Source organism: Myotis nattereri (assembly GCF_964212035.1).
Source record: "Myotis nattereri genome assembly, chromosome: 19".
Taxonomy (NCBI): domain Eukaryota; kingdom Metazoa; phylum Chordata; class Mammalia; order Chiroptera; family Vespertilionidae; genus Myotis; species Myotis nattereri.
Genome location: NC_138095.1, coordinates 10836528 through 10899581, shown reverse-complemented (window position 1 = coordinate 10899581; position 63054 = coordinate 10836528). Strand labels below are relative to the sequence as shown.

The window sequence follows — 63054 nt, the reverse complement described above, 5'->3', positions numbered from 1 at the left end:
TGGTTAGAGAGTAGCAGCCAGGGGGAAACAATGGCACAGGGTGAAGCTCGTGCTGAGGTTGAGAAACCCTGATGCAAAGGCTGCTGAAAAGTCTAAGAGCGACCAGGAGAGTATGGCATGAGGAAGGTACAAGAAGAAAGTGTCTAAGTAGGAAGTGGGATGAAGACTGAAAATGGCCATTGGCTTAAGGATGTGAGGATTTTTGGTAACCATAATAAGAGTTTCTATGAAATGGTGATGTCAGGAGCTTTCAGATAGGACTAAATAGGAGAATAAGAAAATGGAGACAGCAAGTGTAGACAGCAAGTGTAGACAACTATAGCAGAGGTAAGGTGGGGAGGAACAGGATGGGACTTCTTATATATTTTAAGGATTAGAGACATTATTTTAAAATGCTTATATTCCTACCTAGTAGAGGGGAGGCTGCGAGGCAGTAGGGAGGGAAGGATGGGCATTAGCTGGGAAAAGGGTGCACTTCTGTCACAGGAGGAGAGAAAGGAGATGGGAGTCAAGCAGAATTGCCTGCAGAATCTGCCTTTGTCCTCTGTCTCCTACAACCCTGGTGTTAGTTTAAATGGCTCAGGTAGGGGAGTCACACATTTCACACTTAGTCTATATGGTCTTGGACTCCCTTGAAAAGCAGGATGGACTTCTGCTTTTCTAAACATCTTCATCTCGTACCACAACCATATGTAGAAATAACTGCTTGTTAACTATATGTAATTTGCTTTAAATCCATTATACGACTTGGAAAGCAGAAGTTTTCTGTGCAGGAAAAAGGCTCACTAGAATTTTTTTTTTGCGCCCCGCCCGCAAAGATGTGCAAGTCCTAATAGCCAAAACCCCTCATTAGAATTCTTCACTGCATGTTCACATTAGAGCTTTTAGCATTTTCTTTGCCAGTTTTATAAAGGTATTTATTTTTTTGAATATGTTTTATTGATTTTTTATAGAGAGGAAGGGAGAGGGATAGAGAATTAGAAACATCAATGAGAGAGAAACATCGATCAGCTGCCTCCTGCACACTCCCCACTGCGGATGTGCCTGCAACCAAGGTACATGCCCTTGACTGGAATCAAACCTGGGACCCTTCAGTCCGCAGGCTGATGCTCTATCCACTGAACTAAATCAGTTAGGACTATTTATTTTTAAAATATATTTGTATTGATTTCAGAGAGGAAGGGGGAGAGAGAGAGACAGAAACATCAATGATGAGAGAGAATCATTGATCGGCTGCCTCCTGCACGCCCCACAGATAGAGACCGCAGTCCAGGCATGTGCCTGATGGGGAATAGAACTGTAACCTCCTGGTTCATAGGTCAATGCTCAACCACTGAGCCATGCTGGCTAGGCTATAAAGGTATTTAAACGTTCTTCAGCAGTCATTTGGAGTGCACCAATACTGCTTGTAGAGTTTCGTGATTAATAAGTATTTTTGTATTTGATTGCAAACATTTGAATTTTGGTGCTTTCAGACATAGTTATGCAGTCTTTTCTTGTGTAGTGCCATGATGTTTTTGGTCACTGCTTTTTATATTGTTACGATTTTAAGCAAAATCCCTGGGGGAGGGAGTCAAGAATAAAAATACTAGGTGTACCGGTTAATAATGTGGATTTTTTTCAATATATGGAGTTACCCATATGTTGATATATGCAATTTGATATGTATCCTGTTTTGTTGTATTGACAAGCTTCAAAACTTCATACATCAAATTTTCTGAAGGTATTAGCATCACAGATATTTTTATGCTTAAAAATGTCGAATTTCGTGCCAAAAAAAGAGCATTTGCGGGAAGTTTTAATCCATTACTTTATTGTGAAGAAAAGTGCTGCTGAAAGTTATCGTATACTTCAGGAAGCTTATGGTAAACATGCTCCACCTCAAGATACTGTGAACGCTGGTTTAAATGCTTTAAAAGTGATCATTTTGATGTGAAAGACAAAGAACATCCAAGTCAACCAAAAAAGTTTGAAGACCAACAATTACAAGCATTATTGGGTGAAGATGCATGTCAAACTCAGAAACAACTTGCAGAAACATTAAACGTTGCTCAGCAAACAATTTCCAATCATTTACAAGCAGTGGGAAAGATTTTAAAGGAAGGAAAATGGGTGCTACATCAACTGAATGAAAGACAAATGGAAAACCGAAAAGTCATCAGTAAAATGTTGCTTCAACGGCACAAAAGAGTCTTTTTTGCATCGAATTGTGACTAGCGATGAAAAGTGGATTTATTTTGAGAATCCCAAACGCACAAAATCATGGGTTGATCCAGGTCAACCATCAACATCGATTGCAAGGCCAAATCGCTTCGGAAAGAAGACAATGCTCTGGTGGGATCAGGAAGGTGTGGTGTATTATGAGCTTCTAAAACCAGGTGAAACTGTTAATACTGATTGCTACCGACAACAAATAATCAATTTGAACCACGCTTTGATCGTGAAACGACCAGAATATGCCAGAAGACACGGCAAAGTAATTTTGCTTCATGATAACGCACCAGCACACACTTCAAAACCAGTTAAAGACATGTTAAAAGATCTTGCCGGGGAAGTATTAACCAGACTTTGCTCCTTCAGATTACCACTTGTTCTGATCAATGGCACACGCACTTTCTGAGCAGCACTTCAAAACGTATGAAGAAGTGGAAAATTGGGTCTCTGAATGGTTTGCCTCAAAACAAGAAAAGTTCTATTGGGACGGTACCCACAAATTACCTGAAAGATGGGGGAAATGTGTAGCTAGCGATAGATATTACTTTGAATAAAGCACTTTTGATGTTTCTCTTGAAGTTATCGTGTTTTCTTTGATTACAAAATCCGCTGTATTAACTGATACACCTGGTACATAGCTACCTCCCTCACTTTGGAGACTTTTTATATATTGTAAAATCTTATTTGTGGTAGCTTTAAATTATCCTGATTTTCAGATGCAATTTTCTGGAGTGTAAGGCAAAAAATAATTTAATGGAAGTGATGCCAAAAAGTTATTTCTGTATATCTGACATAGAGCACTTACCTCCACTGTCAAAAAAGCCTGGATTTGGAGTGGAATGAGGTGGAAAATGAGCATCTCTGTTCTTTGCCCCTTTAAGAATAATCTTGTTACCTGCACAGACTAAAATATCTGGCACAAAAGCATTCTTATGTAATATCTGATGATGTAAGCCTCTCCCTCCCCCAAACCTGTTTAAAAGTCAATTATAACCTGACAAACTAGACTTCTGTAACATCTTATTGTTAAATCTTTGTGAAACCACCAAATCCCAAAGAAATGTTAACTGATAAGCAATTGTACTTCAGATTTTGTGAGGAATTCATAAACAAAGGTGGCTGAGTGGATCAGTCAACTTTAGAACTGTGAACAGACTTCTAACTAAAACCAGAATGAATTTGGCTCTTGTAGCTCAGTAATGAGTCAGAGCTACCCACAATAACCTAATAAAAACCCAGGTTCATCCAAAATGTTCCTCAGTGAATGAAAATGGGCTTTTTGTGGAAACTGACAATACCCACATAATTTCAAGCAATTCTTTCACATGTAGGCTAAAGATTTATGTATCTCATGCTTACACCAGTGACTAACATTGAATTTCACATGATACGTGGGCAACTGTAGATCTCCTTGCAGAGGATGAAAGTTTTTGGCTCACTCTTGGAAATGGGCAGGGGGGGTTAGGTCCTGGAGACATCATCATCAGTAATTGCCTGATGCTGCACTAATCTGTAAAAGACAGTTATACTGTTAAACTGTATTTAATTTGGATTTTAGATTCAGAATGCTAAATTTAACACCAGATTTTTCTGTGTTTTCACTTCATACCATGTAGAAGATGCAAAAGCCTTCTCAGCTAGGAAACCATGTGTATTTTACATTGAATTATCAGTCCATTTTGATGAATTTTTGAGGAAGATAAACTGATGTAGTAAACCAGCTGGTGAAAAAGAGCTAACGCAGAGAATGGGTAAGAGACAAAATAATAGCTACAAAGTACGGAGTCACTGCTAGGCTGACTAAGAGGGTTGGAAATGAGGACTTGATAGAGACCAACAAACTTAGTGTCAGGGTTGGTGTCTTATTTAGTTATTATTTCAATTAAGAGGAGTACACAGATTAGTATAAATACTATATTTATTAAATATCTTTACAGTTTATTTAAATGTATTTACAGAACTATTCCTGCATAAGTTATATTTCAGACATCCAATTCAGGTCATTGCCTTTTGGGTAAGACAAATAATGATAGTCTCAACAGAAAAAAGCAGCTCATTAGTATATATAAATTCAAACTTGCTTCATTATTTAGCCATCTTTGCCACAAACTACCGGCTAACCGTTAAAATTTTGACATTGACACTGCCAATTTTTAGTTGAGAAGTTCAATTTTACAAATATTTTTTAATGAATAAAATTCAAATGTTTTGTTTCATATTTTCAGTTTTATAAGCAGATTTCGTTTTTTTGTTTGATATTGTAAAATTTGTTAAATGCAAAAATGTGATTGTTTCCAGGGAAATTTGATGCTGTAGCTTCTACCAAAGATAGCTGGTATAAAGTGACAAGGAACCAAGAATTTATTCCAAAGTACAAACACTTATAGTTCTAGTCAATCTTGTTTACAATCTCCAAAACTCTCAAAAACGGACTCAGTAAATTCCCACAATTCCTGCCTTGTTACTTGATGTGGTAGGATGGTGGTACTGAAGGTGGTACTGAAGGCTACTGTTCTATCCAAAACAAATGTAGCTGATAGGAGAGACACTCCCATCATGCAAAGCTTGAAATCTAGTTGCTAATCTAGATACAGCCCAACCCCCAGACATACACACCTGGAATGGATTCTTTTGTGATTTAGTACCCATCGACCATGTCAAGCCAGTACAGTAATTTAGGACAAATAACTTGTTTTCCCCTTCATTCCTTCTTTCACTTTTTAAGAGCCTAGGGCTCTACTGCATATCCGTTTGGTAAATATTTTTTGTGCGCAGGCAGCTTAAGTTCACAGGAAGAAATAAGGTTCTGATATGTTTAGAGTGCACTTTTTAAAACAGAACAAAATAAAAATTTCAAGCATGTGATAAAAATATTGATTTTTTATAATACAGTATTGCTTTATAAATATAGATGGAAAAGCTATAAACTTTACTGGTCTTTGGTGCATCCAGAGAGAGATAATTTGCCTTTTGTAAATTAGAAATCCAAATTCTCTTTTGTTATAAAAGTCCATTACATGAGGCAAATGTGTGTGTGTGTCTTTTTTATACTGCTTGATTTAAAATACAATTAACACACACATCAAGTTCAGAATCAGACCCACCAAGTGGCATATTTCAGTCATACCCCACAGAGACTTGGGTCCTGTGACTGGAAAATTCCAGCATGGGTCCAACAGCCTCTAACCACCGAGAATGGAAGGAGAGTTACTTGATAAGCAGCACTCCAACTGACCACTGGCAGCCAAAAAATTAAGTGCATAACACAAAAAGGACAGGGAAAAGAGAAAATATTTTGTATTACTAAATTTACAGGCCAGGTCCAAAAGTTAGTTCCACGGTGAAACTCGATTCTTGTCCCATTAAATTCAACATCACTGGAACAAACATATTGTAAATTTCTAACAATAATTTCTCAAGAAAGATAAGTTGATAAAATAAGTTGTATTAAAACACCACCAATCTAACTTTACAAAGATTGTGTTTGATGGGTTAAATGAGAGCAAAGCCAGTGACTTAATCAGCACTGCTCTACCAGGAATCAAGTCTAGGCATTGGAAAATTAATGCAAAATATATCCAGATCATAGGCTATGTACCTCTGACCAGAAATAATTAGAAATCCAATAAAAGAACTAATGTCATCAGCCCAAGTATAAATGTACTTCTTGCAACAAAACCCTTCTGGATGCAACTTTCTTTACTTTTTAAAATACACAGAGACTGCAAATAGTTTGTGCAAAATAAATACCCTGCCACTTGCCACTCTGGCTTCTGTGTTTTATCACAGCACAATGGGTTCTCATTACTTAAACAGTCTCCCTCCACCCCCCATCTCATCTACCAAAGAACTGTTTTGTCAAGTTAGGGTAGTTAAGGCATTCTGACATGTAATTAAAGGTGATTCAAAATAGATATCTAACATTATGCCAATTTAGGAATAGTAGATAAATTACTGAACGGCTTACAAATGAATAACTCATTCTTATTATAAATGAAATGCCTGTTACAAGCATGATGCATTGAAATATAGTAATGACATGTACATGGTACATGTTAAACAATTTTAAATAAAACAAAAGCTTGACAGTTACTCAAATATACAGTACAAATTCACAAAAACAAAATCTTTTAAAACAAGTTGAGGTAACCTCAAACATAAATTTTAATGCAATAAACCAGGAAGTATGTATCTCCTTTAGAGAAAGAGACTTTCTATATTCTCCTCAAGTAGATTCTCATCAGGTTTAATTGCATTCTCATCTATACACCAATGTTACCTGACTTATATATAAAACATGGCTTTAATTTAAGGATTGCTAACTATATTTTTCTACCACCAAGTTAATGAAGAAAAAAGACTGACCCAAAAATATATATCTTTACAGCAGTTGACTTATACACAAACCTTAAAAATAAGTTTGAACTTGCAGATAATGGGAAAACTGAATGTGGGATAGTTTTATAAGGAAACTATACACTGCAAGATGGCTATTTGGAAACTGTAAACATTAAGCTTGATTCAGAAACCCCTAAATTTCTGTGTAGGGCAAATGCAAATGTCAGATCATCACTAGTTTTCCTCATGGACTCTTGTACTGCTGCTACTGCCCACAGTGCTCCTTCCACATGGACCCCCTGAATTTGGTGCATGCTCTATAGCAGCGGTTCTCAACCTGTGGGTCGCGACCATCGGAAAACACATATAGCATATCAGATATTTACATTACGATTCATAACAGTAGCAAAATTACAGTTATGAAGTAGCAACAAAAATAATTTTATGGTCGGGGGTCACCACAACATGAGGAACTGTATTAAAGAGTCACGGAGTTAGGAAGGTTGAGAACCACTGCCCTATAGAAAGCAAGGCTACTAAAGGGTCTGAGTGAGACTATGAGTAGCATGACCCCCAAAATCCAAAATAACAGCTGTCCATTCTCAACCCATTAGGCCGATGGGCCTAGAGCTCCCACACAGGGGCATCATGTCAGACAGCTGGGAGGATTTCAGCCATAACATTAAATTCCTTGGCTTTGAGGAGTTCTATAGTCTTGAGTAACATTCCCATTAAAATTTTGGTAAAGAGTCTCCCTACTCCTGCAGTTCAGGCCACCAGCCTGTGACTTGGATGAATCAATAAACTGCCAAAACTTTGATCACAGGATCACAATTAAGCATCTTTTAAAAACATGAAACATTTTCATCCATAGAATTAAACTGAAATTTTCTTCCAATTTGTAAGAAAAAAAGCTCCTGGATCAAGATTTCATAATTCAGAGCAATGTTTTAGAGCAGAATTATAAGCCCCTGAAAAATAGGAGTTTATAATGAAAACACAAAGCCACACCCAATCATCATAACAAAGACTGTATAGTACACGTGTAACATTTCTACATTTCTGTTGATGAATAATATATGTTTCTAGGAGATGTACCATAACATAGAATTTGTGTTAGACTTTTACACACTGTAATTTTGAATTCACTTTACCAACATTACTCATTTTCTTCAATACTTCAAGCATTTTTGAAAAGTAATAGCCATTTTAGCTTTGAAAACCTCCCATCCCATCATGGAAAGGACAATGAGAAGTGAAGGCCAATCTTCAAATCTTCATTCTCTTCAAAGTTGCTGGCAGATATGAGCTAGTGAATGACAGTAGTGGTTCTTAACAAAGATCTCAATGGGGTCTCAAAAAGACAGGCAAAAAGGCTTACATCACTGGCCATTGAGATCAGTGGCAAAGAAACGTGGTCCTGCCAGCAGGATCAGTACACACGGCTGGGGAAAATTTGGGATGATGGAAGGAAAGGCAGAAATTGACACCTAGGTGTGTCAGTCTGTATACTCAGCCACTATGGAAAGAAGGACGGTGATGTCATCTGGCTTTCCACCTAAAACAAAAATGAAAATGTGGTCATGTATCTTAAAAAGAAAAGTCAATCAAAACTGTAAGCCTAAGAAAGTTCTAGGAGACAAATGCTTACAATTCATGAAGGTTTGATTTGTCAATATATTTTAGTAGAGGAAAGAAAAAAATATTTGATAAAGAGAAATAAAGCCCAGCCGGTGTGGCTCAGTGGTTGAGTGTCAACCTATGAACCAGGAGGTCACAGTTCGATTCCTGGTCAGGGCACATGCCCGGATTGAGGGTTCGATCCCCAGTGGTGGGGCATGCAGGAGACAGCCGATTCATGATTCTCTCTCATCATTGATGTTTCTATCTCTCTCCCTCTCCCTTCCTCTCTGAAATAAATAAAAATATATTTTTTAATAAAAGAGAAGAATGAAAAAACCAAGAAATTACATGTAACTTAACTGATGCTTAAAAAACCTTCCCTGCTCTTTAAAACAGTAGTTCTGATAAAATGGCCACTACCTCCTGTTTATAGCAATCACAGTAAAGAAAATCTGGTTAAGATAAATTCTGCCTGAAGCAGCAGCCATGTAGGTTGCTTGGTAAAAAAAGAAAAAAAAAAAAAACACACACACACACACAAAAAAACAGAAAAGATAAATTCTGCCTGACAAGAAAGTTACATGTTTCTATCCACAATCCTAATTTGGACAAACATACCCACTGTTTTGAAATTAGGAACAATCTTGTATTCTAATCTGCCAAACAGGTATGGCATGTGCTTTTTCCTATTTTAGTATTTCCTGGAAAGCTAAGAAATGCTTTACATGTCATAATATTATACTAGCAAGAAACTGACCAACTGTACTAGTTCTGATATGTTACCACCAACACATCATCCCAGCTCCAAGACTGAGCTACTGGCCTGCTCCCAAAGTTACATATCACTTAGTAGATAGAAGGGCTCTTCAAGCAAGGACAGGTTAACATTACTTCTCTCTTCAAAACCTGCTGTGGCAATTTGGCAGGCAAATACTGTCAACGAGTCCCACAAAGCCAGAGGAAGGGAGAAGTGAAATGTCAGACCCATGAAGGGCAGAATGTTAAACTGCTGGGAATGTCCAGTCCTTCCAGGCAGAGTTTGGAGGCCTCTTGGGCTGAGGTCCAAGCAGTGCAGTGGTGGCAATAAAGGGCTTCAGATTCCGGTTGCCTCTGTAGCCTATGAAGTTCAGCTCTGAAGGGCGTCCTCTGTGAGGAAGACATGATGACATGCACTTGCTCTTGTCTTCCAGTGTTAAGGCCTAATGACCTAGCTCAAAGCCACCGCTCACAGCTAAGACAAGACATCTCAACAGTCCCACCCAAGTGCTCTTGTTTACCTCACCCCACAGCTTAGAATGTTCCCATCTTACTTGTCCCTATGACCTTCCTAAAGAATGCTTACCTCTCACATTCAGTCCGTTGTCACATGCAAACTGTGCAAAAGGTGACATATAATTTGGGTCATAGGCCAGCTCATGAGCTTGCTCAGCAATGCTTCTTGCCGTCTGTTGTATACTCTCAAAATTTGAATTCTAAGATGAAGGATGAGGGAGTTATTTTTACCATAATGTCTCACATGATTTTTGTATTCAAGTATACTTACAAATAGCACTGTTTAAGACAGTAACATTTATCCAATCAGTTTCCACCATTTACTTTTTAAAAAAAATATATTTTATTGATTTTTACAGAGAGGAAGGGAGAGGGATAGAGAGTTAGAAACACTGATGAGAGAGAAACATCGATCAGCTGCCTCCCGCACACCCCCTACTGGGGATGTGCCCGCAAACAAGGTACATGCCCTTGACCAGAATCGAACCTGGGACCTTTCAGTCCACAGGCCAACACTCTATCCACTGAGCCAAACCGGTTAGGGCCACCATTTACATTTTATTCCAGTTAGAGAAGACAATCAACATTGCACCCTGACTAAAATGAATGAGCCCACCAGTGCTGCCTGCATACAATGTGAATCAGAAAGTTTTTGATAGGTGGCCTTGGGCCCTGAGGTTTGGGTTTTTACTTCCTTTTCCCCCATTTGAAATTCTTAAGGTATTTTTGCTAAAATGGGATGAGACTGAACGGGCAAATTTTTATAGCACTTTAGGGATGACCTCAAAAATTTCCTTGCTGCCCTAGCCGGTTTGGCTCAGTGGATAAGTGCGTTGGCCTGCGAACCGACGGGTCCCGGGTTCAATTCCAGTAAAGGGCATGTACTTCGTACCTCGGCTGCAGGTTCCTCCCAGGCCCAGGCCCTGGTCAGAGCATGTGCAGGAGGCAACCAATCAATGTGTTTCTCTCAGATGGATGTTTCTCTCTGTCTTTCCCTCTCCCACTCTCTCTAAAAATCAATGGAAAAATATCCTCGGTGAGGATTAAAAAAAAATAGTATTTTTTTCCCTTGCTTATAAATGCGCTCCTGGCCAACACCAGTTTGCTCTCTAAGAGCTGCCAGGTTCCCTACTGAAAATACCTTTAGAATTTTATATCATGATGAAGATTCTTATTTAGCTGTATAATCTTGAGCCAATCCCTTACCCTTGCTACTTCAACTTCATCAGTAAAATGGAATGGGAAACAATGTTACCTCAGTGAGAGGCCTTCCCTGACCAATCCTTCTAAAACAGCAGCCCTCTCTATTCCCTATCCCTTTACCCTGCTTCTTCTTATTTACCACAAACATTACAGGGTGGGGCAAAAGTAGATTTACAGTTGTTCGTATGCAAAATAATACAAGCCCTAGCTGGTTTGGCTCAGTGGATAGAGTGTCGGCCTGTGGACTAAAGGGTCAAGGGGACATACTTTGGTTGCAGGGTCCTTCCCAGCCTGGGCCCTGGTCAGGACTTGTGCAGGAGGCAACCAATTGACTTGTTTCTCTCACATCGATGTTTCTCTCTATCCCTCTCTCTCTACTCTCCCTAAAAATCAATGGAAAAATATCCTTGGGAGAGGATTAACAACAACAAAATAATAATAAAATAATAATAGTAATAATACAATTAAATACTACAAGAATAAACTGTTTCACGTACTCATAACTATAAACCTACTTTTGCCCCACCCTGTCTGTATATTATCTTTTTCTTTCTCTGTATTATCTACCTTCCTCCACTAGAATAGAAACTCCAGAGGATAGGGACTGTCATTTCTGCCCACCACCCTGTCACCACAGAGTATAGTACAGCCGTGGGCAAACTACGGCCGCGGGCCGGATCTGGCCCGTTTGAAATGAATAAAACTTAAAAAAACAAAACAAAAAAAACCGTACCCTTTTATGTAATGATGTTTACTTTGAATTTATATTAGTTCACACAAGCACTCCATCCATGCTTTTGTTCCGGCCCTCCGGTCCAGTTTAAGAACCCATTGTGGCCCTTGAGTCAAAAAGCTTGCCCACCCCTGTTATAGTACCACTACAGTAAGCACCAGGACTTTACTGAACCCCACAGATGAGGCCTGGTACTAAGGATTCTGTACTCCTGGTCTCAGTTAATTTTCACCATAACCCTATAAAACAGGGCCTTTTGTACTCCCAATTTACAGGTGAGGAAAATATTGCTTAAAAGGTTTAAAAACTGCCCTAACCTATTTGGCTCAATGGATAGAGCGTCAGCCTGTGGACTGAAGGGTCCCGGGTTTGATTCCGGTCAAGGGCATGTACCTTGGTTGCGGGCACGTCCCCAGTGGGGAGTGTGCGGGAGGCAGCTGAATCGATGTTTCTCTCTCATCGGTGTTTCTAGCTCTCTATCCCTCTCCCTTCCTCTCTGTGAAAAATCAATAAAATATATTAATAAAAAAAAAAAAAAGATTTAAAAACTTAGAGTTACAGTGGTTGGCGATAAAAGCATGAGAAAAGGCTAACTTTTCCCAGAGTGACAATGTTTACAAAGCCATAAGAATATGGAAACACTGATTTTCACTTTCTTCCATTCTCTGTATGGGTCAAAGCTGAACGGCTTTATTACTGGTGACAGCTCAGATCACATCAAGGCCCTTAACTGCCTGATGCCCTTGACTGCTGTCTTGGCTGGCTCTGGTATGATGACTTCCTATCTTTCCCAGCCTCAACACCTGCTGGGTTTGTTATGAGACTAAAACGAGAAAAGGACCAGGAGGTAACACTTTTTTTTTTTTTCTGTTGGAATGTTTTATTTTATTTCTTATTTTTTATTAGTTAAGGTATTACAAATGTGTCCTTATCCCCCCCCCATTAACCCCCCCCCCCTCGCACTCATGTTCTCACATGTTCTCATCCCCCTGTTGGCCATGTCCATTGGTTTGGCTTATATGCATGCATACAAGTCCTTTCGTTGATCTCTTCCCCTTATTTTCCCTCTGGGGAGTGATAGTCTGATCGCTGGAGGTAACACTATTAAATAAATACCATTAAAATACAATGAAAAATGCAAACAAGAAATTTCTTATCTGGACTTTTTCTACCTTTACCACCCTACTAAAAGCTTGGTGAAAAGCCTTTTTCCTTTAAATTCTCCATTTGTGAATATTTCCACTTACAACTGATTGAAAAACTGGTACTATTATTAATTTCCTATGTTCACAAAATAGTCCTTTTCAAAACTATAAAAAGAGATAATGCAATTGAATGGAGAAAATTTAACTGCCCAGAGAGGGCCACTGTTTCCAAGGGCCAACCTTTCAGTTAATTACCTTTAACTTTTTTAGCTCCTGCAGGATCATATAATCAGGCATGTTGTCAAAGAGTCCATCTGTCGCTGTCAGGATAATATCTCCTAACTGGACATCAAAAGATGTGCTATCAGCAACATCCGGGCTGTGACACAGAAAGGGTAAGGGAAAGAAAGCTCTTTAGAGATACCATTCAAAGTTTCCAACAGGCACTATGTTACAGTGTAATAATGCTTTAAGAAAAACTAATTTATATTAGGAGTCAATAATAAAAGCCAGTCATTCTGAAATTCCTAACCTTGAAAACAATTAATTAAACACTCTTATATAAATATTTCAAAAGCTTAACTGAAACTACCAAGTAAAACAGTGTGTGGTGATTAGTCATATGTGATTTCAGAGGAGGAAGGGTTCTTTTCTGAGTCAGATGCTAGCATGTCTCTAAAATCCTAGTGCAAATGAGTCTTTATTTCCTAATTCTTTAGAGCCACATTCCATCCTCTCTTATTCATTGTCCACTCATCAGTTCCCTGCAGACTTGAACCTGGCTCTCAGGAGGTTGTGTTATAGTGGAATAACTATGAGAGCATGCAAATCCTCTAAGAATTCATTCATGGGAAACACATGCAATAATATAGTACTAGTAATTACTAGTGCATTATTGGAAATTCTATGTTAGTTTTACTAAAGGGCACTTATTCTGGTAGAGTGAGGACTGTGTATCTCCCAGGGCTTACAAAGTGCTCCACATGCATAAGTATTTATTAGTGTGCCTGGTACATAGATCTTCAATAAATATCTGTTGCATGACTAAATGAATGAAGAAACAAAGTAACTGGCCCTCCAAACTGGGGAATAAAAAACACACAAAAATAACCTTTGTGATATGTTGTTAATGAAGAGAGGAAAGTACAGAGAGTGAAACAGATAACAGTGGCCGAAACCGGTTTGTCTCAGTGGATAGAGCGTCGGCCTGCGGACTGAAGGGTCCCGGGTTCGATTCCGGTCAAGGGCATGTACCTGGGTTGCGGGCATATCCCCAGTGGGAGATGTGCAGGAGGCAGCTGATCGATGTTTCTCTCTCATCGATGTTTCTAACTCTCTATCTCTCTCCCTTCCTCTCTGTGAAAAATCAATAAAATATATTTAAAAAAGAAAAAAAAAGAAAAACACATATATAATTACATATTAAAAAAAAAACCCAAAAAACAAAAAACAGATAACAGTGGCTGCCTCTGAGGAGAGAATGTGTGGCTGGCGGCAGGAGTAGGAGGTAGACTTTGCACTACATCTTTTTGCATAAAATTTTTAAAAATATAGATGGGAGATTTTTTTCCTCTGACAAAACCTAATGAAAGCAGAGAATGGGGGGAAAAAACCCAGGTGTGGAGAAAACAGAAAAGACCATACATTCAAAGAGTTAATGGCCCCCTGAGAGGCCAATTTTCAGCCACTTCAAAAGTCCAGACTCACTGCTTCCAGGACTCCAGGGTGAGGAAAAGGTGTGAGAGATACCCGATAACCTGCTTTAACTTGTAAGTGAACAAGAGCCAGGAAAAAATGCATACATTGACCCAGAAGGGTGGGGCCAGACTGAGGCACCCTAAGCTTGACAGAAAAAAAACACACACCCAAACCTGTATAAGCAACATGTTATAAAAGTTGTGAAGAGAAAACACAAGAAACTAACAATCCACCCCTGCCTGCTGGAAAATGCTACAAAGTGCACTGAGAAAATGTCTGGTTCATCGTCTTCTCAGAGGAAAGAAGCAGCACATCTAAAAGTTCTATGATGAGCTTTCTCAAGGAACAAATTAACTTATACATTCATACAACAAATGTTTTGTAAAAACAGCTACTTAACCTTGACCCTTAAGTCAAGGTTAAAATAATATTTTATAGATAAGATGGAGTAATAGCTAAGATACTGGGGGGAGTGAGGGAGACGGGACTAAAACTGGTGGAAATCAAGTTGATTTCTTCTGTGGAATAAAGAAAAAATACAAGACACTTCACATTTGCTCAGTCTTTGGAAGCTAATCAGATTCTACAAGTTTAGATTAATGACCAGGTTGGCACTGAAGCTCGATTTTACGCTGAGGTTTTTCTTTCCCCAGGAGTGTCCTTTGCTATTCTGCCTGTGAGAGACTCACTACCATTGGACAATTTGTCCTCTTCTCCCAACACTCCCACCCATGAGCTTGGTGTTCTGCCAGCTGCAGTTCTGCCCATTTTGATTGAACATACTGTGCTGCTGGAAACTTTTGACTGCACTGAAACACGAGCTGAAATCACATGCTAATAAGCTGTCTCTGGGCTCCAGGGGAAGAAACCTCCACCTTACTGGCAGGCCAGGCCAAGTGCTGCCCTAACCAGACTGTCCCAGAGATAGTGTGTGAGATACGGCAGGGCTGCACAGCACTCAGAAGCCAAAACAAGAAGCATCAAATAAAGGAAAATTAAAACACTGTTCTCCAAAAACTGTTAGCTGAACTTAGTATCTACTAAGGCCTTGGGGGTTCTAAGGTCTGCTCACTTCAATATGGTTAATATTAATGTGTATTACACTGAAGAAGGGCCCATAATCAAATATTCTTCCAATTATGGTAATCTGTCTTAATCTGAAAGTAAAAAATGCTTCCCTCTCTCTAGGAGTCAATAATAGATTTTAGATGGGCAATACTGCATACCTCATTATGTAATATGCTCATTCCAGTTTAAAAGATGGTAGTGATGCCCTAGCCAGTTTGGCTCAGTGTACAGAGTGTCAGCCCTCAGACTGAAGGGTTGCAGATTCGATTCTGGTCAAGGGCACATGTGGGAGGCAACCAAATGATGTTGCCTCTCTCACATTGATATTTCTCTCTCTCTGGCTCTCCCCCTTCCTTCTACTCTCTCTAAAAATCAATGGAAAAATTGTCAGGTGAGGATTAACAAGAAATAAAAGATGGTAGAATAATCATTTTATCTTAGTTAGGGCTTAAGATCTGGTTTTATAAGAGCTATTAAGTGGAGACAACAGATACTGCTAGAATGCTTCAATTTTTACAAAAGCTTTATCACCCAGTTAACAACATTTATGAATCACCAACAATGTTTGTCCTAGGTCTTACAACGTTGTTATAGACAGTGAAATTGGAGATTGTCTTAGCCTTGTCTGTACTCTGATCTTAGAAAAGATAAACTGTAAAAGTTGATTTAAAAAAGTACTGATTGTCTCAAAAAGTTCTCTTCCCAATTTAAAAATGAACTGAGGGTCCTGCCAGTGTCGCTCAGTGGTTAGAACAGCAATGGCCTACACATGGAAGGGTCCCAGGTTCGATTCCCCATTAAGGGCACGTACCTGGTTTGCAAGTTCGATCCCTGCCCTGGTTAGGACGCATGTGGTGTGGGAGGCAACCAATTGATGTGTCTTTCTCATACACTGATGTTTCTCTCTTCCCCCTTCCCTCCCTCCCTCCCTTCTACTCTCTAAAATCAATGGGAAAAATATCCTTGGGTGAGGATTAAAATAAAAGAACTGAGGGAAGGTGTCAGAAGAAAAAGAGAACACCTCAACAGCGTCATCACAGAACATATCCAAGACCACTTTTGATTCCATTTCCTGTAAGCTAACTTGGTCCTGACAGGTTCTGCCTGGACTGCAAGCTCTATTTGATACATGTAGTAGGAGGCCCTGAGAATCAGGAAGTTATTCTGATAAATAAAGCAGGTGCCTGTTTGTACTCTTCCCTAGTAACGTATGCAAAATCTTGCACAGACAATGGCATGCATGAACAATAACTCATTTCTCCAGCAAAATTTAACACAACTATACATACCATGAGATCTTGGTATGAAAAACTGATATTTTATAAGCTTGAAATAGCATTTTCAGTCTTGTCAAATTATTGGGTGTTTATTAGAATTTAACTTGGCTGCAATATCAAATATATGCAAAGTATCTTTCGAAGTCAAACTAAAAGGTTCTCCTGATGAGAATATTCTCGATGTCTTTTTTTTCTCATTTGGGAATGGAAATTGCCTATCGCCACTGTGGTTGAGGGGGACGGGAGGGAACCTGTGAGTAAGCCACGCCCTGTTCACACTTTAATGAGTGAAAGGGGAGATTACCTGTCACTCAAGACGACTCCTTCGGCTTCTGGTGGTGCAATTGAGAGCTGGAATGGAGTGTTGAAGTAATGCTGCTGCTCATCTGATCGATGCACAACTTCGCCACCCCTGACAACCAGAAAGCCTGAATCACCCAGGTTTGCTGTGTGTAACCGGTGGCTAGTTCTGTCCAGCACCACGATGCAGGCAGTACTGCTACCTAGAAACAAAAATAGTCTCCATTTATTTTCTCTTCCAAGGTTGCCTTTTTACACACATTTTTATCATATTACCTCAAAGAACAACATGCCATAATTTGAACCTTTGCTTAAAAAGGACCTTTCTTAGTTATGCTCCATGTCGCCAACGAATGTCATTAATAACCTGATCAGGGTCCAAATGGTGGAAAAGAAAAAGGAATTTCTATGATACATAGTACATGGGCCATTGATAATCTGAATTCTTCCATTTGCAGAGATAGAAAACAATAAAAATGGCTGGTATTTAGCCATATTATTTCATTTCAATAGTGCTATTATCTATGCCAAATGCTCAAAAGCATGTTGTTGAGATATTAAGCTTTAATATTTAAATGCCAGAATGAGAATGCTACATTTCCCTGACATTTCTCATTAGTCACTGGGAGGAAGCCTCCACAAAATTCACTAGCATTTAAGACAGGGCATGCAACTACAATTTTTAACCAGATTCCCATCTGTTGAGGTCACAAAGAACTTTTATTTGGAACTGATTCACTCTGAAGTAACAAGACTAATTTTCCCAGGTGGCTTGTGGAATTGACCTGTTCACTTTACAGAGACTACTAATGTTCAGATGGAAGAGACCACATTCTAAGTAGAGAGCAAAAGCTTCCATGTACCTTTGCAGCACATAGCTCGCATGACCTTCCCCAGAATGAAAGGTTGTTATTACAACTAGTAAGATTACTTCAAGTACTAAAATTTAAACTTATATCTAAAGAAAAAAAGACAAAATAGAAATATAAGCAGTTCACCAAGAAATATATAAAAAATGATCATCACACTACTATTTTGTCTACTAGTTTAACAAGAATCAAAAGAAGGTAACCCATGCTGTTATCAAGAGTATATCAAACATGGCCACTCTCATTCCATAGTGGAGAGAGAGCAAAACTAAACAACTTTTCTAAAGGGCAATATAGCCCTAAAAATGTGCATATCCACTGGTAAGAATTTATTCTAACAAAATAATTAGAGATGCAAATAAGACTTAAGTATCAAAACACCATTTAATATTAGGGAGAATTGGAAGCAACTGCAACATCTAAAATTAAGGGACTGGTTAAATAAATTATAGTACATCTGTACCATGGCAGGCTATATACATTGTCACATAATACTTAAAGAGCATTCTCTTATGTAAATCAGCCTGCCTGTGTCTGAATACTACTACCTCTGCTACTTACTAGCTGTGTGACTTGTGGCAAATTAACCTCTTGGTGCCTCAGTGCCTACATCCATGAAAATAGGGATAACAGTAATTACCTCATAGTGTTGTGAGGATAAAATTAGTTAAATCATGTCAAACACCTATAATAATACACAATAAGTGTTAGTTTTCTTTTTTAAAATTTAAATTCTTTATTGTTGAAAGTATTACATATGTCTTTTTCCCCCTGTTGACCTCTCCCCGGCTGCTCCTGCACCCCAGAACATGCCATCTCCCCGCTACTGTCTATGTCCATTGGTTATGCTTATATGCATGCACACAAATCCTTTGGTTGATCACTTACCCCCCCACCCCCCACCAAGTGTTAGCTTTTTAATAGCCACTAAAATTGTGTTAGAGAAATATATTTGAAAAGGAAGGATGATGACTTAAGTCAAACAAGCAGATTACAAGCTAGTATTGAAGCTTTCTTTTAAAAAAAAAGTGATACCAAACTTAAAGAATTGTACATCAAAAACAGTGAAATTTATTTATTTTTTATTTTTTTAAATATATTTTATTTATTCTCTACAGAAAGGGAGAGGGACAGAGAGTCAGAAACATCGATGAGACAGAAACACTGATCAGCCACCTCCTGCACACTCCCCACTGGGCATGTGCCTGCAACCAAGGTACATGCCCTTGACCGGAATCGAACCCAGGACCCCTGAGTCCGCAGGCCAATGCTCTATCCACTGAGCCAAACCAGCTAGGGCTGAAATTTATTTTTTTTAAAAGCAATAGTAGGCAAAGGCCAAACTGTTAAGCAAAATGAAATAAAAAAACAAAAACAAACAGGGTGTGGAATTAGCTGTGTTAAAACCCAGTGTGCCATCATTTTTTAGTTGTGTGACTGCCTGCAGGCAAACCACTTATTCTCTCTAGGCCTCAGTCTCTTCCTAACAAAACGGTGAATAAATGTACCTCTGAGTCCTAGCTAGGGTGGTTCATTTGGTTGGGTGCCATCCCATGCGCCGAAAAAATTACTAGTTGGATTCCAGGTCAGGGTACATGCCCGGGTTTTGGGTTAGATCCCCAGTAGGGGGCATGCAGGATGTTGCGCTTTGTTGTTCCGCTCCCAATATTGATGTTTCTCTTTCTCCCTCTCTACTTCACTCTCTCTAAAAATCAATAAAAATATTTAACAACAAAAAAGTACCTATGAACCTAGTTCATGGCACTGTTGTGAGCACACAGTAGATTCAATTCCTGTTATCATTATACTATGCACAAACATGCACAGAAAAATAACAGGAAGCATAATCACTGATTTAATTTTTGCTATTAATTTTTTCTAAATGAAAATGTATAACTTAATAATTTAAAAACACTTAAATATAAGCATTAGCCTCATTATAATGTTCAGAAATTCCATTTTTTTGTTTCTACAGTATATGCACGGGTACTAACCTGACACTCCGATGTTAAGCTATCTATTAGTCTCTATCCATTTAAAGTCAAAGAAAAACAAAGGCACTGTAACAAACTGGAAGTGCTGTCAGATAACCTACTCCATAGCTTACATTAGAGCCAAGATAGCCAATTACCCTTCTTTCTTAACTCAATGCACAGAAAAATCCAATCATTTATCATTAATAGAATCATCATATAAAATATGTTCTGCCCCATAGCCACTTGTCAAAAATATGAATAGCATGGGGCACATGTTCTTGCTCAGTTCTCCACCCCCCACTTCCAGTCTCTTGGTCACTAAACTCTATAATGAGAGAAGCAAAGGGAAAAATAAAGAAAAGATAAAAAGATCTTCTGAAAGCTGATAGAATTAATCTGAGAAAAATATGAGTAGCACAGCCTTAAAATTTTTGCTGCAGTAAGGACTCATGTTGATTTATTAAACCCAGACTATCATTTTGCTATGGTTGTAGCTGTAACCCGCTGAGTTAGGATCAAAATGGTCCTCAGAAGTGAAGGAGCTTTAATATGCAAAGCAGTACCAACAAAGGCAAGCCTAGCCTTATAAAATCATCTGGGCATGGAGTGTACACTCCTCCTTTGCCTCTTCATATTACTGACGTGTGCACAAGGCTCAGGCCCTAACAACCTAATACTGAGAGAAGAGCTTATCACGCTTAGGTGTTTGGAGAGGAACAAGTAGGCAAGGAGGAAAAGATGCTGAGAATAACAGCAATGAGTGCTCAGATGACTGGCCAATCCAGACAGGCACCCAAGTAAATCCCTCATGCTAAAATGGAAATGTTTTTATCACCTGGCCCCTTATTTTATAAACAACTAAGCCTTTAATGTAGCAAACAGAGAAAAGAATAAGCTTATTAGGAATGACACCTCAAATTCTTAAGATATGTTGGCTTCCTAAGACCTAAATCTACTTTAAGGATTTCTGAGGAAATATATGCTAACAATTAGCCTGTGATGCCAACCCAGATCTAAAAGCAATAAGATAGTCTCAAGAAATAAGTGGTTACTGCTATCAACTTGCCCTCCATATTGATAGTTATAGGCTTTGTAGCAATTGCTTGATTTAAAAAAAAAAAAGATTACCCAATCTTGTAAATTATCATTATTTGCAATTATATGAGGTTTAGTAAAACTCAGCAGTCTGTCTGCCAAAATACTAGTATGCTTAAATTTAGTTACAAATAGCTTAGATATTTGTAGGTTAGGTAAGAAAAAAGTACCTATGTGTCAAACACGGTAACAAGGATTATTTCAATGTATCTTTTAGGAGAAAAAACTATAATATTCAATGTGAAAAAAACCTTTGATATGTCCTTAAATTTATTAAGATCTCCCAATTACATGAGGGTAAACAAAAAGGGAAGTAAGGATAAGGAAAAAAGTTAGCAAGAAGAAAGCTTTCAAAGTGCAAAAATAGGATAGCTGCTATTCTGTAAATGGTTATTCCAAGTCACAATAAATGCATGGGGTTGGGGGCAGAGGATTCATCTCTGTTAGATGTTAGACTATTAGATGGTATTCTGCAATGTCCTCTTTTCCCTCAACAACATGTTTCTGAGTGCTGCAGGCAGCTTTAAGTTGCCCCCCGCCCCTCCCTGCCCACACACACACACACACACACACACACACACACACACACGTCTCTCCATTCAACATATGAAGCAAGGGTCAGGGGTTAAGAGGTTTGCATAAAGTCATATGGCATGTTGACAGAGAGGTACTAGAAAGAGAATCTAGGATGTTCTACTATGCCAGGCAAGCTCCAAATTGCATGCCCAAAATAGCAAATTAAGACAAAGCAGTATATTGAAACCTCAAGGCAAGATTTCTCTTCAGTTAGAAATAAAATAAGCTGGTTAATCACAGCACAGAGAAAAAAAAAAGATGGCAGCATAATGAAAAGAAACTGTTCTTAAGGATTTAAAGTGAAGGCAAAATTCTACAATGTAGAGCTCTCCATTATCACTGAACAGAGGCTGATTTTAAATTCGGATGGTGACTGGGAGGAGGGGGGGGGGCCTTCTAGTAACCAGAAAGATGCTGGCAATTAGCAGAAAATGAATAACACCCTTTCTGAAATTCTGCATAGAAGGCTGGGAAAGTTGTTGGTTAAAGTTTCCAGGAAACCATTTAACAAATAAATGTAGAAGCTTGGCCAAAGGATGCTCCATTAGTATACCAAATGAGCACTAGGTATTTGGACAGTTTCTAATAACAAGATTAACAGGAATCTATTTTGTGCCATGGTATTTCAGCTAACTGCTATTAGTCTGGGGTATCTATCTGCAACCTGAACTCCCCACAGGTGATCAACTGAATTTTTTATGCCAGACCTCACTCCTTTCTTCCTCCCTTGGAAAGAACCCCTATTCTGAATTATATAATCACTTGTTTTTCTTTCTTCTTTTATCATATTTTAGAATCCCTAAACAATTTTTACTTTTTCAAAATATGTTTTTGTTGACTTTAGAGAAGGGGAAGGGAGAGAGAAACATTGGGAGAAATATGGCTGCCTTCTGCATGCTCCCCGACCAGGAATCAAACCACCAACTTTTTGGTGCATCGGACAACACTCAACCAACTGAGCCACACTGGCCAGGGCTGTTCCTGAGTATTGCATGCAGCTTTAAATCATTCCTTTTCTAAGTGTGTTTTTCTACTATAAATGGACTTCTAGGTTGTTCCAATTTTCTGCTATTATAAATAATGCTACTATAATCATTCTTGTGCCTACTCTTTGATATACGGATGTGTAAGAGTTTCTCTAGTCTAGGGTATAGACCTAGAAGTGGAACTGCTGGAGCATACTATCTGTTCATGTTTAACTGTATTCTACAATTCCAAATTGTTTTCCAAAGTGGTTGTACCTATTTACATTCTCTCCAAGCAGTAGTATTTTGTAAGTAAATAGTAAGTATTTAATAGCTTCCTTATCAAACGCTGCTTAAAGGTAGGCTGATTAATTTCTTGGTTTTATTGTTAACCATTTCCTGGGCATCTTTAGAGAGGAAAACACATAGGACACAGACTTACCAAGTAAAGGAACTTTATTTTGCAGCAACTCACAGTAGCTTGTGGTGAGGATTCCAATGGGATTACTCGGGACAAACCGTCCTTCTTTTACTAACCGTTCACATGTCCGCATTAAAGTCCCTGAGAACTGAGACGGATCAACTCCATAGTCTCTCCATCCTCCTACACCATCTGCAACGCCTAAAAAAAAAAAAAAAAAAAAAAAAAATTACATTTAAAGGATGTTCTTACCAACTTTTCAGGAATTCCTACCCATCTCCTCCTGACAGTTCATTTTACTACATACCAGTAAACATATTTACCCTGGAATTCAGAATAAAAAGTGCTCAAGTTTGATATACTCTAATACTCCTAAGTCATATTCTCTAACTTAGAATTTGATCTTTCATATATTTATGAATAAACATGAGAGCTACCACAGAGTAGCCTTGCCTACCAGCCAAGAGTACAATTTCAGCAGGATTATTATTGTATAGAAGAAATTTGTGCTATTAATTTTTGTTGTATTTTATAAGAACGTAAAATGATTTTTTTAAAAAAGAGTTCTGATGTTAACGACAATGCAACTGATCCACAGCTGGCAATCATTAAGAATACCAAAAGCTGCAATCTTTTAACTTCAAAAATTAGCCAATAACTGTAAAATAAAGAATAAATTTAAGAATATATCCCATTCCCTTTCCTCCTCCCTAAGAGAAAACCACTATCCTGTCCAGGGCTGAGCTTTCCAATAAAACAGCCACTACCACATGTTGCCAGTGAGCCTTGAAATGGGGCTGATCCAAACTGAGATGTACTCTAAGTATAAAATGCACACTGGAGTTTGAAAACTTGATATGAAATAAGAGGGTCAACTATCTCATTAACTTCTATATTGAGTACATGTTGAAATAATATTTGGCATATGTGTTAAAGAGAATACATTATTAAAATCAATAGCATCTGTGTTTTATTTTTAATTAATGTATAATAAAAAAGTCTCAATAGTAATAAGGATAGTAAGAAAAAAATATCCTTCTGCCTGCTGTGGAGAGCAACAGTGGAAAGAAGGGATGAGTCAGGAGTCTCAGCAGCTCCATTATGAAATGGTGGCAGTGCAGTTAGAGTGCAGGGATTTGGGATCTGGTGAAACAAAAGGACTTACAGGTGAACTGGATGGGGAGGGAGTGGGGGCAGCGGGGGTAGGGGAAAGAGAAGCATGGAGGATGACAGGCCTACCCTACCATAAAGAAGTACCACTTTTTTTCCTGTGCTTTTCAAGCAGTTGGAAGGACACCTAGAAATTCATCTTTAAAGTTTTTATTGTTGACACTATTGCAGATGTTCCCCATTTCCTTCCCCAAGAGAATTTAAGATAGTTTACTTAAAAGATACTTCTTTTGAGGAATTCTTATATCAGTAGGGGTAAGATTTCACCATGGGTTCAAATGCAACAATTTGTGTTAAAACAAGAATGCAATTATAATTCTTGCAACTCCATTTGATGAATCATTCATTCTTTCAAACTACTGCCTGCTCCAGGAAAGAATTTCTTCTTACCAGTTTCTGATCTAAGAGCCACAACTAACTTTATATACAAACTGGTTTCATCTACAAGTGCCCTTCACAAGAAAACCATTAAAATCTGAGATAATGTTGAGAGTTGATCCTGGCACTCACTAAATAATCTGTGAGCAGGTTACAGAGTCTGACCTGACACAGTCCTTCAACATTAATCAGATTTCTCCCAGAATAGAGTGCAACCTTTCAGGCACCTGTTTGCTTTTATATGGGAAAAAGAACTCAGGCAAAATTCCATTGGCTAAATCTCTTTAGGGGAAAAAGAGATTAAAAAACCATATAAACTTTTCAATAAAGCTATGGGGGAGTGGGGGTGGAGGGAGGGAAGCCTTAGCATACATATATAATTTACTTACAATGAACAACTTATATAATATGAAGAACCATAGTTGGGATTAGAATCAGGCCAAAACCAGAATAATCTTTCACATGTACATCTGAAACCTAATTCATACTAGGCAATTATTTCTACAAAGAAATGAATATTTCCTCTTTTACATTAGCAAAAGCTTCAATCCACAAAAAGAGAGGACACCTTTTATTTTTATTATTTTTTAATTTTATTTTGTTTTATTTTTAAATTTATCTTTATTGTTGAAAGTATTACAGATGTACTACCTCCTCCCACCCATTGACCCCCTCCCCTTCTGCCCCCTCCCAAGGCCTTTACTGTTACTGCACTATTGTCTGTCCATGGGTTACGCATATGTGCATATACATTCTTTGGTTAATCTCTTTCTGCCTCCCACCCCCTTCCCTCTGAAATTCATCAGTCTGTTGCATGCTTCAATGTCTCTGGAGAGAGGACACCTTTTAAACAGTGTAATCAATCCAGATATAAAGGGAAATTTCATTTAGAGGTAAAGAGAACAAATGTTAAAAGAGAAGATTGCTGCCTTGGCCGGTTGCTCAATGGTTAGAGTGTTAGCCCGTGGACAGAAGAGTCTCAGGTTTGATTCCCTAGTCAAGGGCAAGTAACCTTGGTTGCGCTTGATTCCCGGCCTGGTCAGGGTGAGTGCAGAAGGCAACCAATCAATGTGTCTCTCGTGTTGATGTTTCTCTTTCTCTTTCTCTCTCTCTCCTTCTCTCTTCTCCCTCCCTTCCACTCTCTCAGAAAAAAAAAAATCCATGGAAAAAATATCCTCGGGTGAGGATTAAAAAAAAGAGAGAGAGACTTCCACAGACAGGGAAGGGTAATAAAAGAAAAAGTATGGCAGACAATCAGGTATAGCTGGTGCCTGGGTGAGTGGGGAGAAGCTGAAAAATGGAGAGCAGTAGGTGAAATTGTGGATGGCCCAATATTGCAGATGAAGAACATTAAGCTTTATGCTATTGACCTATGCTGTCCAACACGGGAACCACTAGCCACACGCGGCTACTGAGTTTGAAATGTGGTTAGTTTGGATTGAGATGTGCTATTAAATGTAAAATACGCCGAAACCGGTTTGGCTCAGTGGATAGAGCATCGGCCTGCGGACTGAAAGGTCCCAGGTTCGATTCCGGTCAGGGGCATGTACCTTGGTTGCGGGCACATCCCCAGTGGGGAGTGTGCAGGAGGCAGCTGGTCGATGTTTCTCTCTCATCGATGTTTCTAACTCTCTATCTCTCTCCTTTCCTCTCTGTAAAAACTCAATAAAATATGTTTAAAAAAAAAATAAAAAATAAATGTAAAATACACTCTGGATTCCAAAAACATAATACCAAAATAAGTAAATAAATAAATAAGTAAAATGTCTTAGTAATAATTTTTTACTGAACATGATGAAATATTTTACTTATATTGGGTTAAATAAATTGAAATGAATATCTAATTTTACTTTTTAAAAATGTGGCTACTAGAACATTTAAGATCATATATGTAGTTACAGTATATTTCTACTGGAAATCCATGGAAAAAATATCCTTGGGTGAGGATTTTTTTTCCCCCCCATGGATCATATATGTAGTTACAGTTTATTTCCAAAGTATATGTATAGCACTGCTATAAATAATAAGCCGACAAGGTTTGGGATACAGTGATATAATCCAATCTATATTTTAGAAAATAATCCTGACAGCAGTGGAGAAAATGGGCTGGGAGAGGTCAGAGGTCAGGAGTCAGCTGCAAAATTTTAGGTTCCAGGTATTGAGAAAAGTAGAATAGATAATCACTGGAAGTACAAAGGAATAAATACAAAAGATACCTATGTTCTATTATCAATAGGGTTTTTTTTATCAGTAGGTTTCTGAATTTGAGTACTGATTTGCCAGTTGGGAAGTGGGTGGGAATGTCTTCAGATTTTGAATTCTGTCTCTGGTGTGCTTGGTTTCAGGTGTCAGTGGAGCATTTTTTTTTGAGAAAATGTTCTGTATGAAATCAGGAACTATGTGCTTGCTGCTGGGAAGGCAATCTGAAGCCAATCTTTGACAAAGATCCAGAACTGACACCAGAGGGGCAGATGGGCTGTTCTGGGAGAGTAGAGAGGGTAATAAATTCAAGGAGTTAATTCAAGATCTTATTTTAGGAATGAGGATTCCTGGCCCAATAGCTCATTTGTGAACTGAATTCTTACTCTAGACATCAAATTACAATCACAGATATGATAACTGATTAAGGCCAAGTAATCCAGTTTGTCAGAATGATATAATTTGTTTAGAGGTGAAGAGAAGTGAAAAGGTGGACTGAGTTAATTAGAAAGGTTTTGAATGCCAAGATAAAGAGTTTGCACTGAATATAGAAGCTATTTCCTTTAATTCGCTGTAATCATCTTATGTCTCCATTAATAAGTCTGTCAGCACACAGTCTAGCTTAAGTGTTTCCTTTGACCCAAAATCCAATTAAAACCATTATTAGATTAAGATAATGGTTACATATCTGAAATGGCTGAGCAAAAGGCTGAGAAGACTAAAGGGCACAGAAGATTCCTTTAGTTGTACCATTTATGTAGAAATGGCAGTTTTATGAAGTGGGAAATAATCAACTAGAAAATATTTATGATTTTTATATAATATTTTATGTTTTCCATGGACTGTTTTTCTAAAGTGAAGAGTTAAGAGAGGAGAACAAATAATTCTGGTGTATCTCACTTAAATGTATATATCACTTGAATGTATCTTTTTGTAAGAAGAACATTTAAAAAAGTTATTTTAAAATTATAGTTACAGCCCGACCATTGTGGCTTAGTGGTTGAGTATCAACCTACGAATCAGGAGGTCACGGTTCAATTCCCATGTCCGGGTTACAGGCTCAATCCCCAGTGGGCAGCGTGCAGGAGGCAGCCAAACAATTCTATCTCATCGCTGATGTTTCTCACTCTCTTTTCCTCTTTGAAGTCAATAAAGATATATGTATATTTTAAAAATTATAGTCACAGCCCGACTCTAGTGGCTCAGTGGTTGAGCATCAACCTATGAACCAGGAGGTCATGGTTTAATTCCCAGTCAGGGCACATGCTTGGGTTGTGGGTTCAATTCCCAGTTGGGGTGGTGCAGGAGGCAGCCAACCAATGATTCTCTCTCATCATTGATGTTTCTCTCTCTCTCTCCCCCTTCCTCTCTGAAATCAATCCTATATAATAAAAGGCTAATATGTAAATTGTCCCCTCAAAGGGGAGTTTGACCAGGGGGCGGGGGCAGGCCAGCCGGCCCCTCCCCCGGCTGGCCTGCCCCTGATCAGCCCCCCCTCACCCCAATCAGGGCGGGCCAGCCAGACCCCAACCATGAACAAATTCGTGCACTGGGCCTCTAGTAAAAATGTATTTTTTTTTTAAATATATTTTATTGATTTTTTACAGAGAGGAAGGGAGAGAGATAGAGAGTTAGAAACATCGATGAGAGAGAAACATCGATCAGCCGCCTCCTGTACATCTCCTACTGGGGATATGCCCGCAACCCAGGTAAATGCCCTTGACCGGAACCAAACCTGGGACCTTTCAGTCCGCAGGCCCACGCTCTATCCACTGAGCCAAACCGGTTTTGGCAAAAAAAAATGTATTTTTAAAGATTATAGTTACTGGGGGCGGACTGGAGGGGGTCAATGGGGGAAGAAAGCAGACATATGTAATACTTTCAACAATAAAGATTTAATAAAAATAAATAAAATATTGCATGAAAATACTAATCCTATCTTTCCAATTGCATATATGGTGACCTGTGTAGTAACAAAAGGCTCTCCTTAAAAGACTGAATGAAGCCAACATCTGCCTGAGTCTCTCCAGGACTCTATCAGCTATCACCATGAGGTTGCCATTCTTCTTAAAACCTTTCCAACTACACTGATCTTCAGATTGGCATGAAATTAGTTACAAAGCCAACATTTTCCAGAAAAAAAGTGATGCCCAAAGAATAAATATTCAATTTCAACTTTAGTATAAGTATCAGTGAAGAATTTGGCTCTGGCATAATTTCAAATATTAAGTGTTATCCTAAGGTAACAGCTTTATTCCTTGCATCTTTGATTGTCTTAAGGCATTTTACAGGATCCTCATCCCCTAATGAAGCAAGATGGTTCTACAGGATTATTTTTCCATCAGTGAAACATCTATCTACTAGGATGGGTACTTGATAGTGAATTGAAACTCCAGAGGAGAAACTGAGTAAGAACCTGGTTGGATCACAAGAGTTAAATTATAAAAGTAGCATGAGACCCTCTGTACTCAGAGGGTTAAGGATCTGGTTTTACACTTTCTGCAGCAACTGTTCATCTAATGAGGAAGCTGGTTAGACAGTATTTATTGCAGTGCTACAGCCAGCTTCTTTTCAGATGCTGAGGTTCTTCTTCAATCTATAATCTAGAGTTCTCCAAGTCAACCTTATTTGTCTAGAGCAGCGGTTCTCAACCTGTGGGTCACGACCGCTTTGGCGGTCGAACAACCCTTTCACAGGGGTCGCCTAAGACCATCCTGCATATCAGATATTTACATTACGATTCATAACAGTAGCAACATTACAGTTATGAAGTAGCAACGAAAATAATTTTATGGTTGGGTCACAACATGAGGGACTGTATTTAAACGGCCAGAAGGTTGAGAACCACTGGTCTAGAGGCATTACAAACTCGAAGCCTCTAGAGCAGCAGTTCTCAACCTGTGGGTCACGACCCCTTTGGGGGTCGAACAACCCTTTCACAGGGGTCGCCTAAGACCATCGGAAAACACATATATAGTTACATATTGTTTTTGTGATTAATCACTATGCTTTAATTACGTTCAATTTGTAACAATGAAATTGGGGTCACCACAACATGACATGAGGAACTGTATTAAAGGGTCGTGGCATTAGGAAGGTTGAGAACCACTGCTCCAGAGAAAATTGAGATCAGAGTACAAATTCAATTTCTATCCAATGTAACAGATCACATCTGTATCAACATTTCTGAAGCCTCAACTATTTGGGCATTAAGAACACTCTCCTGTGATTCGAACTGTGAAATGTATCTGCAAATAATTATCCCAAAGGGAACAAAAAAGCAGGATTATTGAAAAAATATATGTAACAATTGAGCTATTCACAAAAGTACAATTTACTTTGACTAACAGTCTTTTCAGTTCTCTAGAAGTGAAATTATATAAATTACTAGAGGCCCGTTGCACGAAATTCATCCAAGAGTAGGCCTTCTTTCCCTGGCTGCCGGCACCAGCTTCCCTCTGGCACCCAGGACTCGGGCTTCTTTCCGGCCGCCAGCAGGCACCTGGGGCCTGGGCTTCCCTTGCAGCCCCGGCTTCGTCCAGAAGGACGGCTAGTCTAATTAGCATATTACGCTTTTATTATTTTAGAAGATGACGTTCTTCCTGCTGTAACAAGCAAGTGATATATTTCCTTTGCAACAAGTTTCCCCAAAGCATTAATAACAATACTCTGCATTAATAACAACGAAATCTGCATTTCTCATTCTCCAGAAACCAACCCTACCTCAAGAACTCTCAAGACCTCTAAGCAGAACAGTTAAGTCAAAAGCTGAAGCAATAAAGCTGAAAGGATGGAAAGGAAGGTTCAACCCTATGATAAATGGAACTTATATAAGCAAAACTAAAATTCTGCAAAAAACGAAAGGGAACTATCTAGGAGAGTTAACAAAACTCAAATATAAACAGTTCATTTTATGTTTTAGAATTCCAAACAAAATAGTCCTTTCTAGCTTAGTAAACATGAAATTACTTAATTAATCAAGTTAAAATGAATATGCATATATACACACAGTCATACCTACTGTCCAGAATACTTCATTAACTAGAGATAGTAATTTCCAGACTATTCTGGGCTGTTGCTTTGTCTTAAAAAGCAGTGAAAATGCTGTAAAGAGGATTAAGAAATGATACTGTGAAGGCAAAGAAACTCAAAGTCAACCTTTTAAAAATAAAAATGTTCTTCCTCTAACTTTAGCTCTTCTGTTTAAATACCAAATACTTAACGTGAAATAATGTATTTTGGCTCAACTGTGGCTTGGGGACCTTGGGGTATGAATCACTGCCTCCCTACCACACAAACTGCAGAGTTGAAGGTGAAGTCACAGAATAGGTCACTTCACTCCTTTGAACTGCACAGTACCTTCCTGAAATGCTAAATGCTAATAGCAATGTTTTTAGGACAGGAGGAAGCAACAGACAAATCATCTGGGAGCCACACTTATGGTAAGCTATGAACAGTAGAGGAAGGGCCCTTAGTGTGATACAGAATTAAGGGCTTCTATTAATGCTGAGGCTGGTTAGTTTCTAGATATTAGGAAATGTAATATAACACTGATAACTTAACATTGAAATAAGAAAGTAACAGTAATTAAGTAACAGTAATTAAGTCCAGCTATCTGAAGGGTGCCTATTTGTATTGGCCCTTTAAGCTAAGAGAAAATTTTCCTGTTTATAAGATTAGATCTAGAATTCTGGTCTTAAAGGTTAACCTAGTATTAAAAAAAAAAAAAAAAAAAAAAAAAAAAAAAAAAAAGCAAGCAAGAAAGGAGTCACATGTAGCCCAGCTCAAAAATGCCTTTTTTTAAAAAAATTTTTATTTTTAATCCTCACTTCAGGATATTTTTCCATTGGTTTTTAGAGAGAGTGGAAGAGAGAGGGAAAGACAGAGAGAAACATCGATGTGAGAGAAACACACTGATTGGTTGCCTCCTGCATGAGCCCTGACCAGGCCCCGGCCAGGGAGGAGCCTGCAACCAAGGTATGTGCCCTTGACAGAAATCAAACTCTGGACTCTTTGGTCCGTAGACCTACACTCTATCCACTGAGTCAAACTGGCTAGGGCAAAAATGCCTTTTAAAAAAAATTATTTTTTAATTGAACTTTTTTTAAGAGAGAGAGGAAGGGAGAGGGAGAGAAGGATACATTGATATGAGAGCAAAACATCGATTGGCAGTCTCCTGCATACCCCCTACTTGGGATGAGCCACCAATGTGGGCATGTGCCCTAACCGGGAATTGAACCTGTGACCTTTTTGGTGCACAGGACAACACCAACCCAACTGAGCTACACTGGCCCTCTTTTTTTTATTTTTTTAAATATATTTTTATTTATTTCAGAGAGGAAGGGAGAGGGAGAGAGAGATAAAAACATCAATGATGAGAGTCATTGATTGGCTGCATCCTACACAACCCCAACTGGGGATCGAGCCCGCAACTCGGGGATGTGCCCTGACTGGGAATCAAACTGTGACTTCCTGATTCATAGATCAATACTCAGCCAATGCACTATTCTGCCTGGACCTTTTCTTTTTCTTTTTCTTTTAATATATTTTATTGATTTTTTACAGAGAAGAAGGGAGAGAAACATCAATCAGCTTCCTCCTGCACACCCCCCACTGGGTATGTGCCCGCAACCAAGGTACATGCCCTTGACTGGAGTCGAACCTGGGACCTTTCAGTCCGCAGGCCGACGCTCTAGCCACTGAGCCAAACCTGTTAGGGCTTTTTTCTTTTTTTAATGAGAACATAATTCCTTTGAATAAGCCAGCCTAGTGAACACTTACTTTCTAAACACTACTTATGTTCCCCCATATGTTGTTTAATTAAGTAATGGTCTTTGAGTGGTAGGACAAGTAAATTTTTTAAATCCTTATCCATGGATATTTTTTAATTGATTTTAGAGAGAGAGGAGGGAAAAGGAGAGAGAAACATTAACTGGTTGCCTCCCATATGCACCCCAATCAAACCCACAACCTGGGCATGTACCCTGACCAGGAACTGAACCCACGGCCTTTTAGTGTACAGATGATGCTCCAACCACTGAGCAACACCAGCCAGGGAAGGACAAGTAATTTTTTCTCCATCTTTTTATTTTCCACACTTTCCCATTTTTTTAGTAATGAGTACATGTTACCTTCATGGAAAGGATGACAAAAACTATAAATCCAGTTGGAACTACATTATACACTTAAATTCAATATTAAAGTTATTCAACATATTTTATTGAACACTTTCTATGTGCAAGACATGTGGCAAAAGGCAGCTAAGAAATTTACATATAATAGAAGATTTCCTGCCCACAGGAACTTAAAATCAAGTGCTGGTGGTTGTGGTACAGAAAGAGGGTTTGGAGAGGTTCAAGATAAATGGCTATAATAAACCAAAGTACATATACATCAATAAAAACAAAAGCAAGGAAGATCAGGTTACAACTAGCTGAAAGAATCAGAAAAATATTCAAGTTATAAAAACTTGAGTTTGGGGGAGGAGGTTGAAGAGACAGGCATTTCTGGCAGTTACCTATGATTGTGACTAATATGGATACAGTACAGATCAAGTAATAAAGGTGAGGTTAGAGCTTTAAGAGCAAAGAAACCTGCCCTCCAGGTAAATGCTTATTACACCACTAGGGGCCCAATGCATGAAATTCGCGCATGGGGGTGGGGGGGTGTCCCTCAGCCTGGCTGGCACCCTCTAGCAATCCAGAACCCCTCGCTCTTAACTGCCTGCCTGCTCGCTCCTTACCACTTGGCTCACCACTCCTTAGCGCTGCCACAGAGGCAGGAGAAGCTCCCACCATTGTCGCTGCGCTCGCCAGCCATGAGCCAGGCTTCTGGCTGAGCGGCGCTCCTGCTGTGGGAGTCTACTGACCACCAGGGAGCAACTCCTGCATTGAGCATCTCCCCCTGGTGGTCAGTGCACGTCATAGCGACCAGTCATTCTGGTCTTTGCACCGTAATGGTTGCTGGGCTTTTATATATACAGATGGCCAGGAACTTCTCACTAGCAATCAGCTCAAACAATGCACTGCAGGAGTTAAGGCTTTTAGGAGGTCTCCAGAAGGAAAGGGCTGGCCTAAGGCCACCAAAGTCCTTGTGGCCCACAGACTAGTTCAACAAGACTTAATGAGGCCATCATTGCTTTTTTTTTTTTTTTTTTAAAGTTGTACATTTTATTATTTTTTTTAAATATGTTTGTTTTTTTAATATATTTTATTGATTTTTTACAGAGAGGAAGGGAGAGAGAGATAGAGAGTTAGAAACATCGATGGGAGAGAAACATCGATTAGCCGCCTCCTGCACATCTCCTACTGGGGATGTGCCCGCAACCCAGGTACATGCCCTTGACCGGAATCAAACCTGGGACCTTTCAGTCCGCAGGCCGACGCTCTATCCACTGAGCCAAACCGGTTTCGGCCATCATTGCTTTAATTATGGGGCTTTGCTCAATTATTAGCCTAAGAACAGCTAATAACTAAGTAGTATTCAAACTCAGCAAAAATCATCTCAGTAAAACAAAGTTTAAAATGGTCATTTTTGACTTGAAAGGTAATGTACAGAGATTGGGCAAAAGCACAGCAGATAGTTTTGGAGTTGTTATAGGTAGTTAAACCTGAGCAGGGCAAGGACAATGAATCAGATGCAGAAGGTCACCAGGTGGAAAGCCCTGGGTACCTAGCAAAGGGCAAAACTGGAAAAACAAGAGGTAACCTCATGAGATTCAGAACCCTCCCCCCCCCACATACACACATTTTCCTCCCTAAATATAATAACATCTAGACCTCAGTTGTACTTCAGCTCCAGGTCCCAAAAAACAGCAAAGCCAGACAAATGGCTACCTTAGGACTAGCTGCACTGACTCAGGACCCCCTGCCCCAGCACTGACCAATCAGTGGAGACAGTGACCCTGAAAGAACTCACCTGGAAACTGATGAATAGTCCATTGAGACCCTCCCTTGAGACCTCCCCTAAGATTCCCACCTGCAATAAACAGCCTCAATATAAGGGACCCAGCTTGAGCTCTGTCCCAGGGGAGCACGCCCATACCATTCCCTTCCCTCTCTCCTTCCCCCACAGGCACGTATCCCCTACACTCTAAGGAACCCCACCAGACTTGCAACCAGGGGAGCAGTGGGCAGTAGCAGTTCATCCCAGGCTAACCCCCTGAACCTCCACGGCCCCCTTTTCCCTGACTTCCCAGTGAGCCAAAGCAGCCCAGGCTAGGCTTTTCTGTTGCTTCTTCTATGCCCTTCCTTGTTTCAATGTTCTAAATGTGTTTTTTGCTGTGGCCAATAAATTCTCTCTTGCTTTGCTGCACTTTGTCTCTTGATTGAAATCTTTCCTTCAAGAAGTTAAAAACCCAGGTCTCATCATCTTGTTGGCAAGAGTCAGATCTGGGTTTAAATCTAGCTCCAGGACTAGGTGTCCTTGGGCAGCTCTCTAACCCTCTGTATTTTCACCCATGAATGAGAATAATATCATGGGCAACACAAGGTTGGTGTGAGGAACTGAATAATGTGTTAAAAGAGCCTGCCACAGTGCTCAGCTGGCAGCTAATATGTAATAAACTAGAGGCCCAGTGCACAAAATTCATGCACTCAGGGGTGGGAGTCGGGGGTCCCCTCAGCCCAGCCTGTGCCCTCTTGCAGTCTAGGAGACCTCGGGGAACCCACGGGGAGCAGGCCTAAGCCATCAGTCAGACATCCTTAGCGCTGCCGCGGAGGCAGGAGAGCTCCTGCACCGCTGTGCTCGCCAGCCATGAGACCGGCTTCTGGCTGAGCAGTGCTCCCCCTGTGGGAGTGCACTGACCATCAGGGGGCAGCTCCTGCACTGAGTGTCTGCCCCCCTGGTGGTCAGTGTGTGTCATAGCAACTGGTCATTCTGCTGTTCAGTGAATTTGCATATTAGCCTTTTATTATATAGGATGAGTTATGCCTATCTTTAAGAAGTCCAAATAACAGCATTTGGAGCAGTCTAGCCTGTAACAATCAGAAAAAGTATTTGACCCGTATTTGTAGGCTACAAGCTTTACAAGCACTGGTTTGTGATCACAACCAAAAGATAATTCCCACTACCAGATAGTGTATAAAAGATGAGTTCTCCACTCATCTTTCCCAGTCACACATCCACCACCATTCAATATTCCATTAAACATTTAACAGTAACATTTTTTTAAAAATATATTTTATTGATTTTTTACAGAGAGGAAGGGAGAAGGATAGAGAGTTAGAAACATCGATGAGAGAGAAGCATCGATCAGCTGCCTCCTGCACACCCCCTACTGGGGATGTGCCTGCAACCACGGTACATGCCCTTGGCCGGAATTGAACCTGGGACACTTCAGTCTGCAGGCCGACGCTCTATCCAGTGAGCCAAACCAGCCAGGGCACAATAACATTTTTTTAAATTTTTTTTTAAATATATACATATTTTCATTTCAGAGAGAAAGGGAGAGGGAGAGATAGAAACATCAATGATAAGAGAGAATCATTGATTGGCTGCCTCCTGCATGCCCCACACTAGGGATCGAGCCTTGCAATCCACACGTGCCCTGACCAGGAATCAAACCGTAATTGTCTGCCTGGTTCATAGGCCGATGCTCAACTACTGAGCCATGCTGGCTGGGCTTTTTAAATATATTTTTACTGATTTCAGAAAGGAAGGGTGATAGAGAGAGAGAAACATCAGTGATGTGAGAGAATCATTGACTGGCTGTCTCCCATACACTCCATACTGGGGATCAAGCCCGGGCATATGGCCTGACCGGGAATCAAACCCTGATGTCCTGGTTCATAGATCGACCCTTAACCACTAAGCCACTCTGGCTGGGCCAACAATAACATTTTCAAGCACTAGGGAACATATATCTGTATCCACAAAATACACAAGAAAAAAAATCACCTGTACTTTAAATAAATGGATTAGTTTTCTTTCTCCAGAATCGACTCTGAAGTAATTTTATTTAACAAACTAGAGGCCCAGGGATTTGTGCACCGGTGGAGTCCCTTGGCCTGGCCTGCGGGGATTGAGCCAAAATCAACTCTCCAACATCCCCTGAGGGGTCCTGGATTATGAGAGGGCGGTTCTCGGATGACGCACCCCGGAATTGGGCTCCCTCCTCTCTGGTTCCGGGTACGTCACCCGAGAACCGCAGCTGCCAAGTCACCACAGCTCAGCAGCAGGACATCTGCCACCTGGTGGTCACTGTGCATCATAGCTACCTGTCAGACGGTTGGATGGTCAGTCGGACAGTCGGTTGCTTAGGCTTATATATATATATATATATATATATATATATATATATATACATATACATATACATACATACACACACACACACACACACATATACATACACTAGGGGCCCGGTGCACGAAATTCGTGCATGGGGGGGTGTGTGTCCCTCAGCCTGACCTGCACCCTCTTCAATCTGGGAGCCCTCAGGGGATGTCTTACTGACGGCTTAGGCCCGCTCCTTGTGGTTCTCTGCTCTCTGCAGGGCCTGCCTGCTCCACACCGCAGTGACTGCCAAGCAGGCCGTGCTGGGTGCTGCCTGCGGGCCAAACTTGCCTGTTCCCCAGTCACCACAGTGACAGCCAAGCAGGCCGTGCTGAGAGCTGCCTCCTACCTGCTGTCAGTCTCCACAGAAGCGATGAGGTTAATTTGCACTCGCTGATTGGCTGGTGAGTGTAGTGGAGGGATGGTTAATTTACATGTTTCTCTTTTATTATATAGGATAAATATCTCTTAAATGCCTACTGCCTACTATGTGCCATGGTTCAGATTTAGAAATTTCTCATTTTAAATGGGAAATCTTATAACAACTAGTAATATATAAACAGGCCTAACCATTTTCTTAGGTCACTATTAATCATAGCACCTCTATCATGACTTTTTTCTTTCTCCCTCTCCATATTGTAACCCCCTTCAGGACTGAGTTTCTTTCACACTGCTAACCATCTTTTCATCCTTGGGTATTAACCTGGTAACTGGCACAACAGTTTTCGATTCTTACTGCACATTGAGATTACTTGTGGAACCCAAGCCCCACTTTCTGAGTCAGCATGCTCAGAGTGGGCCCAGGCCTTTTAGCAAAATATGAAAACCAAACTGCAGAGGAGATTCTAATGACTCACTGTTAGAACATTCAGGACTTAGTAAAGGCCAACTGGACACAAATGTCCTTCAAGCCAGGTGATTCTGTCTCTTGAACCAAAAATTCCCTGTTTTCTAGTCCCAAACTTGATCCTTTTCTTGCATTTCCTAATCCAATTAATGGCAGTCTATCCCACATACACCTCAAGGCTAGAAACCTTAAGGAAGCTATCAAATTCAAAATCTCAAAATCAACTTCAATTCCTCTTTCTCTTTCACCCTCTCTTGGTCCTGCTGATTCTATGTCTGCAGGCCAACTACTTTTCACTGCCCTAGTTAAAGCCCTTTATAGCAAAGACTATTTCAGTAGCTTCCTGATTGGTTTCTTGCCTCCTGTTCTCCTATTACATCCTCTACCATTTTTTTAAACAAGATTGCTATGTCCATATTACTCTTCTAGTCAAATAACTTCCATGTATATAAACTTACTTACTTTTATATATAAAAACATTCTTTAGAAGGTACACAAGAAACTGATAACACTGGTTCTTTTGGGATAAGAACTTTGCAGCTAGGAGGTCACAGTGACAGGAAAACTTTACTGTGCACCCTTTTTAATTTTGAATACCTTTTGAATTCTGTACCATCTGAACCTGCTGACTTTTCAAAACAGCCAAACCAAACCCAAATCAACAAAAGCATAAATGTTTTTTAAAAAACATTTATAAAAGTTATAAATGTTTATAGCTTCCTACCAAAAAAGCAAAACGACACCCAACTCCTTAACATGACGATTGTGACCTTCAACAATTTGGTCAACCTATATTTTCTAACATCAATTCTCAACTGCCCTCCCATTCCCACCCCACCCAGTCCAAGCTACTCTCTTGCTATAAACATCTACAGTTTGGGGAATCTTCTTCTGTGCTGTTGCTGATTCCTCAAACCAGACAGCCTTACCATTCTCCTCCTCAATTGCCTCAATTTACCCATCTCCTAAGGCCTGACTCCATGCTTTCACAAAAATCTAATGTGTGTGTATTCTTTTATACTATTCCTGTGTATATGTGCCTTTCCCACCAGCCTATGAAACTTCAGGGCTGAAATCTGTTTTGTTCTTGGTCTTCTCCACAGCACCTGTCAGAGACTAGCAGGAAACAACCAGTAAACAATGAATTTAGTTGACTGTACTGAAAAGTTAGAATACCTATACTCTGGTATACCAACTACTATGAAGAACTCCAAAAAGAGAATGAACTCATTATCTAATCCTAGAGTTAAACAAAGTATTGTGCTCTGGGTCAAAGCTGGCTACAAGACTCTCCTCTCACAGTCAAAAGAAGGCCTGATCGAAAGAACCTTGAATAACAGTCTGGAGATGACAGCACTACCTGCTTTCTTTGACACTTATTGGCTGTTGAAGACTGGCCAAAACACTTCTCTAAGCTTTAGTTTTCTCATCTGTGAAATAAGGGGCAGAAGGACAAATTCTCTCAAGAGTTCCTTTTTTTTTTTTTTTTAAATATATTTTATTGATTTTTTACAGAGAGGAAGGGAGAGAGATAGAGAGTTAGAAACATCGATCAGCTGCCTCCTGCACATCTCCTACTGGGGATATGCCCGCAACCCAGGTACATGCCCTTGACCGGAATCGAACCTGGGATCCTTCAGTCCACAGGCCGACGCTCTATCCACTGAGCCAAACCGGTTTCGGCAAGAGTTCCTTTTTTTAACATCTAAGATTCTGGGATTCTAAGTCACACTCCAAGAAAAGGGAGCCTGTTTAACCTCCTGATTTAGATGGAAAAGCTTTTCTCCTTTAAGCCTGTAACAAAAAGTCAGGTTAACCATTTTCTTCAATTTGAATTTTGATAAAAGTTATAGATCAGTATTAATTGACTTCAGTAAATTCAAATTACCTGTAAATAAATTTGTATGTATAAAATGTATTCACAAAACAAACTAACCTTGTTATCCAAAGACCGCTGATTGATTTTTCAGTGAATTCAGAGTACATGAGCATGAAAATCAATGATAAGATCAAAGCTGCCGCTAAAGAAACAAGAGAAGTGGATTTTTTCAAACAACACACACATAAGACATCCCTGTTTAGATTTTCTTATCTCATAGAAACACTAATGACCATATTAACAATTAGTGGTCAACCTCAGGACACGAACAGTTTTCTAGCTCTTATGCAAATAGCTCAAATCTATTTTCTTATTCAAACATTGATGTGAAAACAGCAGCACTTCTTGTTTGCTTCATTCAGCACACTAACCATTTGCATCTATCTCAAATGACAACACAAATTAATCCTTAAGTAAAAAACTTGCTGGATGATGGCACCCTTGAAAGATCAAAATGTACAATCACAGTAGTATGAAAAGAAAAATTTTCCCTTTCTTTTCAAAATAGACAGTTAATGAGTAAAAAAAGAATCAGTGCACAAATGTGTTGGAATTGGTCTGAGTCAAAATAGTACTGGATCCTTCAATAGAAAGCATTCTTTGTAGTAAGTCACTTGTAGTCTCTGGAAAAGTTTTTGCAGTCATTTTGTAGTCCTTGGGATTCATACCAACAATTCAATCAATTCTGGAACTATTCACCAGCAACAAACTTATTTACCTCAAAAACAACTGATTAAGAACCTAGTAAATTATAAATTGTCAACTATGACAGACTCAAGATCAACAATAAGCTTATTGATGAGAGCAATTTCATAGTAATTAGAAAAGTATAAATTAGCATAATCTTTCTGGAGGGATCTATTCTAGTATTTATATCAGAGGCCTTGCAAATGTTCATAGCCATTGACACTCAGGAACACCTCTTTGAGGAACTTATCCTAAGTAAATATTCAGATGCAGACATGTTTATTCTAGTGTTACTTGTGACAGAAAATTGGAAATAATCTAAATATCTAAAAATAGAGTACTGGTTAGATAAATTAGGGATTATACTGCAGTGAAGTATGAAGCAGTTATGCTTATCAGTATGGAGATATGCTAAATTTACACAACATAAAATAACATCATAAAGAACACATAATGTGTAATCTTCATTTAACAATGTATATACATAAAACTGTATATACACAATGGCTGAGGAAACCACACCTATAGCTTGAGTTATGAGTTACAGATGTTTTATATTGTGCTTTCCTGAACATGTGTTACTTTTTTATACTTTTATACACAGAAAGCAAAACCACTTATTTAAAAACACTAAACATGCAGGCAGGAAATTTAGGTTCAAGTCCAAGATACGATACTAGCTGTACTGACCTTATGGATGAGTCAACTTTATAGATGAGGGAACAAACAGATTGAATGGGAAGAATAGCAGTTATTTCATACTTAAAAGATTAAGTCCTAGCTCAGCGGTTCTCAACCTGTGGGTCGCGACCCCTTTGGCAGTCGAACGACCCTTTCACAGGGGTCGCCTAAGACCATCCTGCATATCAGATATTTACATTACAATTCATAACAGTAGCAACATTACAGTTATGAAGTAGCAACGAAAATAATTTTATGGTTGGGTCACAACATGAGGAACTGTATTTAAAGGGCCAGAAGGTTGACAACCACTGCCCTAGCTGGTTTGGCTCAGTCGATAGAGCATCAGCCTGTGGACTGAAAGATCCTGGGTTCGATCCCAGTCAAGGGCATATGCCCGGGTTGCTGGCTCAATTCCCAGTAGGGGGCGTGCAGGAGGCAGCCAATCAATGATTCTCTCTCATCACTGATGTTTCTCTCCTCTCCCTCTCTGAAATCAATAAAAATATATTAAAATAAATTTTAAAAAGCTACTATTGCTCCCCAACTCCCACCTCAATCCATCCAAAATCCTGTTTGGGATCTTATTCTAAAACATTTAGTATCTTTTCTTTTTTAAATTTTTAAATGAAATTGCAAGAGCTATTCCACTTGCCAACTTACATTTAAATGAGTGTGTGTTAACAGCCCCACATCCTCTGCAGTGGGTCAGCTTTTGCAAAAAGTCTTGATTTACGATGCAATTCTGTGAATTGTTTAGTAATAGAAAAAAACTGGATCTCGGGGAGATAGAAAACTATCAGATTTTTAAAATATCGAACAATTCCCAAACAAGATAGAGTACTAAGTGTTATTACTAACTACATGAAAAATAATCCAGGGCCCCAATTCTTGTGTGTGTGTATCATCCTTGGGTAGGGGCCATGCTAATCTTCTCAATATCGTTCCAATTTTAATATATGTGCTGCTGAAGCAAGCACCCCCAATTCTTAAAATAAGACTTTGAAAGGGAAAATCACAAGGCACACCATTTTTCAACTGACTAGAATTTCTGGTTTGAAATGTCAAATTTATTTGAAAAGAAAATATTAACTTACTTTCCCAAAGCATTTTCCTGAAAATTCTGAATCTAAAGCCCCAGGTGAGGCCCCTCTAAAAAGCACAGGGACCTAAGTAAAATGAATTTGATATTTAGCTTGAATCTGACATAAGCGTTTATTCAAAGGACACAGTTGTAGGTCAAATACTCTAACCTGATATAGTGCCTCTTGAGTCAAACAGGAGTACAAACTCCATTTGGATACTGTTGCAACCATTCAGGTTATGTATTGCCCAGTTTCAAAAAAGCAGTGCTAAAGTTCAGGGATCAACCTCCTCCCATCCATGTCCTCTCCCTGCCACCAAAACCAACCGTAGTCCCACCACCACTGATAACATCTGCTTCCTACCTTCTGCTACAACTTTTTTAAAAAATATATATTTTATTGATTTTTTACAGAGAGGAAGAGAGAGGGATAGAGAGTTAGAAACATCGATGAGAGAGAAACATCGATCAGCTGCACACTCCCTACTGGGGATGTGCCTACAACCAAGGTACATGTCCTTGACTGGAATCGAACCTGGGACCCTTGAGTCCGCAGGCTGACACTCTATCCACTGAGCCAAACCAGTTAGGGCCTGCTACAACTTTTAACCCTTTCACAAAAATATATTTTCTGAAAAGTATAAAAAGTCATGCTTTAAAAACTAACTTGCTCTACAAAAAAGATTCATCTAGAATTCTTTAAGGATATTAACAAATTGAGAGAGAACCTGGAATTTAGGAAAATTTAAAACTAAATTTGAGAATCTCTAGATTAAAGATTATAAACAAAAACAAAATAATATTGAATGTAATTGAAACTGTAATTGAAATTGTAATGTAAACTGTAATTGAAAAAAATTTTTTAAAGAAAACTTGACATGGGGATAAATCTCATTCACAGCATGGTGTCTTAAAAAAAAAAAAAACCCACTGTGGTCCTAGCTAGGTGGCTGAGTTGGTTGGAACGTCGTCCTACCCACCAAAAAGGTTGCAGTTTGATCCCTGGTCGGCTTGATATCTCTCTCTCTCTCCTCTCTCTAAAAACCAATAAAAACATATCCTTGTGCCCTAACTGGTTTGGCTCAATGGATAGAGGGTCGGCCTGCGGACTGAAAGGTCCCAGGTTCGATTCCAGTCAAGGGCATGTACCTTGGTTGCGGGCACATCCCCAGTAGGAGGTGTGCAGGAGGCAGCTGATTGATGTTTCTAACTCTCTATCCCTCTCCCTTCCGCTCTGTAAAAAATCAATAAAATATATATTAAAAAACAACAACATATCCTTGTATGAAGATTTAATAAAAAAAGAAAAAAGATTGTGACAAAGGAAAAGTAGCTCTGACAGTATAACAAATGAGGAAATGACTTTAAAAATAATGTGCCTTATAAAAACCTATGAAAAAAGTACAATATATCTACACAGAAAAATGAAAAAAATATTAGGGAGCAAGAGTTTTAAAAAAGATAACAGCCCTAACCGGTTTGGCTCAGTGGATAGAGCGTCAGCTTGCGGACTCAAGGGTCCCAGGTTTGATTCCGGGCAAGGGCCCCAGTAGGGGGTATGCAAGAGGCAGCTGATCGATGTTTCTCTCTCATTGATGTTTCTAACTCTCTATCCCTCTCCCTTCCCCTCTGTAAAAAAAATCAATAAAATATATTTAAAAAAAAAATAACAGCAACCCAGCCAGCATGGCTCAGTGGTTGAGCATCAACCTATGATTCCCTGTTAGGTTACATGCCCAAATTTGCCGGCTCGATCCCCATTGTGGGGTGTGCAGGAGGCAGCCGATCAGTGATTCTCTCTCATCATTGACGTTTATATCTCTCCCCCTCTCCCTTCCTCTCTAAAATCAATATATATATTTAAATGAAAGAAAAAATATAACAGCAGCATTGGCTGGTTTTGCTCAGTGGTTAGAGTGTCAGCCCCCGGATTGAAGTCTCGGGTTCGATTCCCAGGCAAGGGCACCTACATCAGTTGCAGGCTCGATCCCAGGCTCCCAGGTCAGGTGTGTGTGGGAGACAACCAATCTATGTCTCTCTCTCATATTGATGTTTCTCCCCCCCCCCCCCCCCAATTCTTTCTTAAAAAATCAATGGAAAAAAGATCTCGAGGTGAGGATTAACTAAAATAAAATAAAATACAATAAAAAACAGCAAAGTTCTTCTGTCCATCAACCCTGTAACCTTATTTATTATAGAATGACAGATCAGAAAAGTCAGGCAACAATTAGTGAGTAACTTTTTTTTGATCAGTGGCTTCTTAAAACGCCGCTATCTCTATGAATCCTAAAAGGTTCTTTTACTAAGCTCATTACTCTCACATTTCCTTAACATTCCACAATTTTCTCCTGAATGTAAATAATCACATAGATTATTATGAAATCAGGTATATTTAGAGTACTGCTGATCTTGGAACTTACATATCTGATTGTTGCCATTAAAAAATATTTCCCTTGTAGAAAATAATTATATTAGAACTATATAAAAATGCATTAAACACTATATTCCTCATAAAGTTAGAGTTACAATATGACCAGAATGATCCATTTGTAAGTATATACCCCAGAGAATGGAAAATATATATTCACACAAAAGCCTATACATGAATGTGTCGTAGCAGCACTATTCACAACAGCCAAAAAGTGAAAATTACCCCATATCCATTAATAGATGAGTGAACAAAATGTGGTATATCCATACAATGGAATATTATTCAGCTATAAAAAGGAATGGAGTACTAATACATACAATGTGGATGAACCTTGAAAATAGTATACCAACTGAAAATGCCAGACACCAAGATCAAATATTATATAAGTCCATATATATGAAGTGTCCAAAATAGGCAAACCTAGAATCAGAATCTACTTTCTGTTGTCAGGAATTGAGGGAGTGACTCCTAATTGGTAGGGAGTTTGTTTTGGAGTGATGAATATGTTTTGAAACAAGTTAATGGTGGTGTCGTACAACCCTGTGAATATAAGAAATGCCACTGAATTTTTTACTTTGAAAGTTGAGTGATATGGCAGGTGAATTATCATCTTGATTTTTAAAAATTCAATCAGGATCCTGTCTACAGGCAACAGGTGTATCAGGCTAAAATTTGACTTTCAAAAAATTATAGATATAAAAATAATAAGACTGGTTTCTTGATGCAGTTTGAAATCTAGCTGAGGGAAATTCCACAGAGGACTTTTTAAAAGGCTACAATTAGTGGCCATACACACTCTCCCAAGGTGACTACTTTGTTAAAAGGACAACTCACTTTCAGATATGGAGGTTCTACCAAATACATTAAAATTATCATGGACTGTTGGAAAACATCAAATTCTACCACATCTATTCACTTCCTAAATAAAATTTTGATCTTGACATTGTTCATGTAATCCTTATACCTTCCAACAACTACTTTTTAAAAAAATATGTTTTATTGATTTTTTACAGAGAGGAAGGGAGAGAGATAGAGAGTTAGAAACATCAATGAGAGAGAAACATCGATCAGCTGCCTCCTGTACACCCCCCACTGGGGATGTGCCCGCAACCAAGGTATATGCCCTTGACCAGAATCGAACCCGGGACCCTTGAGTCCGCAGGCCGACACTCTATCCATTGAGCCAAACCGGTTAGGGCTCCAACAACTACTTTTAAGACTGGTGAGCCCTGACTGGTTTGGCTCAGTGGATAGAGCGAAGGCCTGCAGACTGAAGGGTCCTGGGTTCGATTCCAGTCAAGGGCATGTACCTTGGTTGTGGGCACATCCCCAGTGGGGGCTGTGCAGGAGGCAGCTGGTCGATGTTTCTCTCTCATCGATGTTTCTAACTCTCTATCCCTCTCCCTTCCTCTCTGTAAAAAAATCAATAAAAAAAATAAAATAAAGACTGGTGTTACTCACAAAAACACTTGGCCACAATCCAAATCAAGTCCAAAGGCTAAAATATGAAATTGCTGTCTTTCTTTCTTTTTTAAGGTTTCAAGTTAAATCAAGCTTAAATCAACATCCCACACTTTTATAAGAATTACTTTACAGCCTTAGCTAGTTTGGCTCAATGGATAAAGCATCGACCTCTGGATCGAAGGGTCCCAGGTTCGAGTCTGGTCAAGGGCACATGCCCGGTTGCAGGCTCAATCCCCAGTAGGGGGCGTGCAAGAGGCAGCCGATCCATGACTCACTGATGTTTCCATCTCCCTCGCTTCCTCTCTGAAATCAATAAAAATATATTTTTAAAAAAGAACTACTTTACAACTCAATATTCCAAGGTCAGAATTTACATGGCACAGACCATGCTGCCATTCTTTAAAAGAAGTGATTTCAGTAAACTGTGGTTTAGTATGCAGGAGCTTTTGTTGCATTTTAATTATGAGTCATAAAGTGAATAAAGAAGTTGCGAACACATACCCTTAAGTAGAAAAAGCATTAGAAGGATAAACAATAGCTGAAGTCAGACTGGTTTTGAATTCATATATCTTGTCAAGAAAACTTAACCAGTGTTGTTACGGAAAGGGCTGGGATGGGGAGTCTTGGTGCTAGCGCTAGTTCTGCCATTAACTAGCGGAGTAACCTCAGCAAAGTCATTTGATCCTCTGTAGGCCACCGTTTTTTCATCAGTAAAATGAAAGAACTGGATTCCACAGTTACTAAGTCTTAAACTCTCATCAGGCTTTAATTCTATTCTTAAATAGCTTAGGGCTGTAGGAGGCCCAGTAATTACACACTAGGCAACTCCCGCAATTACACACTAGGCAGTTCTGATATTTTTGTGGACTTAGGCATCCATACTATATAGAGTAAGAGAACTACTAACTACAGGGAAGAAGGAAAAAGAAAAGTGCAAACAGCTCCTGCTGGTTCTGGTTTACTCCTGTTGGACCTAATAAAGAGAAAGCACCTTGGCCAACTTTCCACTGAATAGGAGTGGTTCCTATGTCTCACCACACCCATTATAGTTGGTTTTTCCTAAAAGAAATCCAGTGGGACTCTAAAAAATGCCGAAAAGCATCAAATACCTTTAGTCACTGCATGACTAATAGAACAGATCAATTCTAAATTAAAGAAATAAAACAGCTTTCCTTCTATACAGAAAAAAAATAACAGCTTTTATTCCACAGTCAAGTAGCCCTAGATGACCAGTGAGTTCCACAGATACTTAGCAATAAACAGTGTCAATCCAAACAAAATGAATTATCTATAGAACTAGAAAGTTCAAAACACTGAGGTTCAACATAGCATGATCATTCAACATAACCTTTTGATACAATTCAGTTTAAAACTCCAACTTCCAGAGTAAAAAGCAGTATTGAAGACTCGCTGAGATTCATCACCTCTTTCACAGCAAGAGATAATCAGTCCTGTGATGATAGAAGGCACCATCATAAGTACTGGTTTGTGTAAGTCAAAGATCAGATAAATGAGGCCAACAGAAGTTGTTTCAGGTGGCTTCCAAGATGACTTTCCAGAAGAGCTCCAAAACAACAGGACAGTCCTAGAGAACCTGTCTCCCCCTGATTTGCACAGAACACACACACACTTTTAAAATAGCTCTTTGTCAAATATAGTTGAAGAAGCCTGGCCACATTCCTTTCAGGAGGGATATAAAGCTGTGGTTTAAAATCTGGAACCCATGCTTGGACCTCTAGATAGTACATGGATGGACTTCATGAAGTCAGTAAATTCCCTGAATGAGCCCTTGGGCACTCAAAAATTCTCAGAAACTATACACAAGCGGAAGTTATGAACCACTGATTTAAAGCCAGATATAACACAGAAGAAATCTACTGGAGGTGTCCATATGAATAAGACAGGAAGTAATATCTGCTATTTGAGGTGCAAAATAACAAAGGGTGCCGTCATTTCAAAGCAAAACAAAATACGATCTGGTCAGAATTCCTTGAGGGTCAGAGAGTCCACTCCCTTCATCTTTTAGTCTAGATGAGGAAAATGAGCTGAGAGACTTTTGCCCAAAACCACAGAATCACAGGGCTAGTAAGTTGCAAGGTTGAGTACCAAATTAGGCTAGGTTTCTGCCAAGATGCTATGTTGATACTTTTTTCAGAATGGGTTTGAGCAAAATTTCACAAATCTTTCACAAAAGCCAGCACATAGCAAATCTATAAGGGGGAACTTCTGTGGCTCATTATCCCCTATCCTGTTGCACTATGGCTGCAATTTGAAAAAGCAGCACAGGTCACAAGCTCACTGAGTGAAGCACTTCTAAATGTAATGGAAAAAGACCGCCACCGACAGCCTTTTAATAAAGATACTGAATCAAGGTCAAATTGACGTCAGATTTGTAGCATTTCAATCTGCAAGCTCCTCAACCTTCTAAGGAGTCTGTCTTCCTCTTTTAAAAGTTAACATCTAGAGTGTTGCTTAAACATTAAATGACTTTTTCAACCCAGGTAATGGGGCCATTTATAAATTAAATTGAGAGCAACCTTTCCAGTTCCATGTTCACAAACAGTACATGTAGTAGAAGCAAAGATAATAGGCAGTTATTCTGGGATCAAATTAAAAAGTAATTATTGTCATAAAAAGTTACAGGACCATTTGTTCCAATGCCAAACTCGGCCTCAGCATATGAAGTTTAAAGGAAATCAAAAACTCAATCTCACCTGAGAAGTGAAACCAAAGTGACATTTGAACCCAAGTTCAATGACAGCATGTCCTTCCATTTCAAAGTGGTTTATTAAAAGACATGTCATGGCATAGGATTCTATGGCCTATACAGGGTCTTTGAAGACGTACATGATGGTAAAGTTGGTGATCTCTATTTGGCCCTTTCTGCAAGCTCTCGCCCTCGTCTCCCACCTCCCAAGGTGTAACAGGAATGGGCCTTGGGAAGCACCTGTGGCCTCAAAGGCTTTAACCAGTTCTCCAGGCTTTCTTGGCTGCCGTCTAGAAGAAGGTCTGACCATTCTATTTTGGGGCAAGGAGACTCTTCCTCCACCCTCGGTGACCTCAAGTGGGCAAGGACAGTTTGGGGGAAGGCACTGTGAGTGTTTTTTCGCCAGGCCGGGGGCCCCCACTGCGAGACTCGGGAAGACTCGGGAAAAGGATGGAGATCTGGTCGCAATCGAGGCGGCAAAAGAATGCGGCTGGGCTGCCGGGCTCACGACAGTCTGTCTGTCTGCTCGGGAGCCAGCGGCCCCAGGCCGGGCCGTGGCGTCGGGATCACTCGAAGCAGCAGAGGTTTCCCGGGACACGCGGAGAGGGAGGGCGGAGGGAGGGCCCAGGAGCGAGGTTACGAGCCTGCAGGTGTCTGCGGGGGGAGGGGACGAGGTCGTCCAGGGCTGGCACAGCCAAGTGACTAAGCGTGCGGCTCTGAACTCGACCAAACCGGTCCCGTTCTCAGGCTGCATGACCTTGAGTTCGTGGCTTGACCGCTCTGCGCCTCAGTTTCCTCGCCTCTAAAATGGGGGTTGGCCAAGCGGAAAACGCACCTCGGAGCGCTTGGCACGGCGCCTGGCACCTCGTAAGCGCTCCCGACATGAGAGCTACTACTGGCTCTCGGGCTCCGCTCGCTGCCCAGAGAAAAGAGGGAAGTCCCGAGCAGGGGAGTCCCCAGAAGGCGGATTCCGGGCTGGGGGGGTGGGAGGGGAGAGCCGGGCCGGGGGACTCACCAAGTACGTCCGCTGAACGGTGCCGGGCCACGAAGCACGCGTCGTCCCCGTAGCACGCGCCCTTCTTGAGGAGGCCCTTACGGAAGTCCTTGCCAAAGCCGCAGCTGGCCGTCACCAGCCCGTAGTCGCCGCCGCCGCCGCCGCCGCCGCCGGCCCTGGGGTCGGTCTGCGAGAGGCCGCCGAGCACGGCGCGGGCTACCAGCCGCCCGTACGAGAGGACCGAGAACATCGCCGCCGCCGCCCCCCCAAGGAGGCGGGGGGCCCGAGAAGCAGGAGGACGCGGAGGCCCGGAGCCGGTTCTCTCTTCAGCCGCAGCCGCGCCGCCGCTCGGGCGCTCCTCAGGGCGGCGCGCGGTCACTGCCGCCGCCCGTGCCCGTCTCGCGGAGCCTCGCACACGCCCCGCCGCGCGCACCGGAGCCAGAGCGAGGTCAAAGCCGGCGGCACCTCCGCCTCAGCCCAACTGGGGTCCGGGCTGCAGCCACCGCTGCCGCCGCCATCTTCCGCTCCACTAGCGTGTTCCGGGCCGCGCCGGGAGCACCGCCCCCCTCTGTGGGCCCGCCCACATCCCCGCCCATTATTCGCGGCTTTGCCCAAGCCCCGCCCCTCGGGCTCGGTGCCCTTTGCAATCACCCAGGTCGAGAGTGCGCAGAGGGTGTGGACGCAATGTCTCCTGGGAGTTGTAGTCGCTTTTTACTTCACTGCCTAGTATCCAGGACTTCGAGGATTTCCCCTAGACGCGGGACCTAAATTATTGAGAATTAAGGTGGACTGTTTGAAAGTTTTCTCCCCTGTTTTAAGCATATCTTTTAAAGGCTATTGTTTTAAATAACGCCACCATTCTTTTAAAGAAAAACCTGAAAGAAGCTAGGATCAGGTCATCAATATTATTCTGTAGTATATATATTAAAGAAATTGAAGTACACAAACCTAGTGACACCTTCAGAATTTATATACTGGAAGCACTAGGGCTGGCAATCTGGAAAGAAGAGCCGTTTTGCATAGTATTTAGGAAAATTCGAGAAAATGTTGTATGTCCCTATTAGAATGGGAGAGGGGGCGTGAGTGTGGGCAAGTAGTGACAGAGATACAGACATGGCCACTGCAGATGTTATAGAGAAGTGTTTCAGACTTCGTAGATGGTTCTGCCAAATTGAGAATAAATAATTCCAGGCCCCAAATTTCGTTGCCCCAAATCTTAATTTTCTTGTGGATCCACCTGCAGGTCTCCCAACCTCTGGCTTGGGTGCCGGGAGAGGTGGCGCAGTACCAAAGACTTGAGAGGGTATGGACGGACGCCTTTTCCTTTCTCCTTCACAGCGCCACCTCTTCTTGTCCAGAGGACAGTCCTTGGCAAGAAAGGCAGCTCCCCTACTTATTCTTTTGTTAGTTCTCAGCCCACCACTGACATGACAGTATCCTTTTCCAGATTTTTTACTATTATTTAAGCAACCTTCTTCTGAAATTATTTAGGTTGAATAATAACTAAATTTAATGAGATTTGCTCACCAAATAACAGGTTCGTATGTGTGTATGAATGTACATTCAGATTATATACCATGCCTAGGGGTGCTGTACATAATCTAGCTTTTGCACTTCATTTGGTGTCATGGGACGACCCCGTCACTGAAGGCTCCAGCCATGCTCACAGCTACCTTGGGCCTTAGCTCTTGTTCTTCCTTCTACCCACTAGAATGTAACTCCATTATCTGGACATTTGGGCACACAGTGAGTGAATGAATGAATATTTCACTAGATCCTAAGCTTTCCAAGGGCAAGGATCATTTGCCATTGTATTATTAGATCGAATGCAATCCCTGGCATGCAGTAGGGTATTTTGTAAATGTTTGTTGAATAAAAGAATAATTGAATAGGAACCTTAAATAATATAAAAAGTAATGTTTTTTGAATAAAGGAATGATTGAATGAATGGGGTTCACAAATAAAAGAAAATTGAGATTTGATGCAAGTGATCCGATTTGGAATGATTTTTAGTTTTATTGAAACATAAATATAGTCTGGCTGGTGTGGTTCACGGTTTGATTCCCTGTTAGGGCACATGCCCCAGTTGTGGGCTCCATCCCCAGTAGGGTGTGTGCAGGAGGCAACCAATTGATGATTTTTTTAAAAATATATTTTAATGATTTTCTACAGAGAGGAAGGGAGAGGAATAGAGAGTTAGAAACATCGATCAGCTGCCTCCTGCACACCCCCTACTAGGGATGTGCCTGCAACCAAGGTACATGCCCTTGACCAGAATCGAACCTGGGACCCTTCAGTCTGCAGGCTGATGCTCTATCCACTGAGCCAAACCGGTTAGGGCCAATTGATGATTTTTTTCATCATTGATATTTCTATCTCTCCCTCTTTCCTCTTCTCTCTGAAATCAATAAAAAAACATTATATATATATTGCATTGGTCCTTTTCCAGTTCACTTTTAACAGAAGTGTAGTTATTCCTGGGGTTCCCATCTAATTCTTTTTTTTTTAAATATATTTTATTGATTTTTTACAGAGAGGAAGGGAGAGAGATAGAGAGTTAGAAACATTGATGAGAGAGAAACATCGATCAGCTGCCTCCTGCACATCTCCTACTGGGGATATGCCCGCAACGCAGGTACATGCCCTTGACTGGAATCGAACCTGGGACCTCTCAGTCCGCAGGCCGATGCTCTATCCACTGAGCCAAACCGGTTTTGGCTAATTCTTTAAATTATTGTTTTTATTAATGTACCTAAAGTCCTGCCAACCATCTACTTAAAGCACCTTATTCTGTTTTATTCTGTTATCCTAATTATTGTCATTAAACACTTTTGCAGTTTACAATGTGCCAAAGTACTCTATATGTTTCTGTCCTTAAGGGTTTTCATCAAAATTGGATGGAATAAATCATTTCACATAGTGAGTGGCCTTTTGTCAAATATGTAGACCAAAAAAAGTTCATTTACTGGGTAGAAGATAGAGTGACCCCAAGCATGCAATCACACCTTGCTATTTTTTATGGCCCACAGCAATTGGAGAGCGCCCAGAAGAGGGGGTGGAGCCTTGTGGAGCCTCTGCTTGGCATTTATGTCTATGCCAGCTGTGTTAAAGGTTGTTCTTTCGAGCACACACACCACTGTCAAATCCCAGCCAGGCTGTCAGGTAATTCTACCCCAAGGACAAACTTTTTAAAATAGCATGTCCACCCCTTTCCTTGCCTCATCAGCTCCTTCAGATTGCTCCGGCCTTTCATTTTCAGGGCATATATTATTAATTTCTGTGTCATTCACAAGGACCGGTTGGATGAGATGAGCAGGAACATAAAATGTGACTCTGAAGCTGGTAACCTCTGCTCTGATGGAGCTGCTGTTTTCACAGTGAAGTGATATGGGTCACTTGAGTTTCTTGCAAATGAGCTTCCTGCAAATGAGTTGCTCACCAAAGTACAATGTGAACAGAATCCTTTCTCAAAGCTCCGTTGCACTTTTTGGAAAGGAGAGGAGACAGGGCCTCAGGTTCCCTTTGAATCATTTATTCCAGAGCCAGCGTTGAAAAGTTTCACCATGGTGGAGAAGCCAGGAGGGGGTGCTTTGAAAAAAAACACCAAAACACTTTTCCCTGACCTCTCCCCGGAGCACAATTCACTTTTGACATTTTGCTAGACCTAAAAAGCCCTAACGAGTTTTCTCCCTTAACAGAGTTACATTCTTAACACTTCAAGGATTCCTGGGAGGTCAGTTGTCACTCTCGGTGGCGAAGAAGTAGTGAAAATACCATCTGTGTTCCCAGGGCACCTCGATGGCATTAGGAAAGAGTTTTTGCACTGGAGTTACCCCCAGCTCCTAAAAAAAGAAAAGGGAAAAAAAAGAGGCATGAATTCCCTAGTGAGATTTTCTGCCAGACTGGTACACCGATCTCTTCTGATTTCTATTTGCTAACCTATTCAAAAGGAGCACAAATTAGTTTATGGCAAGGTTTCTCAACCTTGGCACTACTGGCATTTGGGCCAGATTATTCTTCATTGTGGGGGGTGTCCTGTGCATCAAAAAGGGCTTAGCAGCATCCCTGGCCTCTACCCACTAGATGCCAGTGGCGTGCCATCACCTCCTACTTGGGACAACCAATAATGTCTCAGATATTGCCAAAAGTCCCCTAGGGAATAAAACCACCCCCGTCTAGAACCACTGGGTTATACTAATGTCATGCACATAAACAAATAGTTGGCGGAGCACTTTGGGCCAGAGACAAAAAAAGCAGATGGTGCCTTCATGGCCATCACAGTATAGCAGGAGGGTTCAAATTAAGTAAATACATAGAGAATAAAAGCACTAAGGGGTGAAATAAAAGAGGCGTGTGGGAAAGAGAATGGGACCCATTGGGGCCAGAGAACACAAGGCATCTCATGAAGAGGTGACATTTGTGAGAGGCCTGAATGAACAGACAGAGGTCTGCAGAGGGGGTATAACCATTCCAAGAGGACGAAGTGGAACCTCAATGAATGCAGAGTGTTTGCAAGAAAGCAAGTAGTCGAGTGCAGCTCAACCTTAGAGTCTGAATAAGGAATAATGAGAAATGGGGCTAGGAAAAAGAGTTTAGGAAGTATTAGGCAAATAGTTTAGGAAGTCCTAGTCCATAAAAAGGGATGAAGTTATGATAAATGCCTGGACAGCAATGAACCTTGAAAACATTATGCTAAATTAAAGAAAATAGTCCCCAAAGACCACATACTGTATGATGCTATTTATATGACATGCCCAGAATAGGCAAATCCATAGAGACAGAAAGCAGATTAGTGGTTGCCAGGGACCAGGAGGAAAGGGAATGGGATGTGACTGCTAATGGGTATGGGATTTCTCCTTGGGGTAATGAAAATGTTCTGGAATTAGATAGTGGTGATGATTGCACAAACTTATAAATATACTAAAAAAAAACCAAACACACACTCCAAAAAAAAAAAAAACATTGACCTGTACACTTTAAAAAGGTGAATGTTGCCCTAGCCGGTTTGGCTCAGTGGATAGAGTGTCAGCCTGCGGACTGAAGGGTCCCAGGTTCGATTCTGGTCAAGGGCACATGCCCATGTTTCGGACTCGATCCCCAGTAGGGATCATGCAGGAGGCAGCCAATCAATGATTCTTTCTCATCATTGATGTTTCTATCTCTCTCTCCCTCTCCCTTCCTCTCTGTAATCAATTATATATATATATAGATAGGGTGGATGTTGTGGTACATGAATTACATCTCAGGAAACCAGTTTAGGATCTGTTGTAGAGGGCCTTATATGCTAAACTGAGGATATTTAATGCTGGAGACACCAAGGAGGGGGGGCTGTCACCAAATGTTTTTAAAATGCCAGTAATAATAATAAAACATTAAATAATATGTCAAAGTATAATAAAATAATTAAAAATAAAATAATAATAGTGATAATGAGGATAGTAATGAGGGTGAGAACAATAGATACCACAGATTGAGCTCTTACCGCGTGCTTCACCTCATCATCTGCTCTGACCACCTATTTATTTTTGTTTCACAAAATATATTTTATTTTACTTTTATTTATTTTATTTTTCCGAAGGGCCCAGCCCATTCCCGAAGGCCAGAACCTAGTTCCGAAGAGCTGAGCCTACCCCATAGAGCTTAATCAAGTCCCGAACAGCCGAACCCATTACCAAAGAGACAAGCCCAATCTGACCACCTGTTTAAACACATGACCACCCAACAGTCTCATCTGTGTTTTTCTTCATAGGACTTATTTATTTTGTTTATTGTTTGGCTCTTCCCTGACTAACATGTAAGTTCCACGAGAGCAACGAGATTTTGTCTATTTTATCCACTACTTTATCTCAAGTGCCCAGAACAGTGCCTGGTAAATAATAGGTGCTAAATAAATTCCTAATAAGTGAATGCTGTTGAATAAAAAAAAACCTTAGAGATCCCATAAAACAAATGTCTTATTTTACATTGGAGGAAAGGGGGCGAATAGCATGCTCACTTCATAGGAAATTAATGGGTGGAGCTGAGCTGAACTGGAGAGGTTAGATACTGTCCTGCAAAGCCCTTTTGAAGGAACTAGCCATAAGCTAGGATCCATTTTCTACATTCTGTGATAACAGTATTTTACTTTTCCTTGGAGGAATGACTAATCCAGCGCCCCCTTGGTTCATGCAGTTTGGGTGGAACGGGACCAGAGGTGGTCACATGACCCAGGCGTGACTAATCAGAGCATGGCATTCTCTTATTCACAGTGATTTGTCCAGAGAGAAGGCACATGACCCAAGATAGGTCAATGAAACTCCATTATGGGATTTTGCTGAAAATATTAAGGAGAAATTCCCATTCGAATTTGTAAACTGGTAGAATGCAAGCTTGCAGCAGCTTATGGGCATCTTTGCCACTACTTGGAAAGAGTCAGCCCGAGAATAAAGGCAACACAGAGAGACGCAGAGCCTAGAAGCAGAGGCTTGGTGACATTGATGAAAACCCTGCATCCAGCTTTATCTGAAGAGGATCAGTCCCTGAACTCCTGTTCATTCCCTGTTTTGCTTGAGTTGCTTTGAGTTTGGCTTACAATACAGTGAATCCTGACAAACACATCATATGACCCAGGTGCCATGGAGAAGAGGGAACTTCCACCCCTCAGTAGAAACACTGCTGAAGGAAAACTTCTGACCTCTTCGTTTCATGGGACGAGGAGTCATTTGATTGGTGGATTTGGGAAGAGATGCTGAGCCTGTGACCCAGTCCCTTTCTCTTTTTTTATTTCTTGCTGTGGCCTGATGTGGGAAACCGCCTATTGTCTTCACTAGCAGAGAGGTGTAGACAGAGAACCCGGAAGGCTGGTGACCTTTGAAGCCCTAGCAAAGGTCAGAGCTGTGCACCACCTCTGTTAATCCAGATAATGGCAGCTGAAGCAACCTCCCCACCTTTAGTCATGTAAATCCTTATTGATAAAATAGTCTGTGTGTCACTGGAACCTCCCTGCCTAAGGGTTGTGGGTGTATCCCATACCAATAAAAGCTTGGTGAGGCCTGAGCACCAGTGGAAGTCTTTCCTCTGGAGTTGGACTTACCGGCCTGGCCCCCAATATTCCCAAATTATCTCTTGTCTCTTCTCTTTCATTTTGTGTGGGGCTCCTCTTCCAGATCCTGAACCCTGAACCACGCGGGACGTGGAGGGAAACATTTACCACAGCCTGACGTTTGGATACTCGTTTCCTCCTCTGCTATGGAGAGTCTGTCCCTGTGGAGGAGGCCGGCAGTCCCCCAGCCTGTGACTGGGTGAATCAATATGATCCAGAGGGTGACTGTGCATGAAGTCCTGTCCTGTTCTGTTCTCCAATCAGCCTTATCAATAAAGCGGAGACTTCAAAGCTCCACCTGCCTGATCCATACATCTACTTCTCAGTGGACTTCACATTTGGAAAGGCTGAGAAGGGTGTAATTAATTCTTCTCTCCATAACCCCTCAACATGTTAATTTGCTCTTCAGAAAACTTTGAGAGGCAGGCATGAAGACTGACATTTGGGGGCTAACATAACACGGGGAGAGCAAGTTTCTGATGCAGTCAGGGCTCTAGGCTGGGGTAATTGTGCGTCAAGTGGGTTCTTAACCTGAGCAGTTTGTAACAGCTTCAGTTATTCAGCAGGATTTTAACTGGCAGAGGTCTGAGTACAAGGGCCTCTGGGGGCAGGCCTTGACCTAACCCCTGTGAGCACAGCTTTGACCTCAGCAGGTGGCTGGAGCAGGGATTAGGTCATTGGGCGGGGCGGGGTGGTGAGGGGTGGGGTGCAGGTTTCTGTCCCAGGAAAGGCTTACTTTAACGAGGGCAGACCTTGAGTTTACAACCATTTAGGCAGAAGGTTTTTGCTTCTTGTAGAACATCTTTCAGCAAAGCTTTAGGCTGGACTTTATACAGCAAAGGCAACTAAATCATTCATCTTTGACAGCATCTTGTTTGATGCTAAACCCATCCTTTTGTGTGTTGTTCTGAGCTTCCTTCCGAGCCACGAGCAAGACCCGTGGAAGGATGATCTCTATTCCTTTTGGCTTCTACCTGCTGGTAAAGCTCACTTCACCGCTGAGATCCCACGTGGGCTCTGATTGTTAATTGCATAAGCCTTGATCGCGAACAATGAAAAGACATCCCGCATATCAGATATTTACATTACGATTCATAACAGTAGCAAAATTACAGTTATGAAGTAGCAACGAAAATAATTTTATGATTGGGGGTCACCACAACATGAGGAACTGTATTAAAGGGTCTCGGCGTTAGGAAGGTTGAGAACCACTGGTTTAGGATTTGGGAAGCCCAGACTCTGGTTTTACCCATAAAATGGGAGTGTATTTTACTAATGAAAATAAATAAAAAGAACAGTGCCTTTATTATAAAGGAGATACATTTGTGTGTGGGGGTGGGGGGTGGGGGGCAGGAAGGGGGGTTGAAGTAGAGAAAGCTAATGAAAACCCAAAATGGGAGAAGGAGTTAATGAAGCTATGCCTGGAAAACTTTGTCTCAGGAAATGGGTTTACTCAGGAAATCAGGGAGGAATGAGATTGTTTTAAAAACATGCTTCTAGCCCTAGCCGGTTTGGCTCAGTGGATAGAGCGTTAGCCTGCAGACTGAAGGGTCCCAGGTTCAATTCCGGTCAAGGGCATGTGCCCAGGTTGTGAGCTTGAGCCCCAATAGGAGGCATGCAGGAGGCAGCCAATCAATGATTCTCTCTCATCATTGATGATCCTATCTCTCTCCCTCTCCCTTCTCTGAAATCAGAATAGGGTGATTCATTCCATAGTGCATTTTTTGAAATATAAAGTATTATGCCTATTTGGGCTGAGGGGAGGGGGATTCTGGGGGAAATCATATGGGCTTTTCTTTTTATTTCTTGTCAAAGGCACAAATATGCTGTCCCCACCACTGGTGGTTTCTGTCCTCTGAGTATGACAACAGAACGGGATGCAATTCGAAAGTTCCTTCTCTCTTTGCTCCCTTCCATGACAATGTAGGGCTCTTAGTTAATGGGCTTTATTGCTAATTACCAGGAAACAACCAAAGTATTAACAGTGTCAAAAGTCAAAACACGACTCATTCAGATAGAGAATGAACACATGTCAAAAATTTGTTCAGCCGAAACCGGTTTGGCTCAGTGGATAGAGCGTCGGCTTGCGGACTGAAGGGTCCCAGGTTCGATTCCGGTCAAGGGCATGTACCTGGGTTGCGGGCACATCCCCAGTAGGAGAGGTGCAGGAGGCAGCTGATCGATGTTTCTAACTCTCTATCTCTCTCCCTTCCTCTCTGTAAAAAATCAATAAAATGTATTTAAAAAAAATTTTTTTTTCAACTTGTTGAAGAGAAAAATAGTAAGATGGTAAAGCTGATTCAGAGAGCACTTTGAAGAAGTAGGAAACTTATATATAAAACTAGTTAATCTCCACAGAGTAATAAAAACTATAAGCTTCTGGGTCCTTTTTACTGGAGATAAATAATTTGAAACTACCAGTCAAAAACCTGAGCCATTAGTCAACAATAAGTGAGTAGGCAAACAAAAGTGTAATTTTTGGCCTACGGGCCAAAGCTGGCCCTGCTGTTGGCATTTTTAATAAAGTTATTTTGGAACACAGCCACACCCACTTGTTTATATATTGTCTACACAGCTCTACAGTGACAGAGTACTAACACAACAGAATTGAATGACTGACAAAGAGCATAAAGCCAGCCTTAAAACCTAAAATATTTACTATCTGGACCATTACAGAAAAAGTTTGGCAACCCCAGCTAGAAAATTAATTCTTGGGTGGACTTGTTAAACAATGTCCTAGATGACATGGAAAGAATTGTACTGTCTTCTCTTGGTCTTATGTTCAAATTTTGGGTAACTTTTTCAAAAGGAGATGTTTGGCTTACACATTTGGGGGACATTTTGAGAGTTAACTCTGGCCTATAATTCCTCAATCCTCCTGTCCACCCACTTCAACACCCCCTTTCTACATTGGTGATGATTTCAATAGCCTTAGCCTTCCCAACTCTTTTCTCTGAATGTGGAGCTTATGAAAACCTCCTTTAAAAAAACAAACAAACAAAAAAAACACTTCCTTATTTATTAAAAAAAAATATTCTTATTGATTTCAGGGAAGGGAGAGGGGGAGGGATAGAAACATCAGTGATGGGAGAGAATCATTGATTGGCTGCCTCCTGCATGCCCCACACCGAGGATGGAGTCTACAACCTGAGCGTGACCTCCTGATTCATAGGTCAAAGTTCAACCACTGACCCATGCTATGCTGGCAAGGCTGGAAACCTCCTTTTAAGTGCAAGTGAGCCTGAAAAGTTACTGATATTCAGTAATGACCTTTACAGAGTCATTTTTGCCCAAGAAGGCATTCTATTTTTGAGTAAGGACTCCAGTTAGGGGTTGTGCCTCATACTAGAACACACATATGGAAGGTCTTTGTGGGGGGTGTGGGGAGGTCCTCTCACCTTTGAATTAAGTTCCAGATCTGTTGCAAACTTTTAAATTCTAAGAAGGCAATGACAGTGTGTGCTTGCCCATTGCTGTTTCCCTGGTTTCGGGCACCTAGGAGATGCTCAGTAAATATTTGTAGAGTGAACGATAGAGCCAATGGAAAAAAATAAATAAAGATAAAGGGTTTTTCTCCTCGGGGTCAGCTCTGTGTGAAGTTTTGGTGATGAAGGCTGCCACCTGCAGGGGAAAAAGTGAAACTGCAAGATTCAGAACTCAAGCCCTGGGGAAAATATGGTCAACTTCAAGGCAAGATGACCTGAGAATCGATTGTTCCTTTTGCTTTAGGCAGAATTAATCAACATCATTTTGTCCTTTCCAATTAAGGAACTCTAAATACCTTTCTGAATAACATTATTAAGCCTTTGTGCTTAGTGAGTGCCCAGCACCATTTCTAAGCCTTTGGTGTGCTTAGTGAGTGCCCAGCACCATTTCTAAGCCTTTGGTGTGCTTAGTGAGTGCCCAGCACCATTTTTAAGCCTTTGGTGTGCTTAGTGAGTGCCCAGCACCATGCCATGCACACACAATGTTTTTAGGACATTTCGATTTTAAAAAATATCTATTTTATTGATTTTTTACAGAGAGGAAGGGAGAGGGATAGAGAGCCAGAATCATCAATGAGAGAGAAACATCGATCAGCCGCCCCGTGCACCCCCCCCACTGGGGATGTGCCTGCAACCCAGGCACATGCCCTTGACTGGAATCAAACCTGGGGGACCCTTGAGTCCGCAGGCTGACGCTCTATCCACTGAGCCAAACCGGCTATGGTGGACATTTCGATTTTTGCATTGTCTTCATAACTACATGCATTCTTGTCAGATCACGGCTCCTTTTTGGGTATGGAAAACACTGCTTCAACAATGTGAGGTTGATGCTTTTGACATGCTCTTACCCTGCTTTGTATTGCTTTTCTTTTGGTCTCCACGTTCTTTCCAACCAATTTGGGTTTAACAAAAGGCACAAGCTTTGAAGCAAGCTGTGGCAGAAATGCCTGCGCCCATGACATGGCAGAATGCAGTAGGTTCAGGCCACAAGAAGAATTCACTAACAGGATGCCAGTAAGGGGTGAGTGAAAGAGGAACTACCTGCGGGTCCTGAGGACAATGATGAAAACATGTTTACAGCACAGAAACAGAACTACAAGGGGGTGAGGGGGGGGGAGGGGGAAGAGCAGTGTCCCTCGGTGGTATAAGGAGGTCAGCTCACTTCCATTTGTTGAGGCTCTTTGTCTACAGGAAAATGAAGGATTCGTTTCTTCATTTAATATTTAGCAATCCCAAGATTAAAATGCAATGGAAATGTGCCATTATGAGATGACTGAATTTCTGATAAGTCAACCAATAAAACCACAATGAGATACTTCCACACATTTACTAGAACAGCTAAAAATGAAAACAAAACTGACCATACCAAGTTTTTATAAGCATGAGGAATAACTGGAAATCTTCTAAATTGTTGGTGGAAGTGCAAAATGTACAGTCACTTTGGAGAAAATGTTGGGCAGTTTCTTGACAAATTAAACATAGCCCCACTGTACACCTCAGAAATCTCAATCCTAGGTATGTACCCAAGAGAAATGAAAATGTATGTTCACACAATCTGTATAAGTGAATGTTTATAGTGTATAGTGGCTTTATTTATAATTGCCAAAAACTGGAAATACTCAAATTCCTCCAAAAGGTAAATGAATGAAGCAATTGTGGTACACCCATCATGGAATACTTGTCAGCAATAAAAAGGAGTACATTGAAATAAACCTTGCATATATGGCTAAATTATTTTTAAAAATATATTTTTATTGATTTCAGAGAGGAAGGGTGAAGGAGAGAGAGAAAGGAAACATTCTATATAATAAAAGCCTAATATGCAAATTGTCCGCTTGGGCGGTTGTTTGGCCAGGAGTTTGACCAGGACACCAGGAGTTCGACCGCTCCCTATGGCATGTGCTGACCACCAGGGGGCGGTGCAGAACATGGCGGGTGTCAGCGACTTGGCGCTGGCAGTGGGCGGCAGTGGAGGTACTGATAGCCCCAATGGGCCCCAGTGAGACTGGGACCACAGCAGGATGGTGGAGTAGGTGAGCGGGTGGCACCAGGATGGTGGAGTAGGTGAGCGGGTGCCAAGTGGGGCTGCGGAGCTGTGAGGGTGGGGATGCGAGCTGGGGCTGTGAGGCTGGGGGCAGGAGCTGGAGCCAGATCTCCACAGGCCACGCCCCAGGGACCCCACCCGTGCAGGAATTTGTGCACCAGGCCTCTAGTCAAAGATAAGAGAGACTCATGGATCAGCTGCCTCCTGCACACTCCCTACTGGGGATCAAGCCTGTAGCCTGCAACCCAGGCATGTGCATGTGCCCTGACCAGGAATTGAACTGTGACCTTCTGGTTCATAGGTAGACGGTCAACCACTGAACCATGCAAATGATTTCTCACAAGGGTGCCAAGACCACACAATAGGGAAGGACAGTCTCTTCAACACATGGTACTGGGAAAACTGGGTATCCACATGCAAAAGAATGAAATTACACCCTTACCTTGAGCCATATACAAAAATTAACTCAAATGAATTAAAGACCTCAAACTATTAAATTCCTAGAGGAAAATATGGGGGAAAGCTTCAGGACAATGGATTTGGCAATGATATAATGAATATGACACCAAAAGAAAAAATAGACAAATGGGACTACAGCAGACTTTTAAAACTCCTGTATGTCAAAAGAAATAATCAACTGAGTGAAAAGGTAACCTACGGAATGGGAAAAAATAATAGCAGATCATATACCTGCTATGAGGTTAATATTCAGAATACATAAGGAACTCCTACAACTCAACAACAAAAACACAATTTAAAAATGGGCAAAGGGCTTTAATAGACAATTTATTAAAGAAGATATACAAGTGGCCAATAAGCAGAGGGAAAGATGCTCCACATCACTAATCACCAGGGAGATACAAAGCAAAACCACA

General features: G+C 40.7%; 1 protein-coding gene across 1 annotated transcript; it reads right to left on the bottom strand.

Moving 5' to 3' along the window:
• Nucleotides 1-8051: 8051 nt before the first annotated feature.
• PPTC7 (protein phosphatase targeting COQ7) lies at nt 8052-49819 on the bottom strand (the record flags this gene model as incomplete). The annotated part of the gene is made up of 6 exons (XM_081114186.1): nt 8052-8110; nt 9518-9647; nt 12784-12907; nt 16876-17074; nt 22795-22974; nt 49591-49819. 6 exons carry the CDS (start codon nt 49817-49819, stop codon nt 8052-8054), a joined length of 921 nt encoding a protein of 306 aa, XP_080970312.1.
• Between the last annotated feature and the right edge of the window lie 13235 nt (nt 49820-63054).